This window comes from Strigops habroptila, chromosome 1 (genome assembly GCF_004027225.2).
Source record: "Strigops habroptila isolate Jane chromosome 1, bStrHab1.2.pri, whole genome shotgun sequence".
Classification (NCBI taxonomy): domain Eukaryota; kingdom Metazoa; phylum Chordata; class Aves; order Psittaciformes; family Psittacidae; genus Strigops; species Strigops habroptila.
This window is the reverse complement of record NC_044277.2, coordinates 101,652,917-101,723,738: the sequence shown is the minus strand read 5'-3', so window position 1 is coordinate 101,723,738 and position 70,822 is coordinate 101,652,917. Positions and strand designations below refer to the sequence as shown.

General features: G+C 46.4%; 1 protein-coding gene across 2 annotated transcripts; it reads left to right on the top strand.

The window, feature by feature from the left end:
- The first annotated feature begins 39,558 nt into the window (after positions 1–39,558).
- On the top strand, positions 39,559–68,209 carry GARS1 (glycyl-tRNA synthetase 1). Of its 2 annotated transcripts, none has more exons than XM_030489637.1 (17): positions 39,559–39,787; positions 43,546–43,647; positions 46,552–46,654; positions 47,969–48,110; positions 49,132–49,220; positions 50,604–50,680; positions 52,342–52,487; positions 53,469–53,618; positions 55,171–55,333; positions 56,222–56,386; positions 58,445–58,552; positions 59,091–59,236; positions 61,070–61,155; positions 63,819–63,928; positions 65,289–65,382; positions 66,328–66,518; positions 67,866–68,209. In XM_030489637.1, exons 1-17 carry the CDS (start codon positions 39,611–39,613, stop codon positions 67,989–67,991), a joined length of 2,175 nt encoding a protein of 724 aa, XP_030345497.1. In that variant the 5' UTR covers positions 39,559–39,610; the 3' UTR covers positions 67,992–68,209. The 2 variants fall into 2 exon arrangements, with proteins under 2 accessions (XP_030345497.1, XP_030345506.1); XM_030489646.1 differs by lacking the exon at positions 39,559–39,787 and adding an exon at positions 43,029–43,259.
- The last annotated feature ends 2,613 nt before the right edge of the window (positions 68,210–70,822 follow it).

Genomic DNA, 70,822 nt, shown 5'->3' with positions numbered 1-70,822 from the left:
ATGATGAGAGCATCATTAAACCCAGGTTGTCCCCACCATCTTGTTAGCTGACAATTTAAAGGATCGTAAATGGTAGCCAGCAGGGAGGCTGCATGATTCCAGAGGTTTTTAATGGCTTTGGAGCTCGTTCAGCTCAGAGTCGGTGGTTTGGTGCCAGCTCAACATGTATCTATGTCACAAAAATAATTGGTGCAGTAGATGCCATGCTAAAGCACTGCTAGAGGACACGTGTGGAGCACGAGGTGATGGCTCCTCAGCCCTCTGTAGCTGGGGAACACTGCTGTGGATGCTTGGATGTCCTTGTTAATGGTTTGTATGCAGGCAAACCTGAAGCTTTCCTGAGGCAAGAAGATGCAGGCTAAAAGGCCTTGCTTAAGGGGATCTTTGTCGTTGTCTAGCTTACTGCAAAAGTTAATTATTTAGCTCCCCCAGGGTAGGGGACATTAGCATTAAGGGGCACAGCAGAGGCATGTGGGGGTTGCAGGTCCAAACCCCACTGAGACCCCAGATGGGCGCAGCTATGTGCAGGTGATGGATGACCCTGTCTCCTCTGAAGAAGCATTTTCTTACAGCTAATGCAGCCCCGGGGGAATCTGACCTACCACTGTCCATCCGACGACTGCTGTGCATCATTGACTGCTGCTTAGTCTCTTCTTAAGATGAAATACTGCCTTCGTGCTTTGTTAGCAAAAGGACTGAGGGCTGGGGTGTGCACCAGCTCTCTTATCAATTGCTTTTGTAAAGGGAAAAAAATAGGCTGGGTTTTTGAGCAATAGAATTTTTAGTTTTGAGGAGAGTAGTTTTAAGTTAGTGCAATTAATGGCATTTGACTGCAGTTATCTCCTTTGACACCTAGTTATTCACAGACCTGGGGCACGCCTCACGTGGTTGCACTGTGCATACAGCCTCCTCTGGATGGTCAGGTTCCAACAGCTAATATAGCAAGAGCACCAAGGGGCAAAGAAAGTAAACGAATTAGGTAGTTAAACCTCCACCTCAATGATTTAGTGATAATTACATATTGAAAAGCAAACTGAGCGCTGTTTGCATAGCAACTGCGATATAACTACACCCTAATTACAGTTCTGTCACAGATGAAGCTGGCCATTTAGAAAGCTACTGTCCTATCTCTGTGTCTCCTCTGGCGTGTATGCTCCATCCCCGGATGGCAGAGCAGGGGAAGGTGAAACGTGGCAGCAGTAGATGGATGGACAAAGCCACTCACCTCAGGGTGCAGGATGCATGATAGTTTTTGGAAGCACCTGAGCTGTACAAGGACCCTGCACAGTGCAGTGGGGTGCTGGAAGCACCCATGAATCCACTGTTGGAGGAGAAAACCTTTCCATGGATGAGTTAATCTCCATGACCCATTTAGAGCCAAATGATCACATTACAGATTTTCCCACAGAGTGATCCATCTTCCTCTTCTTCTGCCAAATGATCTGATTTGAGTGTCAACCTGAAAGTGTCCTGCATATTCCTAAACTTTTCCTGGGGTCTTGATACAGAATCAAGCACCAAGGCAATTAAGAAACAACCTCCCCTTGACCTAAAGAGGGTAAAGACACACTGGGGACAAGCAGCCGAATACCCGCCTCTATCAGCCCTGACCTGAATCTTGACGGCCTTGGAGAATTCATAGTAAGTATTAGGTGATAAAGCTCAGAGAGTTTAGGGGTCACAACTTTAATAACACAAAAATTCGAAGCCATGAAGGCTCACAGGCATCTTTTGCCCTCTTGGACCACTTGAAGAACCAGAGGTGTCCTCCCAGCGGGGACAATGGCGGGTCTGGGGAGGACCCACATTGGAGCAGAAGCTGGAGGATGGGAGGACCCAGGACATTTCCAAGTACAGTGTATTTTGGGACAGTTGGATGAGGCCTTTAATCGTGCAGGCTCTGGAGTCCTAGTTGCAATTTATCGCAACCCAGCACAGATGTTGAAAATAGGGCAGATGAATCATGCCCTAAAAGTGCCTGTTTCTGCTGACTACAAAGGGAGCCTGGGGCGACCAGCTCTGCTGGAAATGTCTTCATTGTGCATATATGAAGTCAGGTGAGAGAAATCCCACATCTCCCACTGCTTCATCTCTGTTTCCTACTCAGAACAGCCGCTTTTCAAGATAAAAGTCTGTTCCGGGCTCCAGGGCTACTTAATCCTATACTGAGCTGCTTAAATAAATGACAGCGGTCAGACGGGTAGAAATTCCTGCAGTCTTGTTTGCGAAGTCAAGTCGATTTTGAAGCAAGGCTGGTTTACTTCAGTGCAGTGGACAAGAATTCAGCAGAAATTTCAGAGCTAAATTAAACGTTTTCAGTGCAGCCAACAGGAAAACGAGTGATGCAATTGGCCCACTCTTCCTCGTCTTGTTTATTCTGAGATTAAATTCAAACTATTGTATTCCACCCTGACAGTTTGCACTTCCCACAAATCCTTGTGCTGCTGACTACACATTTTTCCCTTACAAGAATTATTGTGGGGGTAATGGGAGGAATTTGGGTTCTTATATCTCTCCTACACCCCAAACAATCAAGTCCTGTGCCTTCCCAGGAGCAAACAACTCTTCTGAAGGTTTTCCATTAAACTGAACCCCAAGCAAATTGTTGACAAAATGATATGTTTAAATGTGATCAAATTGAACCCCAGGCAAACTGTTGATAGAAATAATATGTTTAAATGTCATCATTAGGTTTCATTATTATCAACCTGCTAAGAATAGCAGCATCGCTCACACTAAAATTTGCACACTGAAGGAGACATCAATGAATTGGTTTCCTACGTCTTCTATGCAACCATAAGGCTCTGAGTTTATACTGAAATAAATTAAATTTATGGTGGATAGTGGATTGTTTTGTGGGGGTGGTTGATTTTTTTTTTCCCCCTGGAGAAGGGAGGGGTTTGAAAAGAGAAATGAGGAGAAATTGAAAAAAAACCAACCCAGCATCCAAGGCCAGTTCGACCACGCAGGCTTGACGACAGCATGGGTTGTGATGTATAGACTTGTGCAGTAGGAAATGGACTGGAGCCATGACGGAGCATCTGTCAGATGATAACTTGCAGTCATTGGCAATCTGTGTTGGAGGCAGACCAAAGGTCTGAGCCAATGCTTCCAGTTATCCAGGCCTTTTCTCTGGGTCTTAACTCCATGTTCTTTACATCCCATAGAATAAGACTCTTCTGCTGCTCTTCTGCAGCACAGCAGTGACATCCAGGGGCCATTTCATTTGCTGTTGAGATCAGTCTACTGATATCCAAGAGCATATGCACCGAAGCCAAAACCCCACTGAAGTTGCTTGGAAAGATCCCCATCAATGTCAACAAGCTTTTGATCCATCTGTTTTACTCCATGTTTTTTAACAGTTAGCAAAAAAAGAGCTTTCGTGCCCAATTACCTTGGTTGCTACCTTTTTGGCTGAGTAATCTAAGAAAAGTCTCCCTCAGTCAGCCTTCTGTTCAATACACAAAATGACTTTGCGTGCTGCGATTCACCTAATAGCACCACATCTCCCCAGAATGATGGCCTACGGGATTAGCAGTAGGCCCATCCACATCTCTGGGTCATACCAGCAGCATAGCCTCAAGCTTTTCACCAAAAGCCAGTCCAATTTACTCCTTTAAAGACATGGTCAGCAAACTACCGAGTCAAAGGCAATCAGAAATTATCTTACCTATCTTGATTGTCACTTGGCACCAATAAACTGCCAACCTTTAGCCATGTTGAGTGATGAGTGGTCATCTGGATTTGGTGGGGAAAACCCGACCTCAGCACAACTGGTTCACATCTCTCACTTGGATTTAATCTGAGTTTCTCAGACTCCATCTCATTACAACTTTTATTGATGTAATTTCCAGCATTTACACCTGTGCAGATGTTGGTAACCTGGATCACTTCTTAATTTTTTTCTTGGAAATGATTTTTTCACTCTAAAGCAGATTTTCTGGTGGGATTTCTCCAAATCTCTGTTGTTTCCTTAAGATCTTTTTTTTTGATATTGGAACATCAGAACTAGGCATAACTTTTCAGAACTGGTCTCACTAATGTGTTTACAGAGATAATATCACTTCAGCACAGCCAAGAATTACTCCAACCTTCTTGGCTAAGGCATTGCTGGGAGTTCATACACGAGCAATTGTCTACCAGGACCATTCGATTCAGTTCTGAGTCACCACTTTCTGGGATGTGTTCCCCCATCTCCTAGGTGTGACGCACATCCATTGCTCCAAAACATCTGACTTCTCCCATGGTCACACTGAGATAAGTTGTTCAGTGGTGTCCTCTTCAGCCATCAGCACCTGCCTGTGCAACCAGCCTGTGTCACCAGCCCGTGTCCATTGCTACTTACCAACAATCTCGTTTTCATACCATCTGCAAATTCTATCAGCTCTCTGTTTTGCTGGTTTTGTTGTTTTGGTGTGGGGTTTTTTTGCCCTTTGCAAGCAAGGGGCTGCTGCTTTGTGGTTATTGGAGCATTCTCCAGCTATTTGCTCTTTGCATTTTTCTTCCTCCCCCTTTCTCTCAGCTTACATTTCACTGCCCGTGCTTTTACTCCTTTTCCCTAACATTAGTCGGGTCTGGTTTTACTTTCTAAAGGTGGCTTGTTTTGCTCAAATCACTGGTCACAATGGCAGATATTTGTGTTTGAGGGGAGGTGTAATGAAAAAAGATCACACTGAGAACATGCACTGCACGTCTCTGCTCGGTGTAGATCAGATGTACCACATGGCCCAACACAATGGTTGGCCTGTGTTGAAAATGAGGATATGAAAATATTCCTCAAAACAGAAGAAGTGCATAGAGCTACTAGAGGCAGTTCTCAAAAAATTCCTTGTTCTCAATAGAAAAGTTTTCCCATGGTCCGATAACTGTTTTGATAACCCTTTCTCTGGTGTACCAGAATGCTAACAAATAGGTAGCAAAGGAAACATTTTTTGTTTCAGACTTAACTACAGTGAGGTGAGGGGTTTCCCCAGGTTGGACAGGACAAGCTGGAGAGCTGGTCTGAGTGCTCATAGGAAAGAAATTAAAGAACAAGTGGAAGTTTTGCATTTGTATCCTTAATTCCTGCTTGGGGTGTGTTGGGCAGCAAGGGGAGGAACTAAGGAAAAAAAGTATCAGAAATTCTCTGTATAAATAATAGGTGGTATGTACTCAGCTTAAATGGAAACAGGCAACAAGAAGTCTCTCACCAGAGCCTTGTTAAACACACAAGCAGTGGCTGGGGTTTAGGGTTTTCTTATGAAGAAGTTATTTGTATTCCTCAATTTCAGCTATTTACAGAGCTTCTTCCCCATGGTACCGGAGAAGTTCATGATCTTTTAATGGTTGTAAAACCATAATGTCTGTGCACATAGCTCTTTTTCCCATTTTGCAGTTGGAGAGCTGAGGCAAGGCAGGTTGAGCTCAGTGTCACACAGCCACAGCTGGTGGCAGGGAGATGTATGATCAGAAGTTGGTGCTGTAACATCCTCCCTCTTTCCCTGACTGACCCTGCAGCAGTGCATGGCAGGGGACGCGGCTGTCACTGGGGTGAGATGCTATAGATCATCTCTTGATTGGAGACTGAACCGAACATTTCAAAGCAGTAGTCTTCTGTTTAAAACCAGCACTTCTTTCGATCTCTTATGCAGAGGATAAAAAGCTTTTCAAAATAGCCAGCATGATTATTCATGACTACTCATTTGCAGCAGTGCTTTTCCATGGCAGCAATGATGACCTCACCTGAATAAAGATTTAGAGGGGGAGAATGGAAGGCTGAAGGTTTTGCACAAGCAAAGGGCCAGCCTGGTCCCTTTGCTCTGGGCACCTGGTGACCCCTGCTAGACCAGAGACCCCATCCCCATCCCTGTGCCAGTCCTGCCCCTTGACATGCCCTCAACTGGCACAGTGAATACATCCTTGCTTGTTTTATTTACTATTAGCCACATAGGGGAAAGGCCTGGGGGCAAACTGGTTTTCCTGAAGAAGCTCTTGATGGATGGACACTTGATGTGGAGTGATGAATCCTACCAGAACAACCTGAAGAGATATGCCCAAGGCTGCACAAGGAGAATGTGTCAGTACTGAGGTCCCAGCTTAACTCAGGACTGTGTCCTAGCAGACAGCCTGTCCTGTCCCCTCCTGTCCACTGCTGCCCTCCACCTACTCTAACCAGCAGGCTGCAGGGACTGGAATTTCCTGACTTCCAAGACCTCAACTGTCTTAACACCCACTGAAGTCTCCTTTTCTTCCCCCTCTGCACTCTCCTGATTTTGTTTGCCTGTGGTTTCACACAGGGGAAAAAACAAGTAACCAGAGGTTTCCGGGACACCGTACTCCCTGCCGCCCATCAGAAAGCAGACAACAACATTTAGCCGCTTTGATCAGTTTATTGTTACAGTACATTTAGATGGCGAGCTGCACATTCTAGTGCAGCAGCAGCAGCTGCGAGCAATGTGGTGCGTGTGGCACAGCCCAGAACGCAGGCAGGATTCTGCCAGTGAAGCCGAGCACCGGTTGGGCTGTCTGATGCGTGATGTCACCCCTCCTTTAATTTGCTTTCCAGAAAATTCATTGTGAGAAGCACTCTGCGCACAGCTTGGCAGCGGCCGGAGGAAATGGGCTTGGGAGGACGTCAGCTGTCAGCCCACAGCCCCGCTGCCAAGCCCCGGCCGGCAGGACAGCGTGGGGGCCTGCAGGGCTGCTTTCCCTGCCCAGGAAGAGCCTTTGGGTCGGGTCCATGCTGAGTTACTCTCGGTCAACTGATGCAGCGAGCCCCAGCGCAGGGACTGTATTTATTTGTATGCGTCCACAGTGCGCGGCACAGAACAGTCTGCACCTGTGGATGTGACAGTAAAACAAGTGATAAATAATAAGCCAAGAAGAAGCCAGTGCAATTTAATCTGGATAAGTGAATACAGTTAACTGGGGAAGGATGATCAGGCTGGCTGAGGACGTCCTTCCTTTCCTCTGTGGGTCTGAGGATTCACATCCAGGCTAAAGCCCTGCATTTAGAGCATACAGCGCATAAAGCCTTAACTTTTCAGTTTATTTGTAGGAGATGGAGAGAGCATGACTGAGAGAGCAAGCACAAGGTGTGCCAGCTGCTGGGAGAGAGGAAAAAGTGGCAAGTCATCTGCTTGCCCTGGTTCTTGTCCTTGTGCTCCATTGTTCTTCCTTCCTCCCTTTTTCCCTCCCTCCCTCCCTTCCTCCTTTCCTTTTTTCCTTCCTTTCTTTCTTCCTTCCTTCCTTCCTTGTCTTCAAGCAGAACCTCACCAGGTCCAGCCCTAACAGTGCTTGCTCTAAGAGACCTCCATGACCTCCTGGCAATGTGTCCTGGTTCCTGCTTACCCCTTTCCAGCAGGAAGCTTTGCCTGACACATTACCTAGATTTCCCTTGGTGCAATGTAGCAATGTCCTGCCCTTCAGGGACACAGATTGTTCCTTAGTGCCCTCAGCAGCCTTTCAGAAGCAGACCTTGGCCTGTGTGAAGTCAGTTCTGCATTTCCAGGTACTGAATACGTGAAGGAGTCTACTTTCTTTCCAGAAAGGAGGTTCATGCATGTTTTTCTTCCTTCTGCCACCCCGCAAGTCTCACTAGGGCCATCAGGTGAGATGACTACTGGGAGTAAGGCCACTGGAAATCAGCTCCCTGACTTCTTTCATGACTACTAAGCCTAAGGCCAAAATTGGTTGCTGTGCAGCAGAAGTGGGTACAGGTGATGATCTTACTGGCTTTAACAGGAATGACTTAACATATGCCTAAATGCTTTGCTGGAGGAGGTCAGAGGCATCTGTAATTAATAGGTCACTACGAGATGTGATAAGAAAGCACCTGATGACTTTCCTGGGCTTCATAGCATGGCAATCCCTGAGCGTTGTGGTTTAGCACTGCAGGTGAGCAGAAAGACAGTGAAAAACTCCAGTACAAACTCCTCACCACACTGCAGCAGGTCACCTACTCCACAGCTCACTGGAGTCCTTTCTCCCTGCAAAGAAGGGCAAGCTGAAAAATTCAGTCGGCCAAATTGGGTATTCATTTTCCTTTTTGGAAAAATAACAGCATAGCATTTCCTCTGCCTTGTCCTCTCCCGTGCTGTACTGGTAGCTGTGCTGAAGCTGATTGATTAGTTTAATAACAGGCAGTTGATATGCAGCCATAAAATTATGCACTTTTACTCATCAGCCTGATTGAACTCCTCTGCTGACTGTACAGGAGCAGAATGGCAGAGTTATAATAATGAGGGGAACAGCCAAGGGAAAAGCAAGCGCAGTAGTGTTATTGTTGTTGTTTTAAAGCTGAGGAAGAAAATGACTCCAGGGAGGAGCTTTTCCAAAATAAACACCAAAATACAGAGGGAAAATGTTAAGATGTAATTAGCACTGGTACAAGTGCCATTAAATGTCTACTGGGGTTGGAGGCATCAGCAGAGCCTCTTTTACACCCACCTGGTCTCTGTTGGGGCTTCAGGAGGTTGGGGTTGACCCTGCTTAACACCCTCAGTCCCCACATCCTCAGAAAGGGTGAGAGGGGCTGAGCCCTTTGCAGGTTGAATAAAGTTGAAGGGAAAAAGATGGGAATTCAGCTTTTTTATTCATTATTTTGCTGATTCTGGCCAAGGAGGTAAGGATATGAGGATGGAGCTAGGAAAAAGTGTGCCTGGGAATGGTTTTTCCCCTCTGACCCCCTGCTAATGGCAATAGTGGAGAGGAGATGGTGTGACGGAGGTGAGGGAAGCACCAGGGCTCTTGCAGCCTGGCCTGGGAGGTCATGAATCCTGTCAGTGATGTCCCTACGGCCCTGAGCTCTGCTCTCTGTGTTTCTGGGCACTAGAGAAGCTGAAGTCAGACTCTGTCCTGTGGGGTGTCAATCATGCTCTCCGAAGCCACCAAAGGGAACTGAAGGTTCCCATTCAGCCACGAATCAATATGCAGGAGCAGGCAGCAGGGCTCGCTGATGAAAAGCCACACAGCCCCCATCCATGCATGGAGAATGGCATTTTAGACTTTATTTCCCAATAAAATATTTCCCAGTGCTCCAGCATGGCTTGCTCGGTTGACAGGTCCCTGTTTGTCCTGCACACATTCATTTTATTTATAAGGCCAATTTGTCTGCGAATAGGTCAGCCTGCTTCTTGCGCCTGTGATCCCCATCAGTCTCACTGCTGTGGCCCCCGTTGGTCTCACTGCTGTGAAACATTTTAATTGAACATAGCCACATTCTGCATCCCCAGCACGGGCATCACACAGAGGACTGGCTGCCTTGCCACTAGGTCCAGTCTCCATCCAGAAGGCCCAATACAAAACTATCAGATTTTCCCTTTGAGGCAGATCTCCATGAAGGAGGGGATGAAAACAGGGGAGGGAACAAGCACTGTTGGGCATTTATTTTCTCCCAGACAAAGGCCTGGCAGATGGTTGCACAACTGTTCTTGCCCTTCTCCCCGATTGCACCCCATCCCAGGTTGTTCCTGGAAGTTTCCTTATTTGTTCCAAAGGGCTTTGGGTCAGGCAATGTGTGGCCTGTACGATGCTGTTGGAGATTGTACACAGCTACATATCCAAGGGTGCTGCTTCTCCAGCTACCCCCCTGTTTATTAAGGGTGCCCGCAACTGTGGTTCCTGGGCTTCTCCTATGCTACCTCCTGTTTTCGACCTCTCTCTGGACAGGAGCAGCTGGGGTTGCTGTTGGGTGTGCATTATCTTGTCCAGATTATCTCTCCAAAAGCCACAGGTCAGGAAACTCCTCCACAGCTCCTGACAGCCAAATGCTGACTAGCACAGCCACCCTGTCTGGCTGAGGTAGGTGTCCCCTGAGGTCAGAGGGGCCAGTTTAGAGTCATGGCAGGATCCCTGATGTCACCTCCAGCAGACCATGGTGCCTGTGCGTGGGCCCCTGAATCCTGACAAGGTCCCCAATGACCACCAGGGGAAGGCAGACCCTGAGTACCCTTTGGACTGCTGGGGCAGGACTGGGCAGGACCCAGTTTCTGTTCTCGTGCAGTACTGGCTCAGCCTGCGTCATTCCTGATGACAGAAATTTCTTCTCCTTATCCTTAGAAACGTTGGTGATGGAGATCCATGATCTTCCCTGTTGTGAATCCAGTGCTCCTCCACCCTCAGCTAGAAGAGGGGTTCAGCTGCTTCTCATAGACATCTGGTACCACTTTAGGCACCCTGTTTGCTGTGATTCATGATACTCCTGTGAAACCACAGCCTAAGTAACCTCCCAGCAAGAGCACTGTTAGGATTTCAAAAGCTGAAGCCATGGTGAACTTCATGCCCCTCAAGCAAAGTCCGTAATCATCCGGCTGCTCCTGGCAGGGTTTCAGTGCCAGCTGCATCACGTCTCCTGGGTATTTCTTGCAGTGTGCTATCAAGCTAATCTTGAGTCTGCTGAAAGTGGTGGAAGTCTTTTGACATATAGCACAGGGATGGATCAGACATTGCGAAGAGCATCCTCACACAAGCCCAAGAACCAGGACTGAGGTCCTGGGTTGAGGAGTTTGGAGCTGGAAGCCCTGAACTCTCTTTCCTCTCTCTACTGTTGTGGTTCTACTTCCTTCTTAGCAGACTGTAGTCTTCATTAGACTTAGCAAAGGAAGATGTGGAGGATGCACCTGAATTCACAGTGCTGCTGGTGCTAAAGCAATATTTTGCTCCACTGCTAAGGAACAGGCCTGTGTGTGGCTCCTTGTCCTCTGGGCTGGAGTGTGTCCTCTGGCCTGTAGTGGAAAAGATAAGCACACTGTGTTGTAGTAAACACTTTGCTTTTATTCATCTTATTCTTAAGTAAAACAGACCCTGCACTTCACTAGCAAATTGTCTTTCTGCAAGTGAAATGCTGGTAACAGCTGTCAGGGTTTCTTTATGCAATGAAGCTGGAAACAAAATAGAACTGCTCTTTCAGGCTTCCCTTCCACTTCTTTTTCTGGCAAAAGCTCCATTACCAGGATGGAAAGCTTCAGTACTGAAATTTGCCATTAAAGTTTTAAAAGGCAACAACCATCACAAACCTTTCCAAATATTTCGGAGAAAAAACAACAGTAAAACCTACCAGAAGTTTTCTTCCTCTCCTTATTTTGAGCAGTTGCAAAGCGCCCTTTCCAAGGTAAAGTATGTCACAGGAAGAAAGCATAAGAGGAGGCCAAGGAAGCTAACATGTGGACAGAGGCTGCAACAACAAACAATATTCTGACTCAAAGGATGTTGCAAACACATTGTATACACTTGGAAATATTTTTAAACCATTTTTAAACCAAAGCAGAAGTTGAGGAGACTGTAGCCCAAGGCAGAAGGAGAAATATGTGGAGTTTGAGTTAGGAGTCCGGAGAGAAGGAATGATCATCAGCCCTGAGAGGGAGCTTCAGGGCAGCATGGAAGGGGAGCAGAGGCAGTGAGGTTAGGAAAGCCACCAACTGCGCTGGCTGGTGTGGGACATGACGAGTCACTAATGCAAAAATGGGTCATGATATAGTCCTGTCTTAAAGTCACCCTACTATGCCGAATGTGTGGAACAGCTTGCAAGGTGTCAGGGGCAGAGTCTGTCTGTACAGCTCTAGGTAGAGCCTGAAACAGCAGATCCAAATTGTTAATAAAAAAAATGTTCATACAGCAGTTCTTGCCAACTGAGAAGGGGAAACCTATCTAACAGCTAGTGCCTAGTGATTTCCTGCTCTGGGCAGAAGACTTGGCTAGGTGACCTCCTGAGGCCCCTTCCAACCTAATTTATTCACTGATCCTATGAGGACAAGTCAATGTGCCCACCAGGGTTCTTGTACTTAACATTGTTCTTGTTCCTTAGCATTGTAACAATGTTAAGCATGATGAAGAGAATGTGGCAAGTGAAGACTGGAATTAATTCAGTCCACAGTGAATATCTTTCTCCAGACTTTGAATATCATAGAATCATAGAACCATAGAAACATTTAGGTTGGAAAACAGCCTTAAGATCATCGAGTCCAAACATAAACCAAACACTGTGAAGTCCACCACTACACCATGCCCCTGAGTGCCACATCTATACATCTTTTAAATACCTCCAGGGATGGTGAACCAACCACTTCCCCAGGCAATCTCTTCCAATAATCATTTCAGTGAAGAAATTTTTCCTAATATCCAATCTAAACCTCCCCTGGCACAACATGAGTCCATTGACTCTTGTCCTATCATTTGTTACCTGGGAGAAGAGACTGACCCCCACCTTGCTACAACCTCCTTTCAGGTAGTTGTAGAGAGTGATAGGTCTCCCCTGAGCCTCCTTTTCTCCAGTCTGAACAACCCCAGTTCCCTCAGTCGTTCGTTATAAGACTTGTGCTTCAGACTCTTCACCAGCTTCATTGCCCTTTTTTGGATGTGCTCCAGCACAATATACATATAACCCCAAGGATCCTACAGCAGGGTCTTAGTTTGCATTATGGCACTGGGGTTTTACAGACTTTTCCAGCAGAATCTGGCTTCATTTTGGGGATGTTCCAGACCATCTCCATGGATTTTCCTTCTCTTCCCAGAGAATTACAATTGCTTGAGAAATGGGGACATTGCACCCTGTCACGATAGAGGCAGGCGCACAAGAGATCTCAGCTCTGCTGCATCCTTCTCAGGCTCTCTGCCATTTTGCTGTTCTTCACTGCCCACCCCCCTCCATCGCTTCCCAAGAACTGCCTCTCCCCCTTCTTGCTGTAACATTGGCTGCCATCAAACGGGAGCTGGCAGCCACTTCTGTCTGTGCTGCAAGGTCAGCCCTTCCTGCTGCTGCCCTGGCTTCTCCATCTATGCAGGCAGAATCCTCATAGTCCTTGTTTTTCATTTGGTACAGAGAAATAAAAGAGGACTGGGAAGGAGAAAAGAAGAGATAAGGAAAGGGACAGAGGAGAGAGGAGAGGAGATGGCAGAGAAAATGGAAAGGGTCAGAGTCAAGGAAAGGGGAAGGGAGAAGGGAAGGGGAAAGGGCATGAGAAGGAAAAGGGGCAAGGGAAAGGGAAGGAGCAACAGAAGGGGAGGGAAGAGAAGGGGAGGGAATAGAAGGGAAGGGAAAAGAAGGGAAGGGAAAAGAGGAAAGAATAAGATTTAAGAGAAGTATTTTATAGAAAGCATAAGGAATATACTACGAAGCAAAATGCAGGTCTTAAAGGTACTGCTTGTGTTCCCCTTCTCTCCCAGCTCTGTGGCTGCTGTGTATTGCAGGACGATCGCTGCCTTTGTTTTCTTCTGTTTGAGCGACCTCCCGGTCACTCAAAATGTGGCAGTGGCCTGCAGAGCTGCGGCTCCCCGCAGCAGCCCCTTCCGGATGGGGGACACTCTGTCACTGGACAAGAAACTTGGCTTCAAACACCAGAGAGAAAATCAGTGTCAGAAGCAACAGAGCCACCAGGAACAGGAGGGAGAGGGGGTGCAAAGCTGGGGGCTTGGACTCAGTGATTATTATCAAGCAGCATACCCAATACTAATACTCTGTGAGCTGCAGTGTGTCCAAATGTCCTGAATGCCCCTAAAACACCACCTTTGGAAATAGAGAATTTCTTTATGTTGCCTCACTGTCGGACTTTGTACCCAACATACTGATAAAACCTCGAGCTACACATGCAATGTGTGGCAGAGCGTGGGGTCTTTCCCAGGTGGCACTTCTTTATTTTGTGCTTGACATTTAGTTATCACTGATGGGCACAATAAAACCATGGTAAGACAAATATTTGCTCAGCATGAAGAGCTGTCCATAGGTAAATTGCCTCACATTACCTCCAGCATGTTTCATGCAGCATGAGCAGGGATGCACAGGCTGGAGCCATGAAAATCCCAACCTCTGACCATTCACAGGCCACCAAAGATAACTGTTACCCCTTTGGGAATTCCATCTTCTGTCTTAAAGTTCAATTTGTCATGGGAGCAGCATTGATTTGGAAGTATCAGGTTCTGCATTCATCTACCTAAATCTGTTGAAATCCTGATGGAGCAGTTGATGTAAGCTAGGACACACTCATCCCATCTTCCAGTGGAAATCCAAAATTAACCAGATGAGTTATGGTGCTTCCAACATACCTCTTTCCCTCCATGGCCTGCTAAGGTGTCTGCTATCTGCACACAAGGCTTGGTGTGGGTAATACATACTGCTGCTCTTAAGTGTGCCCTAATCACTTGTCAGCATCACTGTTAGAAAACCTGCCTCCTTTCTAATGCAAATTCACCTGCACTTCAGCTTTCCAGCTCTCTGCTATTGTCGCATTTTTCTCTGCAGTGTATCCTGTACCCTCTCCCCTTGGAGGCAATCCTCATCTGTAATGAAGTCCACTCTCAAATTTAGCTTGTTTGTTAACCCTCTCCCCGTGGGGAGCCTCCCGCTCTCAGGTTATGTTGGTGACTCACCATGCCCAACTTCCCAGCACTGTTTTTAATGGGAACTTCACAGTACTTGTTTCATTAACACCCTGCATGGAAGCAACCTTACCTCTGCATCCCTCTCATGTTGACTCAGCCCTTCGCATCCAGAATGAAACCAGACCCTCCTTTGGGGTGAGTTCATTGCCTGCTCTTTGTCCACTGTGATCACTTTATCTTTTTGCACTGTCACTGCTCTCCCCATGACCTGATGGGACTGTCCTTCCTTTGAATGTCACTAGCTAGTAAACACCGGTCCCAAGGCAACCATTAATTTTAAGTCCAGCACTGAATTAATCCATAGCTACCATACTGAGTCCTCAGCTGAATGATTTCATTTTTGATACATGATATTGCATGTTCAGAAATGACCAGCTGTGTTTTTAGAAACACTAATGCTATTCTGCTACTACAGCACGGGTTTCTCAGACTGAAATATCTGTTAGCAAAGTCTTTTCATTTCTGCATATTAGAGGCTGGAGCTCTTCTCCACTTCAATGGCTCATACCAGATCCCTGCCACTACCCACTCTTGGGTAATGTTAGCTCAAAGATGCAAAGGCATGAAAGACTCTCTGGCTCTGAGCTACCAATAAAGCTTAAATAGAATATGTTATTTTTATTAATAGGTGTCCTCTGCTCCTTTCCTCTCTTCCGCCTTCCTCCACACATAACGGCCCATTACTGCAGCACTCCACTCACCCGAATCCTTTGTTTGTCACCCCAGACTCCCTGCAGTACTACATAAACTCCTAAAGCTGTCCTTCTCTGTTACATTGCCTCAATCTGCACTTGTTACACAAAATCTGGTTTTATGTTTGCCTGCTTTACTCCTGCCCATTCCGTTTGCAGTTTAACACTTTTTCCCCTGCATTCTCTAGTCTCCAGCCAAAGAAAAAACAGAAAAAACTTTCCTACCCAGGAGCTGTCAGCTTGTTTTGTTATCTGCCCATCTTTGTCTTCTTCCACAAAACCAAAACTTTCAGCTGCATATTGCCGAGGAGACAGCGCACACCAGTATGTATTGCTTTCTTCCTCAATCTCTCACAATAATCTCCCAGATGCTCCCCGCTCCAAATTATTTCTTTTTCAGACTCATGGGTTTTCTGAAGTCTCTGCTGACTTCTGCAACTCCATGGGATGCTCCACCTGTTGTTGACTTCTATGTGTTTACTTACTAGAGGGGAAACTGAAAACATGACTTCAAGGTCTGGCCAGGTCTGCCATGGATTGAGCTCTGATTTTGATCTGCTGAAGCCTGATCTGGCTTAGCTCCAGAGATGCTGACAGAGGTTGTATCTGTGAAATGCTTCCTTTGCAGTCCTTCATCTCATGTGGGGCCACCTCAGCCAATGGAGAACCAAGGGTGGACAAAGCCAATCTGGTGTGCACAGTCACCAGTTACGGCTTAGCACAGAGGGGTCCCCCTGCTCCACCATAGGATGCAAAGCAGTTCCCAGCATGGGCATCATGATGGTCACCCTCCCTAAGGACAGCCACAGCAGATGCAGCTCTCCAGAACAGACCATAACCCACAGGTTTGAGCTGAGTACATGTGGACCTGTTTTAATGGGAGTCAGACCGTGATATCTCGGCATAACCAGTACTCTGCATTCAGATACAGATTGGACTGAAGGTGTGTCTGAGTTTATAGGTACATAATTGTCTCTCTGTTTCTGTCTCCATGTACGCAGATGATGCCAACAACTAGACCTCCGGTTCAAGTATATTTATACGTACGTGTATACGTGCATGGCCAGTGAGGTGTATTAAAAACAGTTTATTTCAGAAATAGCATAATTTTTCCTGGCGAAGGAGAACAGCTTCTCTTATTTTCTGTGCCACTTGTATTTTTGGGCTTAGCAAGGCAAAATGCCAAGGAGCGACAGCATGTTTACCTAAGAGCAGCTAAAAGAGCTGCGTAGCAATCAAGGTATTGAGTGGGTTGGGCTGAAAATAGATCATCTTGGAAAGACTTTGATCAAAAATGTTCAGCAGGGGGCTGGATGGCTGTGGGCGATGGTAACAACCTCTTTGGGCATATATATCCCCAACTTGCAGAAGCTAATTAGGTGCAATGCTTTTGTAGAGCGCGTCCGTGGTCTGCCTCGCTGACTCTGTGCTGTAGCTACCCTAGCTGTGGGGACTAGATTTTCCTCTCCCATCCTCTGAGGCCGAACTTTCTAGGTCAACACTGAGGTGAAGAGGCACGTGGAGGATCTCCCTGCACAAACACTGAGCAAGGTGTATGGTCCTTCCTCCAGTCACTTCTGAACCTTACCATGAAATGGGATTCATTATCAGGAATGGGATCTTTTCTCCTGGGAAAACCTATTTTGAAAAGGTGCTTGTGGCCTCACTGGGACACCACTGTGTCCTTCACCTCAACCTTTCTGGGGCAATTGTTTTTGTTTAACCCCTTGAAGCTCCCCTGAGCTCCCACTAAAACAGGCTCCAACCCTTTTCCAAGCTGATACAGTTTTGCCTCCTCCTTTCTTGATGAGCAGATGTGCCCGACCCTCTGCCAAGCCTAACCTACCCATGCGATTACCAAAATATTTGCCTGCAGCTTCATATATCTCGCTTTATACAACACCTTGTGCCAGCTCTCCTTTCTGGGCATGTCTACATAGCTATTTTGGCCCAGGGTCCAGGTCTGGCATGTCTCTTGGCATCCTGACAGTCACGACAGATTACAGAAGAAAGTGTTCAGGCTCTTTCGGTGGCTCCAGGAAAGCTCTCACCCTGCGATAGGAGAACACAAACACAGCCCAGGCTCTGGCTTTGAAGGTGTAGGGATACGACAGGTCTAGTCATGGGCCCTGGGCTCAGGTCCAGACAAAACGAACAACAGTGTCACGTCTTTGTAGCACTTTGGAAGTGTTTCCAGTCCTTAACTGCCTTATTTTGTAGTGAATGGCCTAGTTTATTGCACTATGGGGCTTTTTTCTTTGCAGTTTTCCTTAAACATCAGGGAGAACTGGTCATGGTGTAGGGCTGGGAGAAATTTGCCCACCAGATACAGCACCGCAAAACCAAGGGCTCTCCTCAGACTGCCGACTGTGTAACTTCAGTTACAGACTTCGGTGCCTACTATTATCATGAAAACCATGATTACTTCAGGACTTTGCATTTCCAGGGCTGCCAGATCCCTAGTTCTGTACAGCATCAGTGGGAAGAAATAAAAGCACCATCTAAGGTTTGTTTGAAGAGGGTCCTGCAGTTCCCCACCAGCTGCAGAGCATGCCAGGTCCATTGCTGTTCTGGATGATACTGCTTGCAATGCCCCTCCAGCCCTGTGGATGTTTAGGGTTTTATTAGACTCCATAGTAAGTGGTTTGAATGTGGTCCAAGTGATTACCTGAGGTTTTCCAGCCTCCTACATTACATCTGGCACCACCAAGCTGAGGGTGTCAGGGTTACTGCCTTCAAGTCTCCTCCTCCATGTCACACATGCCAGGTCTTCCGATGGCCAGGGTAGTATTTTAGCCCTCCGTTAAGAGGCTTAGAAACCAAATTACTATTTGAACACAATGATACAACCCACGCAATTCTCCTTACAGATCTTAAAAATTGCAATCCACATCAGTCCTTTCTTAGATCAACTAAAAGCACAAACCTCATTGATTCCCATGTGTACTGTGGCAGGCTCTAAAAAACTTGTGGAGAAAAAAAACCCAAACAATTGTTGGCACATTTTGGTATAGAAAGAGGAAATCAGAGTGAAAAATTATGAAAGGCAGACCTTTGCAGTGCCACTATTTTCATCCTGAGTTCATAATGCTGTGCTGGTTTCCTGCCCTCTAGTAAAGCTGAACAGATTTCCAAACAAAAGTGGTATGAGGATCAGCAGCTTGCTGGGTGACTTCTCATCAGAGAAACTTGTGGATGGCAGCAAGTCCGTGGCATCTCCAAAGTGAGCCCAGAGGGGCTGGATCCTCAGCCTTGGGAAGCAGAGGGCTTCAGTTTCGTAGAAAATAAGACAGCAATGAAATATGTGACCTTCCAGTGTCATTCTGAAGGCCCTTCCTGCCTGATGGAGCAGGCAGTAATGAGACTTTTGTGTCCAGCAGTGACTATAGAGAGGGCTGCATTTTCTCCCTCTCATTCTTTAGTTAGAAGTGAACGTGAAAGTAAATTTCAAGCTTGGTATGGTGACCAAGCATAGGTTTTAGCTTATGCCTGAATATTTTAGGGTACTGTCTTTTAGGGTGCTCCTTATACTGCTGTATCATGGCCCATGATACAAACCTGGCCTCTGGTTTAAGAACTACTGGTTTACAGGAGATGATTTCAGAAACTGAGGTAGATGGTCAGGAGGCAGGGCATTACTCCTGCATGAACTTGGTTAGTTACTGTGGATGAGCTGATACTCCTCAATTTTTAAATCAGGTAATCTGACCTTAAATCTAAGCCCATAGATGCAATGACAGAAAGAGCACTTCCAGGAACAGGCTATTCATTCTGTAGCTGTGTACAGAATTACAGCAAGATAATAATGCAGGGACATGTTTTATTACCCTGTGGTTGTTGTGCCTTTTGGGTGCTCAGAAGAAGGTTTTTCCTTTTTTTTTTTTTATTTTTTAATCCTAACATTGGTGTTCCCCTACTGGCTGATTTCACGGGTTTCAGCTTTAAAGTGGAGAAAATTAACGAAACTGGAAATACGTCAGTGCTGTCTGGGTCAAAGGTACCTGCCAACATCGCAGTCCCTGTCTGTTCATACAACCTAACTTTTAGCTTCTGTCTCTGCAGATGGGCTGCTGGGATTGACTGTTCACCATTATGGGCAAAAGTACCATACACAGCACATCAACTACAAAAACCAGATACAGATGACTGGATGTAGAGATGCTTTATTTCAGCTTGTGATGGGGACACTGAAGCAGTCCATTGCCAGGGGCTCAGGGGCTTGATTCTGGGCACAGCCAAGATCCCCAAAGATATGCAGTGTCTCCTATCCCTAACAATGTAATGCCATTGAAAATCCCAGGTGCCAAATAATCCCTGTATAAGCAAGCATAGACACTAGCCCATCAGCCAGCTCCTTGTTTGCATTCTATGCACATTTAGAAGCAGGCAAAAAATAAAATACCATGACTGGATAACACCCTCTTGAAGACCACTTGTATTTCATATCACCTCAACCTCATGTCACATTCACTTGCCTGCAAACTGGGGAAAATTATTTGCAGAGCTACCAAAGCTCAAAGAATAGCTCTAGTCAAGGGCTCTTTATTCCTTGGGCTTTCCAGGCAGGGTTTATGTAGCTGACATAGAGATAATGTTATTTTTCAGGAAAGAATTTCAGGGAGGAAAACTGGTGGATACTGAAAGCAGTTTTGTGTCCTGCCACTAGGACCCAGGCAGAAGAAGTACTTTGCCAGCGGGAAGTCACCATGTCTTGGTGACCCTCCCAAGTTTTTCCCTTAGTAATGGAATTCCAGCAGAGATGGAAGAGGGGGTCCGTACAGCTCCTCACTGCACGTATAGCCACTATACCTTTCAGTGCAATACTTGCAGCTTTCTTTCACATGGCCCTTTTAGTGGCCTTTTCCTCTGTGACAGGCATCTGGCTACCCTGCAGGGTACTGCTCTTGAGTGTCTCCAGCTGATGTTGGGGGAAGGTGCTATAGCCCAGCTTTGCATGTCTCTTATGTGGATCCCGAAGCTGAGAAAGGAAGACCTAGAAGAGTGTCTGGGACCTTCTCTAATCTGTGTTGTTTCTTGTAGCTTCGCGTCCCCCTTGTTATGTCCCTGTTTTATTTCCAGCCCTCAGGGGCTTATGTCAGTCTTACATGACCCTTACACCAAGGAAAGTTTTCCTCGTAGCTCTCATATGGCTCCTATCTCCTAATCAGGTCCACAGGAAGAAGCAATGTCCACTACCTCCTCAACTGATTTATACCACTCCAGGTAAATTTAAATGATGTCTTTTACTATTGCTGACCTTCTAGCTGCCTCCACATTGCCCAGGTTGGTGTAGAAGCATGGAAAATTGGGGATGTGCCACAGACTCTTACAGACAACGTACCCAAAGTATCCACCAGCACCCTGGGAATTTTTGGCCGGAAATCAGGCAGATACGATCAGGCTATTTCTCTGTCTGCTTCCTATACTCCTCTTGTGGAGCAGGTGATTGTTTCTGACCTTGTTTGATAGTATCTTTGCAGTCCTGGAGAACTGAAGCCTACATGATTTGTGCAAACAGGCAGCCAGGTAGAGAGGGGAGGGACAGAGACCAGGTCATTTATGGAATCATTCATTTCTCTAAGTACCAGTCATGTGGCTTCCCAAGGAGAAAGGGGGTTTGTTACCTGCCCCCGTATCTTCACTCACTATAGCATCTCAGGCTGGTTTGAACTGGGAATAAGACCTGGAGAAAAGCCTCTCTGGCTTAAACCAAGTCCTCACCAGCATCTTTGTCCTGCATGGAAAAGATAACTGAGATGTTAGGAGCCACTGGCAGTGATATCAAGTCTGATGACTTAAACTACTGGCAAATGCATGTGTGCACATGTAGCTGTTGGTGGGCTCGTGAGCTGCTTCACAACCGACCTTCTCCCCAGCACATGAGGCTTCTCGTGCATTTGGTTTTCATTTAGAGCAGCTCGTCTGTCCAGGCAAGAGCACAGCCAGATGCCAAGCCAGGCTGCAGGTACCAAGGGAACAGGAAAAAGCAGTCATGGGCAAGCAGCAACCATTCAACCCAGACCATCTGCTGCTGTTGGATTAATCTCTAACCTGTGCTCTCAGCTGCCCAAGGGGAACTTGTTAGGCTGAATTTCTGTCTCTAGCTTCAAGTTACAGCCTGGCGCAGTAAAATAAACCAGCACTGACTTCGGATTAACTTAAAAAGCTGGGCTGTAGGTTAGAGATGGAAAAGAATCTTAGGAGCTGTTTATGACCACCACTGTGGGAGAAGGAGATAACACTGCTACCAACAGCCTGAGCATGGCCAGGGCACCTCCCTAAGGAAAAGGAAAGGACGGAGATCTCCAAGGTGAAGGGGTGGCTGAAAAGAAGCTTGAACCCATGAGCAAATGTGCTCTCCTACTTGCGATCAAACACTATGTGCTCTGAACAAGCAAATTTGAACCATTGTTTCTCTTGTTACCATTGTTTCTTGTTACTATTGTTTGTCTTGTTTTGTCTTGCGAACCATCCTCTGCCAGAGGAGTAGTAATCCTGAAAACTTGGAATTACTGCAGAGGAATGAGGAGAATTTTTTAATTTTTTTTATTTTTCAAAATTTCCTTTTTTAAAATTAAAAAAAAATAAATCAGATGTTTTCACTGCCACAGAAAGGTAAGGACAGAAATAGAGGAGAAATGTCTGGAGAAAAGCTTTCTCCTAGCTTTCTTCAATGCTGGAGCAGGAGCAGACAGATGAAAAGCACTAATAAGAAAAAGTAAATTTGAGAAGCGGATGTGAAGGCTGACATTGCTCATCTGATTCCTCTGCAAACCGGGCTGGCAGTCTCATAGGATGGTTTCAGGTAGCATCTGACTGAGTCTCCCAAGTCATCGGCGTGTGGGTTTTGGGTGTGTTTGAGCTAAGCTGCCAGTCATTTGAAGTCTCCTTTTACATATATGGAGGAGACCTGGGCTGGTTAGACCGAGCGTTACAAAGCCTCTTTCTAGGAAAGAAGCTTTGCGCAACAGAAGGGAAAATAGGTCGTTGTCAAGGTTTAGGGCATCTGCAAAAGACAGTAAACAAATGGTGTGGTGTGGCTGGATGAGATGTGAGGTCAGCTCCGTGCCGAGCAGGATCTGCCCCCTGCTCAAGACAAGGCTGTACTTGCAGGAGGGTTTGGCTGGGAAGAAAGTCAGCCGTGTGTTTATGGCAGCGGGACTCGCATCGCTACCCTGCCCTGATTCTCCACGTGATCATTTACTCATTTAATCCCTGTGCCCAGTCAGGGTACAAGGAGGCATCACTGCCCTGTGACACCCAAGGCTTTGGGTGCCACGCTCTGTGGGGCACTGGGCATGATACACCCACAGCATACGGGGCTGTTGGCTTCACAGTGGAGCTCCTGATAAAAGTGCGAGTCTAATGGGGACGGGAGGCCAGTGGAGCAATTGCACCAGCCGTGGTCATGGCAAACCCAGAGCAGAGCCTGTCCCAGGGAGACTGAGATGCAGAAACAAAAACAAGGCAAAAAATAACAACCACCAACCAACTGCAAAAGCACCACAAGTCCTTAAAAATGCCCTCAGGCATTCACCAAGCAAAATCCCAGAGGAGCTCCGTTGCCTCCACAGCAAGTTACCCTCCCACCACCCCCCTGCCTAGGGCGCAGGGCTGGGAGGGGGGAGGCTGGGGCACGCACCCATGCATCGCCTGGTGCAAGAGGCAATGGACAGCTCTGTCCTCGCAGCACAGGCTGCGGTTTCACCCGTGCCGGGAGGGTACAGGCTGTGCTGGAGCAGGGCTGTGGCACACGGGGGGCTGTGCGGGGGCTCTGGAGCACATCTGCCAGCCGCCTGGCCCCCGCCGCCAGCCCGCCAGTACATCTTGTTTGTGTTTTTCTGTGGAGCACACTCCCAGTGGGTTATGTCAGAGGTGAGGAATGCAGGGCCACCCTGTGTCATGAGATCAGACTTACATTTTTAGGCTGAACACTTACCGTATTTGCTGGGAAGCAGCACGCAGGCGGCACACGGGGCCCTGGAGGGGTGGGAGATACCCTCTTGCCTCCATCCCTCTTTTCCAACTCTCGCTCCAGCAGAGCCGGGTAGAGCGGATGGGGCCCGTCTGCTGGAACAAGCTCTCCCTCTGTTCCTTGCAAGGAGCAAGAAAGGAAACGCAGTGAATTAACGCGAATGAAAAGGCAGCAGTGAAAGGCGGCCAGGCGCCATGCCAAGAGCTCAGAAAACACTCGCGGAGAGATGTGGTGGCGAGTTGCTCTCTGCTGCCGCTGAAGGCATCGGCACCCTGGATTGCCCCACCGTGGAAACTCATCGAAGCACCAGTACCTACAAACTATCACCTTCCCAGGGGCTGAAAACATAAGGAGAGACACGAGCCCATCCAGGGCCATCAGGGAGGCTGGCAAACTGGGCCAGGAGCTCTTGATGTGAAAGACCTTTGCAGGGTCTGACCCAAAGCACCGCCCAGATTAGTGACTTGCCCCCAGTTTTGTTACTGGGAGCCAACCCTTACGTCCAACCTTTCTAAAATTTCTTGACTGATTTGTAGGAGTCCTTCTGCTCAAGGAAAGCTGGTGCAAAACAACTCTGCTGATGCCTTGTAGGGTCACTGCAATTCCCATTCCCTGGTTTTCCCACTTAAGATTTGGAGGGTCCTTTGCAGCTCTGCTTCCCTCCTAGGGCAGAAAGAGGGGAACCACTTTGATCCTGGTGCTACTGCACAGAAAACCCACCAAGGCAGGGTTGGATCTTGGTACAGGAAAAGGCTCCCCTTCTCTGCCCTGGCAAGGATTTTGTTTTCCCTTTTTTTTTTCTTAATTTTTTTTTCTTTTCCTGAAATAGCTGCAGTAGTTGGTATCCTGATGACTGAAAACCCAAAAAGCAAAGAGAAATGCTTCCACAGACCATGTCCAAACTAAACGCCACTGTTTGTTGCTTTTGGGGGATTTTTTTGGTTCTGTTTTGCCTTACAGAGGGTTTTGACATGGTGGTGTTTTGTTCTGTGTCAGAAGGAAAACAAACCCTGAAATACCAAATTCTTTCACACAATGGACTTTCCTTTCTCTAAACATCCCCGTGAGATGGGCCTCTTGCAGCTCTCTCCTCTTCCCAGAACAAGAGAACAAGTACCAGGAAATCTGGAGAGATGAACTGCATGCAGCTGGCTGCAGCGGAGCGTGCACCAGCCCCACGTTACTTAACGTCTCCACTGCTGGCTGGTCCTCACCTGGGTGCGCAGGTGAACTTAGAGCAAGTGCTGATGGTCCCTGTGCTACTGCTGTGCACCTCAGACTCCTTTTTGTGTCCCTGTGAGGCATGATGGGATGGTTTCAGGTCATCCTTTATCCTGGCCCTCATCCTTTATCCTGGCCCTCATCCTTTACCCTGGACCCTCCATCATCTACTACTCCTGTTTGTCATGTCACCTCCATGTGCAGTTCCTGACTTCTTTGATCACTCTACCATAGTCCCAAAAACCTATTTCAGAAATACCCCCTTTCATGGCAAATGCTAGTTTTGGGGTCCTCTCTAGGCTTGTAGTTCTATGGAGGCACCACAGGGTGTTCTGTGGAGATGAGAGAGGTGACCAGGAGGGACAGAAGAGACTAGCAGAGAGAGCAAGAGCTCCAGGGGGACCTTCAGACCCAGCAATCTCCCCTGGGCAAGAGGGTGGAGATCCACAAAAGGTGAAGGTGATATGTTACCAGGAAAGGGCTGGTTGCTGCCTTGTAAAAGTAAGGTTGGAGAGGCTATTGGGTGGGATCCTTGAGAAAATGAGTCTTTTTTCATAGTTTAGGATGTTATCTTCTCTTTCCTCCTGCTCTCTTTGTCTGCCTTCCCTTTCATAAGGTTGTGCTTTGGTAAGGTTTTCTGTTTTGTCATTTGTGGTGGGGGAAAACAGTCTGAGATTGGGTTTCATTTTCCCCAGAATTGGAAGGGATGGAAAAGGGCGTTTGAGGCACCATTTGGCAAGAGCCCTGGACACTGAAGAAGGGCCAAACAAGACCTGGAGGAGAGGTTGCACGTCCACCTTGGCTGATCCAGAAGACTTCTGCACTATAAACCACATAAAGAAAGTATCCTGGCTTTCATTAGATGTTTCAGGTGCCTGGCATGCTTTAAGGAACAGAAATCATCATTACCAATGATTATATATATTTAGGCTTGATATAAGTTCAGTTCCACTGCACTTAACTCATTCACTTTTGTGAAGTTCTTTCAGTTTGGGGGAAATAAATACACTGACACTGCTTAGCAACCTGTAATCATTTTGGCAAAGAACAATAATCTGGGAAGACCAAAGTTTGTATCTGCAACCCTGCCCCAGATGGTTACTTGATGTCCCAAGTAATAAGTTATCTGGCCTTGCCATTTGCTTCTACTCAGCATTATTTTCCAAATTGCAATTGAGCATCCTGAAATGATAGAATCATAGAATAACTCAAGTTGGAAGGGATCCATAAGGATCATTGAGTCCAACTCCCTGCTCCTTGCAGGACTACTATAAATGCATATTGCTCAACTTTAACGTTATATTATTACTTGTTCTGCAGAGCAGCAGTGTACCATGCTATCTCGGGCAGTTCCAAGAATATAAGGCAGCAATATCTCCAGCTGACCCAGGCAGGCAGTCACTGGTTTGACTTGGTGCTACGCAGCAGCGGGATGTGCTGTCCCTGCCAGATACTGTAGGTTCTTTATTTCCTAATTGTCACTTTTTCTGTGTCTGCTTCAATCAGAAACAAGGAGCATGGAAAGAACAGTGCTTCCCCTGTCAGGGATGAGGCAGTAAAGAGAGAAAAAAAGACCAAAAGAAGAATGTGGTGAAAGGCACCACTACATTCAGCAGCCTGACTCTAATCTCACTCGAAGCAGTGTAAACAAGCAGGTTACAAAATCTAGAAGGTCTGACCCTGACACTGGCACCAGAAGAATGAGGAAAACCTATTTTAGACCAATTATGCTGTAGAATATACTTGAGATTTTCAAAGCACCTAAAGCCATCATCCCCAAACAGCACAGTAATTTGAGTTTTAGGAACAAAGCTAAACACTAGGGCCACAAGAACCAGATCTTTAATGTGGTATAAAATGACTCTGTTATATTGTTTCTGAAGATTTTCTATCGTTTCAAAGATTTCCTACCATGAGATCTCTCGGTTGCTTTGCTAACCTGCGGAGAAGGACTTGGGGGTGTTGGCTGATGAGATACTTAACATGAGCCAGCAGTGTGTGCTTGCAGCCCAGAAAGCCAGCCATATCCTGGGCTGCATCAAAAGAAGCGTGACCAGCAGGTCAAAGGAGGTGATCCTGCCCCTCTACTCTGCTCTTGTGAGACCTCACTTGGAGTTTTGTGTACAGTTCTGGTGTCCTCAACATAAAAAGGACATGGAACTGTTGGAGCAAGTCCAGAGGAGGGCCACGAGGATGATAAGGGGGCTGGAGCACCTCCCGTATGAAGACAGTCTGAGAAAGTTAGGGCTGTTCAGCCTGGAGAAGAGAAGGCTGCGTGGAGACCTCATAGCAGCCTTCCAGTATCTGAAGGGGGCCTACAAGGATGCTGGGGAGGGACTCTTCATTAGGAACTGTAGAGATAGGACAAGGGGGAATGGGTACAAACTTAAACAGGGGAAGTTCAGGTTAGATATAAGGAAGAAGTTCTTTACAGTGAGGGTGGTGAAGCACTGGAATGGGTTGCCCAGGGAGGTTGTGGATGCTCCATCCCTGGCAGTGTTCAAGGCCAGGATGGACAGAGCCTTGGGCAACATGGTTTAGTGTGAGGTGTCCCTGCCCATGGCAGGGGGGTTGGAACTAGATGATCTTAAGGTCCTTTCCAACCCTAGCTATTCTATGATTCTATGAATCTCTCTGATGGGACACCCTGCAGCTAGCCCAGACTCCCACAAGCCCTGCACCTATCTTTCTGCTTGCCGTACCCCAAATCTCCATTCATGTCTTTCCCTGCAAACTGGCTTGCATTTGCCATTTTCTGCTGGATACTAACCCAACGTTTCCTGACCCACTGCCATATTTCCCCCACTTTTTGTAACCACCTGCCATGATAAAGCTCTCTGCTCATTTTCAGGACGGGACTGGCCTTGCCTGTGCTCTTTCCTATGAAACTCACTGGAAAAGCATCCCATACATCTGGACTCTTGAGCAACTCAACTCACCTACACAAAGAAAAATAAGGAAGAGCTGGTAAGTTAGAGTGAGAGGCCTAGGTCAGCCCCTGCGGAGCAATAGGACAGGACTTGCAGGGAGATCTTGTTCCTTGATGTTCTCCAGGTTCCCATCAGGACCCAGGCAGAGTTACCTGGCCTGTGCGGATTAAGCTAGCTGTCCCTCCTGGACACCTCTCCACTGGTCACTGGTGCAGGCTAGGAACATGGGGCTTCTGCTCCACCTCCACCCATGTCCTCCATGGTAGACCTGGAGTCTTGAAGGACCAGTCATGGCTGATCCATCTGAAGGCCAAGGACACTGGGAGATATGCTGGCACCAATGGGGTGCCCTGTCTCTACCACAGAGAGACCTCTTGAGTACCATGTTAGGCTTGAGGTATTGCTCCAGAGTACGGCCAGGGATTCCCTGGAACATTGTTTTACTCAGGGGCATCAAGTATCCCCCAGTCTCATGAGCAAGCAGACTGTTATGTCACTTGAATCATTCTTCCTGGTTCCCACAGAGCAGTGAGAGAGCCACAGAAGCTCTTGGTGGTTTTGTTTCTCCTCAGCGATGGTTCATTCCTCCAGCCCTTCTTGCTCTTACATGCTGCGGGGCAAAACAGAAGAGCTCACAGTACAAAAGCAATGATCAATATAATGGTCCATCTTCTGTACGCTAACCAAGCGCACGCTCCATTACTGTCCTACAGCTACCCAGAAAGAATGAGAAGACATCTGGTTGATGCTCCAGGGTGCTAGTGTACTTTGCAAAAGCCAGTTCAGAAAAGGGTGTAGGAAAGGTTTCAGGCAGCTACAGCATGGTGATTTACTCAACTTCAGCAGGCTCTTTGCCAGGCATATCCTGTCCAGCTTGCATTGAACTCACTGGCAACAAGGCAAGTCAGTGGCAGCCAACTCCAAATGACCAAGACTAGCCTAGTTGCGGTGCTCTGTAGCTGATTCATGTTTTGGTCTTCTGCCCCACCCAGTCTAGAGTGAGTTCAGCACGTCTTCCAGAGCTCCACTTTCCTGCTTTCAAGGCTCTTCCTCCACTGGGGATCTTACCACATTCGTGGCCCAGCCCTCTGCCATCAGTCCTCTCTGTTCTCCTGGACTGGACACTATGCAAGGCAGGAGCCAGCAACTTTCTGGCTTTGATTCATCATCATCTAGGAAAAATGCTGGCTGATCCTGCTGGCTATGCTTCCTCTTGCACCATCTGCCATTCATGATAGCCATCCCCAGCAGAAAGACTTGGTGTTTATCTCCACCATGCTGTCTCATGGGGAAAGGCCACTTCTGGGCCTATATAGCATCGCTGAAGATAGCACCTGGGAAGTGGAGCCCTTCACAAACCTCTCCAACATGCAAGAGCACCCATGTGTCCTGGTGTGCCGGGGAACGTTTCCGTGCTGGCTGCGATGGCTGGTGGCATGGACAGGCTGCCAGTTGCTATGAACACTGCAGCACATGCTCTGGATTTGGCCAAAAAAATTAAAAAAGAAAGCATGGACATGGGATCATGACAACATATTTATAACCCACCAGCTTTGTACCACCAGGCAATGCTCAAGTCTGGTCTCAGTGACTTAGCAGTCTATGGTGTGAGCTAAGAATTAAAACCTGATGGTTTCCCACAGGACTCAGGCTCATGGATGATGTAAGCATTTGTGGTCCCTTTCCTTAAATAACTATAGAGTGGAACTAAATGGGTTTTCTCTCCAGCAAATGGGTTGCTGATAGGTGCTGTTGGAGGCTGAGAGATGGTAAATTGAAGAAGCTGCCCTGATGGTCTGTCCCTATCTTGAAGGGAAAAAAGCAGGTGAGATCCAGTTCTGCCACACTATTCAGATGCTCTAGCAGTACAATAACACAACCATTTATTAAGCTTTCCTCTCTATTGTGGTGGTTAGGAAAATATTATTACCTTGTCTTAAAGCCAGGAGAGTGGAATGTGTCTTAAAGACGGGAGACTGGGATATGTCCTTTGGGACAACAACGATGTGCTTGCATAGCATAGGTCCCAGAAGAAGCAGGGTTGTGTCAGAATGGCATTCTGTAAAATAACAGAAAACAAAAGCTTTTCTTTCCCCCTAAGCAAATAATTTATGTGTTGCCTTGTGGTTCACTTGTAAAGGCTTGCTGAACTCAAGGAGGATGTGGTCACACTCATTGGAAACTCCAGATGCTACAATATAGAAATACAAATCTGCATTAAACTCACATTTTTGATTACTTAAATCTCATGTGCTTTCACTCTATTTTTCTTGCAGGGGGATGGCAGGCTGCTACAGTTTTCATGTCCTTTGGGAGAGCATTTGCCCAATACCTCTGATATCTCCTCCTTGATTTCTTTGACAGGATCCAGTCGTTTGTTATTTACTGATGTCACTGTAGCCTAGGAGAGAAATCAACACAATCATGAATTATGGACTATGCCGTTAGGACATTTCACTCTGATTTTAGTGTGAACAAACCCCACAGTTACCGCCAGCATCCTCATTTTGTGCATAGAAAAGCAACTCTTAACATTACCTTCAAAAAAGACAAGGAAAAAAAAGTGGTGGTGTCGGAGTCTCGCTTTCTCCTTGAACAGCAAAACTCTTTGATTCCAAGCAAAAGCAAACTGAACCCACTGCATTTTGAAGTGACTTTGAAAGACTATGTACAGTGCTGTGGTACAACAGCGAGGGGAGGGCTTCCCTAAGCACACAGCCACCCTAGGGCATGATTAGAGGAGTAACTCAGACTTTTCCATCTGAATGCTCCATTTATTTATTATAAAACCCCATCATTTCTAATCATAACTTACTGCCTGCTGGAAGCCCCACAGTAATGCTGTTGTCATCTGTAAGCACTGGAGCCTGGGGAGGAGAAGAGGGTAGGATGTGGTTAGTTATTTGATGGGCTCTTTCATGAGGGCTACGTTCAGATCTACCCATGTGCACAAAGCAACGCAATTTGGAAAGTCTGGGCAGTCTTTGGCAAGGTCCTCTTCGTACACCCGAACTACACTACCACACACACTCCTTACGGTAGCCAAGACGTGTGTGAATGCACTTTGCCTACTCTTGGGGTTTATAGCTCTTACCGTTGGTTAAAAAGATTAATTAGGCAAGTATGATGACATTGGATCTAAAGGATGTCTCAGCTTGGGTTTTGGAGATTTAGCTTATGATTTTTAACTCCTTGACTTTACAGGGGCAAATAACTGCTTTGCTGCCTAATGAACCCCATGGTTTCCAGCTAAGCATTTGACCTAGAGAGTCAAACCCATTACTGTGTGACTCACAAGGTAAAATCAACAACCTCAACAACAAACAGCCTTGGAAACACAGCCTGACTCAACTGACCTCTAAAATACCACAACGGCACAATCAGATATGGAGTGGTATTTTTACCACCTTGGAGAAAGGAGGCATGGACCTTCTTTGGATGTGAAACTAAACCATCGCTTCTTTCTAGCAGATGCAGCCTAAAGCGACTTGGAGCTTATCTTCAAATTTGGGGGTTCCATGCTGCCCTATAAGGAGCTTCTCTGCTGGACCAGGCTGGGTCCACTCACAGAGCAATGGGTTTGCATTGCCACAGGAGAGTCCCTGTGAGGAGCAAGACAGCAAAGCTGGGTGCTCATCCCAGCTGTTGTCAAGAAATTAATTTTTGAATGACAAGATCAGAGGCTTTCTGCCTGATGGGTAGGATAAAGAAGTCATCAAGAAACTAAAAGCAGAGAATGATAAAAATTAGTATTTAAGGAAAAAAAATAATTGCAGCATCTGGCAAAATACTTTCTTTTTATATCCTTCTGTGGGTTAATGGTTACTTGCCACCTGAATTGTGCTGGTGCTTGTGACCCCTCTCAGAAGTACTGCTTACTGCATGTGTGATGGCCTGGATGGGCAACTAGTCCTTGAGGAAGTGTCCAGTTACTGGTGGCTTTGATGAGACCTACAGGAAAGCCGCTTGTGGTGGTGAGAAATGCTTCAGATCCCTGCTGGTTCATGTTTTAGGTGTAGTCATAAAAAATCAAATGATCATTTAGCATGCAACCAGCAGATGGACTAAGGTTTTTTTAAACCTGAACCATAATAGGTCATGGCCAGTCACTCTTCTCTAGCTCTCACAGTCAAAGATCCCCTTCAATGCACGGGGGGACTCTCTTATCCTGTGCCAACGCCCTGCCATCTGGAAATCCCTGTGCCTCCCTGGCTCAACGCACTGATTGCCATTCAACATCCTGTCCCGTCAGAGGCTGGATGGAAAATACTAATTTCCTTTAAGAGCTCAGGAGAAGGGCGGATTCACAGACACAGTTGTCTCTCTGTTCACAAAACAGTGGCAGTGAGGACTGCTGGGACTCAAGCTTTCCATGTAGGCATTGGCCCCAGGTGAGTTGAGCACTGGACCCAACATTGCATCACCCATATGGGGCCTAGTGTTTATTTGTGGGCTTGTCTTCCCTTGGAGACAAACGGAATACAAAGACAAACCCCCTCCGATGCCATGTTGAAGGCTCAAGTCACGAAGCAGGAAGATAACACTGAAATAAGCCTCCACAACATGCAAGATCTTGTTCTTCACCAAACCACAATGCAGACCCCTGTCTCTCACATTGGCCACCATGGAGCCAGCAAATATCAAATAAACTGCTGTCTCCATCAAGCTAGGCCATATTCATCTTGGCAGTCCCAAGCTGCCATCTCTTTCTGCTCCTTTTACAAAATGGCACACCCTCTCCAGAGAATGTTTTCAAGCCAAGGTGGCCTTTCAAACCTGAGCTTCAGGGCTGGGAACAAGCCTCCTGGGATCAGATGTAGAAGCAGAAGAAAACATGACTAAGGAGGCATAAGGTGTTCAACCTGGTAACAGCAATAATTTGTTTGTCTCATGTATATGCACTGGTGCTGTCAGAAGTGGGATGTAAGAGCATCACCTGAGGTGCCACCATTTTCTGAGTGCTGCACACGAGTGCAGTTACTGCCCCACTGAGGGAGGTTATTAATCTTTGCCACGTGATTGTCTTGAGTGCCAGAGCAGTGAAACGCTTGTCCTGCAGCCCCCTGTGCTCAAATCAGCAGCTCCCAGAGGGGAAGTCCAAAGAAATGGCTCCTCGGAGCACAACCTACACACACCCAGTTGAAGAGCAGAGGCTCCTCTCCATGAGTGTCACAGCTGCTTTGCAATTTGGGAACCTTGAAGTCAAAAGCCCCTCCATGGCACACACTTGATGGGGCACTTCATCTTCTCTGGCTGAAGGAATTCGTCTCAACTAAAGCATTTCAATTAAAAGTCACGACTGAATCACTGCAAAGTGCCAGAGACAAGAGTCATTAATACTGGAATGCAAGTTTTAAATAATTTTTAATATGCTCTACAAGGCATCCATAAAAGGCCATTAATCAATATGCATTTCAATTCCTTGCATTAGGGTTTACAGAATTTAAATTCACAGAAGTGGAAGGGTCGGGAAACCAATCTGAATTTCTATCAGAGTTCTTGCACAGCCAAACCTGGGAGACTGCCTGGATCCAAGGTGTTGGGTTGGTGTGACCAAATGGATCAGACTTCTTTTGGTGGCCTGTGCCAAAATGAGCTCGTGGTCCCAGCCCCTGCAGAATGGGTGTTGGGGCACATCATTGACATAGGGGCAAGTTTTTGAGTCCCTGTTGGTGACAGCATCTGGGATTTTGCTTGGCCATGTCAGCCAGTATCAAATAGTCCCAGGCACTATTGGCAATTTAAGCATTACCTGGTCGTGCCCTGGTGACAAGAGTGGATAGGATGAGGATGGGCTGGCCCATAGATGTTAGCTCTTAGGACTCCAGGTGCTCATGTTTGGGGACCCCAGATCTTCATGTGCAGCATTCATATGCCCTCCCCATAGATCTGATAACTCCCTCCCTGCATAGGTATGGGCTAGTTTTGTAGCTGATGCACAGCAAAGCAAGCTGATACTCCTGCCTCCCGCTGCTGGTGGCAAGAGAAGAAGACCCATCACAGAATTATAGAATGGTTTGGGTTGGAAAGGACCTTAAGATCATCTAGTTCCAACCCCCTTGCCATGGGGGCATCATCTCACAGCAGGCGCATAGAGAGGCACAACCTTTCCCAAGGCAGGAAGGGACATGGGGACTCACCCAAGAAGTCCCTTGTGGGAGCGCAGGGGGTTAGGGTCTGAAGCTAAGTGTGTGCTTAAGCATTTGTCTGCATCAGGGCCAGAGGCGCAGAAATTTCCAGCAAGGAGAAACCTCTAGGAAGAACCAAACCCTAGAGGAAGCTCGGGGTGAGGCTTGCATTTCCTACTTCAGTCTAAAAAAAGCCCTGTCCCAGGAGGGGGTGAGTTTCAGTAATATCCAATGTGTCTGCCCCCCCAGCCACATAGCCTTGTCCTTTGTATCCAGAATAGGGGTGAGAAAACAAAGCACGTAGAAGCCCCACAATGCAGATGCATCCTCAGAGCATCCTTCCCTGCAGTCAGCAGAGCAGCATCATAGAATCATAGAATCAACTAGATTGGAAAAGACCTCTAAGATCATCAAGTCCAACTGTTACCCCAGGACTGCCAAACCCACCACCACGTCACTAAGGGCAAACTGATCTCCCCTCAACATTTCCCCTCATGGCTGCCCCTCATGATCTCCACTCACAGTCACCCCCCATCTACCCTACATAGTGGCCTACTCTGTATAGCTGCAACCCCTATCACTCACAGCCACCCCTCATCTCCCCTCAGTATCTCCCCTCAAGGTCTTCCAACATGGCGACCCATGGCTGCCCCTGCTCTCCTCTCATCACCTCCCTCACCCCTCATGGCTGCCCCCGCTCTTCCCTCACGATCTCCCCTCATGATTTCCCCTGACCTCTCATGGCCACCCTCCTCCCCCCTCACCATCTGCCCTCAACCTCTCATGGCTTCCTCTCCTTTCCCCTCACAAACTCTCCTCATGACTGCCCCTCTTGAACTCCCCTCACGACTGCCCCTCACGAACTCCCCTCATGACAGCCCCTCATGAACTCCGCTCACAACTGCCCCTCTCAAACTCCCCTCATGACTGCCCCTCACACTTTGAACAGTTCATAGGAGGAGGGATGCACCAAAAGGAGCAGAGATGGTTGCTGCAGCTACACCCAGAGATGAAAACAGGGCCTGGGAACAGATTTATCCCAGGCTTATTTGCATACTGTGTGCCATGGGGTTGGATGGGCACAGCTAGTTCTCCCCCTAACATAGCTTGGGGGAAAGCAGGAGCTGGGGGCTGGAACCTAGAAGCAGGCTGGATGCAGCCACCCTGTTCTGAAGGCTGAACAAATGCAGCCCTATAGAGGAAAGCCAGGTTAAGCCATTTATGTGCCTGCCTGAGGCTCTGCTTAGTTTACTGCCAGCCTACAAATCCGCCGGTGCTGAAAAATCATTTTGAACCTTGTCTGCACATCGCTGAGGCTCAGCTTGTGTTCGGAGGGACGCATCTGTCTGATTTTGCTACCTTGATGCTTGAAATTAGCTCGGGAAACGCAGACAGCCTTTCGGAGAGGGAAAGAAGATTAAAAAAAAAAAAGAAAAAGAAAAACAGAAAGAAACCAAAAGCGGGGGCGGGAGGAAAGGAAAAGGGAGGATTTGAGGATTTTGTCTCAGGGAAAGGCAGCCCAGAGGCGTCGGAGCCTCGGAGGGCCGTCTCCGCCGTCGTCCCGCATTGCGAAAGCCCCTTTTGCTTGGGCTGGGGTGCCCCTCGGTTTTGCAAAGCATCCCGACACGGAAACTCTGGCCCACGCTGCACCACAACCCAGCGGGAATGCTAGAAAGCCTGGAGGCCCCGCGGCGGGGCCGGGAACTGCGGCGGGAGGGGCCGCCTGCCACCTAGCGGCACCGGGAGAGGCACCCCGAGGCCGAGCACAAACCCCCGTCCCTCCGCAGGCTGGGGAGCGGGTTGTGTTTTGAGGGGGGGTTCGCAGGGGTTTGTGCCAGCGGGGTCTTGTGCATCTGCCAGGAAAGTGCACCGAGACGTAAGTGCGGTGGAGCATAAATGGATTTGCAGACTGACGAGCTCCCCACCCTCTTGCACAGCTCCTTTCCCCCTCCTTACACCCCTGCGGGGGACTTTTTCCTCCTTTCCCTCCGTTAAAAGAAATCCCCGTGGCCGGAGCAGGGCTCCCCCCTCCTCTCCATCCCTTTCCATCTCCCACAGCCTCCCTCTTGCCTCCCATTTTGTGGCCTCGCTGCTCCCGCCCTGCAGCTGGCCCCGATGGGGACCCAGAGAGGGGGAGCAGGGGGACACAGCCACGTTTCTGTTCTCCCTTCGGTGGTCTCATATCTCCATAACACAGCCCAGGCCTTTCAGGGGGTGCTTGTACCTCTCTGTTTCTGCACCCAGAAGTCTGCAAGCTGAACGAGGGGATGCCTGAACACATCCCACCCTTCCTTTCCCTCTTCCTGCAAATTTCCTCATGCAATAAATCCAACCCCCATTGTGCTGGGCGCTCCCCTGTGTTACAGGGTGACATGTCACTTTTCATGTTCTGTGAAGACAGGCTGAGAGATTTGGGGTTGTTCAGCCTGGAGAAGAGGCAAGATTAGGATGAGGGGGAATGACTTTAAACTGAAAGAGGGGAGAATTAATTAGGAAGAAATTTCCTGTGAGGGTGGTGAAACAGGGTGCCCAGAGAAGCTGTGGTTGCGCCATCCCTGGCAGTGTTCAAGGCCAGACTGGAGGGGGCTTGGAGCAACCTGGTCTAATGGAAGGTGTCCCTGCCTGTGGCAGGGGGTTGGAACTGGATGATCTTTGAGGTCCCTTCGAACCCAAACCATTCTAGGATTCATCCCCACAGCACAGCGTCATACCTAGGGAAGGAAATGGAGATAGCTTTGCAAAGGCCAAAGATCCCATCCTCCCCTACAGCCCTGTGGGGAGTCCTCTCGGGCGGGCTGCGCATCACAGACCCAACATGGGCATCCTCAAACAAGCCCCCTCAAGGTGCTTATCAAATGCAAAGAGCCACAGAGCTGGAATCTGATTTAAAAGGAGGGGAAAAGCTGGGCTCTGGGCAGTTGTAAGATGTTAACCAGTGGCACTGGTGTGCCCGGGAGCGCTGGTGGTTCAGCCACCCATTGGGTGCCAAAAATGAAGCCAGCGCTGGGTCGTCCTTGCAAACTGGCAGAAAGCACAGGGCTCTCTGCAGCATCATATCCTCTGCACTGGAGTGGTCTGAGCAGTTTGATGGCACCCCAGGACCCAGGCATATGGGGGAGATGGTACTGGCACATTAATAGGTCTGTGCCCCAGCCCACAGACCCTCCATCAGCCCTGGATACACAAGGCCCTTCCATGCAGCTCCACACTGAGGTAAAGCTTTATTTTTAGCTGTGATATTAGCTTCTTGATAATTCCCAGAAATATTCAGCCCTTCACACTGAAATCAGCTTGGAGATGGGGTCCAGCCAGCCGTGGGTGTGCCCCAGTTCTGGGGGTCCAGTTTGCTCACAGTCTCTCATTGGCAGCTATGGTTTGATGCAAAACACTGCCTAATTTTCTTCCTTTCCTGCTCAACCTAGCAAGGATCCATCTGTATGCCTTGGGACTGAGAAACCTAAATCATGCCATCTGTCTCCAGCAGTACCATTGCAAAAGGGGCAGTCAGGATTTCCTACTGCACTCCCTATCCACCTTCCTCAAACCTTGTACAGGAAATGTGTCCACCCTCCTTTTTCTTCCCTTTTTTTTCTTCTTTGTTCCTTTATCTAAAAAACCAACATGACTTTTAAAGTTCAAGTTGACTGCACAGTCCAATCCTTGTGCAAGCCCAGAGCACAGGCAATCGTATGTGTCATGAAGGATTTATTCACAAGGACAGGTCTTACATCTCGGTCTTGCTCTGTAGGTGCTCTCAGCCAGATGCTTTTTAAAGTCCTCTGGGGGAAGAGCTGCCCTCCCAGATGGGAACAGGCAGGGGGAACGTCTTTTTGGCCTTTGTGTTGAGGTTGTCCCATATCAGCCGGCCAGAGCGCTGCGAACCAGTGCCAGGCATGTTTCATTTGCAAGGAGAGACACTGCTGGGATCGGCAGAGGGTGCAAGGCAGGATTTTATTGAGGGAAAGAAGGCTCAAAGCACCAGCGTGGCCCATCGCCATCCTCCTGACAGAAGGCAGCAGGGTGCTGCCCTGTGGACCTAGTGTGCTTGGACACCAAGCATGGAAGGAAATTTAGGAGGGGGGAAAAAAAAGGCATTTTTGAGAAGTGCTGCTACCTGGTCTTCCAGATTCAGCACGGGAGAACTGAGATGCTCCTGGTCACCGGGATTTCCCATCTCCTGGGTCCTGCCCACGTTTCCTTCCATGTTTCCTCCATGGTCCCAGCCAGTTTGCCCTCTCCCCTTTTGTCCACATGAGCAAGTTTTTTCTGGGGCTGATTCTACTGTCTTCACATCTTAGATAGCCATGACAAGCTAGAAGGAGGCTGCAGAGCCCTTATGCTCTCATCAGCACTGGATTAATTAAAGAAAATAATAATCAGGACTAGAGAAAAGCTCAGCATTAACCTCGTGCTAAAGCGCTTTCCAAGCAGGTACGCCAGCGAAATAAAAACAGCAATTTGCAGCTAAATAAAAATAACAGTTAAGCATTTGAAATACAAATATACCATTCAGAACAAGCAGATGAATATTCAGCTGCGTTCATTGCGAGGTTGAGGCTGTCTCTCAAATAAACAGACAGGTACAAAATAGCAGCCTGAATACTCCAATTAGCCAACATCGCAGCAGTGTTGACGCTCCTGGCCCCAGAAGAAGGGGAAATGAAGAGGAGGTTGGGGGCAGCAGGGATAGCATGTGTGGAAAATTCTTTTTTTATTTAATTTGCCTTAAATTTTGTTTTATGGAACCAGTGTCTGGATTCTCCTTCTTGGAGGGCTTTAATTCCCAGGGATGGGGTGTTCTCATGTTCATAGCTACAGGTCAGGCAGAGAAGTCATTCAGAGCAGCCCTGCGGAGGACTTGGGGGTGTTGGTTGATGAAAAACTGAACATGAGCCTGTGCGCCTGCAGCCCAGAAAACCGTGTCCTGGGCTGCATCAAAAGGAGCGTGACCAGCAGGTTGAAGGAGGTGATCCTGCCCCTCTGCTCTCATGAGACCCCACCTGGAGTCCTGTGTGCAGTTCTGGTGTCCTCAAGTAAGAAGGACATGGAGCTGTTGGGGCAAGTCCAGAAGAGGGCCACGAGGATGATAAGGGGGCTGGAGCACCTCCCGTATGAAGACAGGCTGAGAGAGCTGGGGCTGTTCAGCCTGGAGAAGAAAAGGCTGTGTGGAGACCTCATAGCAACCTTCCAGTATCTGAAGGGGGCCTATAAGGATGCTGGGGAGGGACTCTTCATTAGGGACTGTAGTGGTAGGACAAGGGGTAATGGGTTTAAATTCAAACAGGGTAGATTTAGGTTGGATATAAGCAAGAAGTTCTTCCCTGTGAGGGCGGTAAGGCACTGGCACAGGTTGCCCAGAGAAGCTGCGGCTGCCCTGTTCCTGGCAGTGTTCAAGGTCAGGTCAGACGGGGCTTTGGGCAACCTGGTCTAGTGCAAGGTGTCCCTGCCCATGGCAGGGAGTTGGAACTAGGTATCTTAAGGTCCTTCCCAACCCAAATAATTTTATGATTCTATGATTAGATGTGGCACTACTGCTCATTGGGGCTCTTTTCTGCTATGGGGCTCTCCTTTCACCCACTCTTGTGCCTGCACGGAAAAGCAGGTCTTGGCCTCCTGCCTGCTGCCCAATACCCAGCAGGTGCTGCCTGTCTAGGGAAAGACCACGGATCAGTGCAAACCAAAACACAGCCAAGCCCAAAACCTACAAAGCCTTTGCAGCTCAACCACTGCAGCAGATTGAAAGAATAACACCCGGTGCCCAGCACTTCCCTGCCCTGCAGCAGGGGCACGTGTTGGGGCTCCAGCTCCGGCACAAGGGGACATTGGGCAGGTGAAGCGGCCTGGGTGGGCCACTTCAGAGCCCTTGTGTGGGGCCGATAGTGGGGAGGTGTTTAGGACAGGGTACGTGCCCCCGGGGACAGCTGCACTTATGGGGCTGACAAGTGTCCCCCGGGAGGGTGACAAGTGTCACCGCAGGGGGCGGTAGGGGGCAGTACCCCCCGAGCAGGCGCACTCCGTACCCCCCCCCCCCCCCCAAAACACGCCGCGGGGTGGGGGTGGGGGGTGAGTATTCCCGCGCATGAGCAGCCCGGCCCTGGAGCGCTGCGTGCGCGACGCGGGCATTCCCGCACGCCCCCTGCCGGGCCGCCGCCCGCACCGCACCGAGCCGTGCCGAATCTGCGGCGGGGCGGTGCTCCCGCCGGCGGCCGCTGTTGCCCGTGCGGAAAGTGCGGCGGCCGTGCGCGGGCCGGCTTTACGCCGGGCGGGATTTCATCATGCGGCGGGGGGCAGGGCGGCGTGCCGCGCCTCTCCATGCCGCTGCCGCCCCGTAGCATCCTGCCCGCCCTGCTGCGCGTCCTGCGCCGCATCGCCAGCCCGCCCGCCGCTGCCGCCCCGCTTCGCTCCCGGCACGCCCCGGCCGCGACCCCCATGGACGGTCCGCAAGCCGAGGCGGTGCTCGCGCCGCTGCGGCAGGCGGTGCGGCACCAGGTAACCCGCCTCGGCCCCACTGACCTGGGGGGAACGCGGCTGAGGGGAGTCCCGCTGCGGCGGGTGGCGGCTGATGGGGGGGACACGGGACACTCGGCAGGGAGGACCCGCCTAAGGGGGGGGATCGCTCGCCCGGGGGACTTGCCTGAGTGGGGGACACCCACCCGGGGGACCCCCCTGATGGGTGGACACCCGCCTGAGAAGACCCGTCTGAGGGGGGGGGTACCTGTTCTCGCTGAGGGGCAGGGTATGTGACAGCCGCCCGGAGCTCCGGCCCCACTGCGGCCGGCCGGTGCCTCGGCTCGGGTCTGTGGGGAAGCGTCCCCCCTTTCGAGCCATGCCGGCTTGCGTAGGGTGAGTTTGCCCTCCCTGTGGAGTGAACGCGGTGTTGCCCCTCAGCCCCACGGGGCCCGGTTTGCCACCCTCGAGTTGCGCGCCCTGGGGTACTGCGGTGCTCTCTGGGCTTTAGCGGTGAGTAGAAGGGTCACTGTGGGTCTGCCCAGGGCTTCTGGCCCTCGGGTGCGGTCTGCAGGTGTCTCCCATCGGCTGGGTCTTGCTCTGTCCCGGGGGAGTGGGCTGGCAACGAGTGCGTGTGTGGGTTTCCCGTAGACTGCCCTTTCCCCTCCCCGCCGTGATGGAGGGTGTTAGAGCCGTCCTGCAGAACTGGATCTGTGCATCAGCCTACCTGGCATTCCTCTCCGGGCATGATGTGTCTTCTGTGCCCGAGCTAGGGCTGACTTTGCCATGCTCGTAGGGCCCCGTAGCTGGCTCTTCATGTTTTCTTTAGAAAACAGCCCGCATAGGGTTTGTCATCCTATAGAGTCACGCAGTGACTTCTCTGTAGAGCTGAGTTTTTGTTGGGTTTTGGAGGTAAATGATATTCTTTAGAGCTGCATGTTTGCCTGATGCAGTAAGGGGTAGTAATTGCTTTGCACGTTTTTCATTTCATCATTCTTACTTGTCTAGGTGCGTACCTGTCTCCTGTTAGCTGGGGCTGCATCTCATTATTTTCCCATCTCCCTCACAGATGAAGCTATTATCTTTAGCTTCCTTCTTACCTGAGAAGGATTTGGTTGTCTTTACTTCCTAAGCAAATCTTGATCTTGGTACCCTTGCTGTGGGGTTAACGGCAGTGGAGCTTGCACACAGAATGTGGGAGTTCCCCTCCCTGCTTTAGCAGCAAGACCTGTGCATGTGGGTTCCCCACATACCTCCTTTAAGTGGCTGAATCCACAGTCTTCTGCTTAGCTGCACACGTAGCTGCGTGTGTGTCCCATGTATTCATAGGTTTGTGCATGTGTTTTCTCATTAAATGAGTAGATTTATGGCCCTCTAATTATACCAGTTCTTCAATGAGGTTTTATTATGAATCATTGTACAGCATAATGCCTTGGCAAGAGGGCTTGTAAATAAAATTATTATCTCTAGAACTAGCCAATTTATTTATTTTAAAATCCTGTCTCTTGGGTGCTGCCATTTGCCTTTAAAGTACCAATGCACCCCTTCTTTCAGGCTGCCTTTAGGATTGAAACAGCAGTGTGGGGTAGCAAGGAAAGGTTTGTGGGTAAATTTGAATAGCTGGGACCATGGATATTGTGTCTTACAGCTGACAGTAGTAATTCACTGAGATGTTTGCACAAGAGGAGAGGAAGGGAGTAATGAAGATTGGGGTAATTGATACTTTATGATGCAAGTGACCCTGTCTATCAGCTTGTGGAGAAGCAGTTTAATTAAACCTCAGGGACTCTTAACCTATGGAGTGAGCAGTGTATCTTCCTGCAGCAGTGCCTGATGCAATAAGCTGCCGTGATCCAGGGGTGGATCCCTCTCTGCTTTACTGGTGTATGGGACAAAGCTGCAGCAAAATTTGCCACATCGAGTGCTGCTGTGCACTCCTCCTCTGGGTTGGGCTCAAGATTGTAGCTTTAATTAGACTGAGTCCTGTCAGCAGACATCATTATTTGCTGCAGTTGTGTTTTTTTATTTTTTTTCTCCTTGTATATGTCTGAACACTCTTCTAGATCAGGACAAAGAGTTGCTGCATGCTGCTTTTAGATGCTCAGCAATGAGCAGGGTGCTAGCTCTGTTGAGTCAGCAGTAGCTGCTTTGCTGCTGCCTTGATTCCACTGTCGACCCCCTCGCCCAACAAAGGCAATTTGGACTTACTACTTTAAAAGAGAGGGAAAAAAAAAAAAAAGAAAAAAGATCAGATCCCTCCCTCTGCCACGTTACCCGGGAATGGCAGTTGAAGTCCTCGGTCCTACAGTGAAACTTTCACGTTTTGGTATAACTAGTTAACAGGAAGGAAACAACAGATTTGGTTTGTTCTTGTAGCCAGCGGGGTTAGGGAGCCTGACAGGTTTCTTATTTTTCTTTCTTTACGTTGTGTGTGTTTGTTTTAATGCAGTCTTTTGAGTCTTCCTCCTTTTATTAATAAAATTAGCCTTTGAGTCCCTTAGTCTCTGAAGCACTTCTAGCTCTTCTGATCTGATTACTGGATGGCAGTCTGTGTATTCTCTTCTCTTTGGTTTCTCAGTGCCTGTAATATTAATGTCAGAAAAGCTCAGAATTTATGCAGAAGCTAGTAGAGTGGAGATGTTGTAATCTCTTTGGATTGTTTGAGAAGGGGGTTTCTTCCTTTTTTTTTTTCCTTTTTGTTTAACAGAGAAGTGCAGGATGCAAGAAAAATGCTGAACTTGGAGCATCCGTTTCTTAGAACATCCCACTTGAGAAGGCATTGACATCTCTGTGCCTTTTTCTCCTGGGTCAGCTCCTTTGTCCTTCTCAATAATTCAAGATAGAGCTTGGGTTTCACTCAAGAAGAGTGGACTCAAAGGAAGACTTGCAGTTAATTTATCTCCAAGAGCAAGCTGGGCATGACTGCTGAGGATCATGTTCAGAAGAGCATGCTGTTGGGTGTTTAGGGTTTGAGCACTTCCCTGAGATGAAAGGGGGAAGTCGTCCCCACAGGGCAGAGACCTTTGTGGAACCAGAACAAGGTGATGGTGTTTTGACTCAGGTTAAGACCTCCGTGTAAGCCCACTGTAAGGTTTTGCTGCTCTGAAAAATTAAGGCTTTGGGTGGGTTTTTTTGTTTGGGTGGTTTTTGTTTTGGTTTGGTTTTTTTTTTAATATTATTTCCCCGTCCACACTCCATTCTTTCTGAACATTACTTGGCAAGTTTTAAGAACTAAAGTTTTCACAGATCATGCAGCCCTTTTTTTGCTTAGGCTGAAAATGCCTGTCTTCTGTGAGACCTCCTCCTAAAAATTTGTGTACTTGGCTGGCTAGTTTTGAATGGATATGACAGAGAAAAGTCTAAAATGGTCATAAACTTCAAAGAAAAGACGTAGAAAGAAGACAAGCTTTATTACTGAGAAGAGCAGCACAAAGCCTGTATTAACTGTCTGAGAATCCACTTAGTGCATCTCAGAGATGGAAAACTAGGATTTGTGGAAATCTGATGTGAAGTGGTACATACAGGAGTGTATCTGCACACTGAGATTTAATAAGAGGTCTGGGATTTAACGATAGTGCGTGGGGGTTGAATTTCTCTAATGATGTCTAGTTCTAACTCTCAAATGCGTGAGTGTTTCTCACTTCTAGCAATTGAAGCAGCCTCTTGAGACCTCTGTGGAGAGCGGGGAGGCAGGACAAAACCCTCCCTTTGGATTGCCAGAGGAGCTGAAAGGAAAAGAGCTCTTGTCTAAGGCGTTCAAAGAAAGAATCTGTATCTTATGCTTTCTCCTCTTTTTCTAGGGAGAACTGGTACGGAAGCTGAAGGAAGAGAAAGCTCCCCAGGTGGATATAGACAAAGCTGTAGCAGAGCTCAAAGCTCGGAAAAGGGTCCTAGAAGCAAAGGTGAGTCTGGAAATTAAATTTGAGTGCCACAGATTTGTCTGAAAAGCCTTGAAATCTCGACTTCATGCTTTTTTATAGTATTGATTTGGGCTAAACAGTCACAGCAGGGTGGACTGTTTGAATAACTTCTGAAATAGTTTGCATTTTCCAACTAGTGGTTATTTCATCTGTTATGCAAATACCGGTTAGCATTAAATCACAGTGAGTGAACAAATGAATATGAGTTCAGGTGGTTCGTAGTCAAAGCTGAAATTGAGTGTATATGTCACTGATCTTTGTTTACTGTATCGATTTTTTTGTGCACAGTGAGAGGACGTGCTGTTCATGGTAGTGAGTTTCATCTTCAGATCTTTTGTGCAGCATTGAAATTCCCAGAGTGGCATAGAATATATTTCCTTAGAAACCATTTTCTTTGCTACAGTTTAAACAAAGTTTTGGAGATGTTTCAAGTAGCCTGTGGTTTTTCTCAGCCTTAAAGAAAGGGATGTATTGAAATTGTGCCCCCTTTTCAAAGGTGACTGGTTTCTGAAAAGTCTTTCTGCAAATGAAATGATGGAATTCCAAGTTTGTTTTGTTTCTAGATCAATAAAGAAGTGAAAATATACTTCCTTATTCTGCAAGCTTCCCTCCCCTTCTCAAGCTAAAACAACAAAAAGAAACACCTGAAGCATAAAAACAGTCAGCTGTGCAGATTCACCCAGGAAACTGTGAGGTTCTTTCTAATTTGTATTCCATATAAAAACTGTGCTTTGACCATAGTCTTAAAAATAAATGAATAAATCAATAAATGCACCACTGCTTGCAGCTAACTTACTGCGAGAACATGAGTATACCTGAATTGTTGACCCTATTTGTTCTACAGAGTCAAGTGAGGCAAACGGTTAGCACTCTCTGTCAGGTCTGGTGTTATGGCTGCCTGTTTGCATACATTTAATCCAAGTAAAAAGATGTCATTTTTACTTAGTATTCATCATAGAACTGCGCTTTGAAACCATTGCATGAACCTTGTATTGATAGCCAGGTCGTCCTGGAATAAGTAGTTTATAAATGTTTTCCCAATTGTGTTTCCTAACCCTCGAAGCTTGACATAGAGAGATGTAGCAAGGCAAGTTAGGAGCTGTGGTATTCCCGAGAGTCCCACCTTTCTGTTGGAAGAGTGCCTGTAAGATGCAGAGTAGAGACATGCTTACCAGTTACACAATTTGTGTAGGCTGTATCCCAGTCTATGCAAGAATGACCTTGCAAACTCAGCATCTGCCCTTGTGAGTGCAGCACTCCAATCTAGTCTTTTTTGATGGTGTTTCCAGCAATGCATCACAGTCACTTGCACGTTTGCAGAAGGCAGCAGTGTGAATGCTCGTTAGCTTTAACAGCTGCTGGTGCAGTTTTCAAGCCCTGTGATTCCTACCTAAAGATAGCAGAGTGGTTCTGAATTTGAAGCTTTAAACAGGGCAGAGCAGTTGAGTGTTTAAAATTCCTTGGCTTTATGTCCTCAAACCGTATCATAAATCAGTAGATGATTCTGCTCCTATGCAAGGTCTTTCTCCTCCTTGAAGCCAAGCACAGGCACTTTTCTGCCTTATATTTATTAATGTATTTATGTTAACGAATGTATGCCAGATAGAAGAGACTGTTTCTTGACTTCTCCACCAGTTCATTAACTATTCTCTTTAGGTAACAGAAGAGGGGCTCTACAGAATTCTGTACCTACTCCAGTTACTCCTGTGCTGCTGGCCATTTCTCCCTGCCAGTTCAGAACTGGCTTGTGTCGTTGTTTTCCTTCGGTCCATCTCTGGGCAAAAGGCATCCTTTCTGTTAATGAACTCTGGTCATTGTGAAATGGGATTCTATGTTTTTAGGCAGAGAGTGCCAAATGGATTCACTCTCCATGCTTTAGAAGTACTGTTCTGGTGCTTGCTGTCATATATGCTCTCTGTCTTTGACTCTTTCTGTCTCTTGTGCAGTTATTCATTGGCTTATGTTAACTCATGGGAGCAGCAGAGGTACAGTGCTTTTAAAATTAAACTATGTTTATATGTCTTTGCAGGTGCTAAAAAAATGAAAAGTTTGAAATTATTGGTTGTACAATACTTTTTATTGCCAAAACACTGTTCAAAATGATAGTGCTAGCCATAAAGATCTGAATTAATTTACTGAACTTCTTGGCCTAACTCTGCTTTAATTATCAAACCATACTTCTTGGAAGGAAAGCTTTCAAGTCTCTTGAGTTCACTAATGGAGTTGGTTGCAGAAATCATTGTTTTTCAGGTAAAATAGTGAGTCTGCTGTAAAACCCTTTCACAGAATCTAGTCAGGGCATTTAGACACTGTGACTAAATTTTCTGAGTGCAGGGGCCATATTTGTGAAAGCCTACATTTTGCAAATAGGTGTTTTTTGTGCAAACAGCTAAATACACAACTTTGGAGAGCTCAAGCATGATGATGTTTGTAATCTTCATAGTCAAAATTCTCTCATGGGAGTAACACTTTATTGAAAGCTTCATATATGCCAAGAGTTAGGTGTTTGTAGTCTAGTCACTCCAAGCTCTTTTTATAGTCAAGAGAGGGAAATAGGTCAGAAGAGTTGCTTTGGAAATTGGCATTTCTTTCCCATGATTATAAGGAAAGCTGAGGAAAACTAGCTCAGGCTTAGTTGTCTGAAAGTTAGGGCAGATGAGTCCACCTCTAGTGTCTAAAATGCTGCATTCAGACTATCATGTTCATAATTGAGTGCTTGGATCTCAGTGTGACTGCCCTTTGGAACCTCATGCTCTTTGGAAAAATGAGCATGTTGGCAGGATATCTTTGTTTCAGAATGGTCTTTGCAGACTTTTGACTCATAGTGGTGAATGGAGAGGATTTCTGCTCCTGCCATTAACTGCTTTTGGTTTGCTTCAATTACAGGAACTGGCCTTACAGCCCAAAGATGACATTGTGGACAGAGTTAAAATGGAAGACACTCTGAAAAGGAGGTTTTTCTATGATCAAGCCTTTTCTATTTATGGAGGTACAGCTTTGAAGAAATTTACATTTTAATCCCCTTAGGCTAACGTTCTGGTCTTTCTAGCTGTGTGAAATGCTGTATTCTTGCAATGTTATATTAATGCAACATAAAAGTTGGGGGTTTTTTTTAAAATTGGCTTCAAACTTTGCTGCTTCAGCCTATAGGCCCTTCAAAAGTTCTCCCTTCCTAAAGTTTTTCAGTGGGGAGGGAGTTCAAATTTTGTCTTCTGCTTTCTGAATGTAAGCGAGAGGACTTTAGGAGGCATGTTCTGTTCATGACATTGCAGAAGGTGGTTTCTTTGCGGAAGGATAGAGTGTTTTGGCATGTAAGGGGGTGATCAGCTTATATCCTTGTGACCATTTTATCTCTATCTGAGCTTCTGTTTGCACAGTAATGCTCAAAATTACTGTGAACTTTAGAACCTGTTACTTTAGTGAACTTTGTGGTGCAGGTGAACAGAGGTGGCTGTTTAACCTCTTCAGATAGCACACTTGAGCATCTCGGGAGTGCAGCACAATGCCTGTGTGGTTACTGCTTGGGGTATGGAATACCTCTTTGGCCAGTTTGGGTCAGGCGTCCTGTCTCTGCTTCCTCCCGGCTTCCTCTCCTCCCTGCCAGAGCATGAGACTGAGAAAGTCCTTGATTGGAATAAACATTACTTGGCAACAACTAAAAACATCGGTGTTTTCAGTGTTGTTCCCAGGCTGAAAGTCAAAAACACAGCACTGCACCAGCTACTAAGAAGGAGAAAAATGACTGCTGTAGCTGAACACAGGACATCACCTAAGATGCTAGAATAAAAACTCTGGGTTGTTTTGTTGCATTTTTCTTTTTTTTCATTTTCGTGCCTAAATTGATGATTGGCAGATATGTGTTATTACTGACAATAACATACTGCTTTGGCCCATGCCTTATCTCTTTTGTATTCAGATTCCTCCTTCAGATAGATTGCTCCCACAAAACTCTCCACAAAACAAAATCCATTGGTGGAGGGAGTGTGGCTTTTAGAGTTGTTGGTTGTAGTTATGTATCAGTTTCAGCTTCTACCACTACCTAATGCCCTAGGGTGCTCTGCAGCTGAACTCTGTATTGGTTACTCTATAGGGCAGTGTCTGTCTAGGTTCTTCACAGAGTTTACTCACAGCCTTTATGTCATGAGTCAAGGGAAGCTGATGCTTCGTGTTCAGAAAATGACCTCAGCCTTAAAGCAGCTGATGGAAACGCTGCAAAGGGAGGACGTTTCCTCCAAACAATGCAGGTTTGTACAATCTTGCACTTACCACATTTACTTTTTCTTTTACCTTTTTCTCTCTGCAGGTGTCAGTGGCTTGTACGACTTTGGGCCTGTTGGGTGTGCTTTGAAGAACAACATCATCCAAGCATGGAGACAGCACTTTATTCAGGAAGAGCAAATCCTGGAGATTGACTGTACCATGCTCACGCCAGAGCCGGTTCTGAAGTAAATATGAGTCTTTTTTTCTGCAGCATGTAATTCTGGTCATAGTTGATTTTTACAGGCTTCTGTAAGATACCCACAGGGATTTTGCGACTGGGTCACCCAATTTCATGCTTTGTTGCAGTGCACAATAATTAGATAGCAGTGCACAGGTCAGTGTGAGAAGCTGTTGTTCCATAAATCAGGGAGGACAGTGGGACTTGTGTCTGCAAGTCTAATGTCTTAATGTCACCTAGCAGTCCTGTTAGGTAAGAAATTGCCATTTCTGAAAGATCAGGAAGACAAGAAAAAGGATTAGGTGACTTGCCTAAATCTGGGGCACCTGGGTCATAGTTTAGGACTGTGGCCAGGTGGTTTGACCATCCTTCCCTTCTCTGTGGAGGGATGGCAGTATGCAGTGTGTTAACTGAGCTCTGAATCCAAATGATGCTTCTGTAGCTCTGGGGATTAAAGCCCTCTTTTATCCACAGACCAGCTAGAGGGACTATCGACCCGGTAGAGGGACCATCTCCCAGGGTGAAAGCATAGTTCAGACTCTGGACCCTTTCACCTCTGTGTGTCTCTGCTAAGACTACCCACAGGTTTGTTAAGTATGTCAGGAGCTTTTGAACTGAGAGCCTGAGCTGAGTCAGCTGCATTACTTTGTATGGGTCACAGCATAATGGGCAGCTTTCATGGATCACTGGTGTAAAATAGTGAGAATCTGTCCACCTGAATTACTGGTTACTGTCACAACTGCATCTATGTTCTGCTTCCATCACAGTTCATTTTCTAGAGGCACTAAGAGTCATCTTAATGCCACATTCTAAGATTTTAGACATATTGATACTTCTCACAGATCAGATTTTCTGTGGGATGGTACTGCTTAATGTGAATCTATGATCTGAAACAACAGCGAGCCTGCAGTTTGGGTGTGCAGATTGAAGGACTTCTCTTTGATAATGGTCTGTCCACTGAGATCACACAGTACCCAGGGCTATCTGGTGGCAACTTTTATGTTCCTTTTTTGTATCATCTTTTCTAGGACTTCTGGCCATGTAGAAAAGTTTGCCGACTTCATGGTGAAAGATGTGAAAAATGGGGAATGTTTTCGTGCTGATCATCTCTTAAAAGGTTTGGTTTTTTTCCAAGGCTAGGAGGGCTTGGGGATTTCTTGCAGTGGTACAAACATGGGAAAAGAGTGTCTTTCTCAAGAAAGGCCAGTTAGTGTAGCCAGTCTTTCATACTTGTGTTTGTAGTTCATTAATCATACCACACCAAAGGTGCCATAAGTTGTGTAATGTCTTCAGCAAGGTACAACATCTTTAGAGGAAACATAGTTGGGTCCCTTTTTGTAGAATCCTGTGTCATCAGGCCATAAAAGATCGCTGTGTTTAAGCTGAGGACCACCTATGTAACAAGGTTCCTGTTCTTTGCCGTGTTCTGGTCTTGGTTTTCTTGAGTTTCAATTGCTTTTTGCTCAGAACTGATAAATGATTAAATGATAATATAAAGGGGCAGAGCATGCTTTCCCTTTGCAAAAGTTAGTTACATGGCAGTTGCTGACATTCATATACCTTAGAACTCAGCTGGCTTTTGCAAACACTAAGTACACTTCAGGCGTTCGTTAGGTTTGCAAAGTCCTAAGACTTCTTTCTGGTTATTGATTAAAATTTGTTAAACAAACAAAAATCACATGAAGGAATTGTGGAAGTAAGAAACCTATTAGAAAACTTTCTCCTGTACAGCTCCATTGTGAAAAGATTGTTCCGTTCTAGGTTTAAGTGGGTTGTGCTCTCTAGTTTTCTAGCCTTTTCCTTGGAACTTAAGTATGTAGAACAATCTATATTAGCATAAAGCTGCTTTCATAATATTCAGTTAATTTTTTTGTTTCATCTAAAAAAACCCCAAGAAGCCCATCTAACCTCTTCCTGCTTTGCACACTGAACAGCTTCAGAACCAAGAGTGTCCCTGTCTCATCTGCAGCCCATCACTGGTGAACAGCCACCTGCTGTTACTGCCACTAAAAAGTCAGACTGCGTTTTGCAAATGAGAGTGGGAAGTCTTGGCATTTGTATCTTGTGGAGGATGTTGTGCTTTAAAGTGGGATGCCATCTAACCCTACTGTACCAACTCAGTATGTGCCTCTGAGTGCATTTGGATAAAATTAGCCTTGCTGGCTCAGGATCAGGATTATACGTTGCTTTTAATTTCCAGTCTGTATAGAAAGAAAATAAGGAGAAAGGGACTACAAAGCCAATGCTTGGCTTTAGAGGAACGAGTATTGGAAAGAAACTAGATAAGGACCTGTTGTCTTCCTTGTGGCACACCTACAGTGAACTGTAGATCAGCATTGCCCTGAGGACATGAGTGAAATTACCTTGACAGACACTAGTGACAGCTGGTAGACATACACTTACACTCATGCTGGAAGGTCTTCCTCATTTGTGAAGCTTTAGATGGGGGTCAGTGGTGGGGTTGCAGTATAAACTCACTACATATGTTTTTTGCTTACAGCTCACCTGCAAAAGCTTATGTCTGACAAGAAGTGCACAGCAGAGAAAAAGGCAGAAATGGAAAATGTTCTAACACAGGTAGGTGCCTGCATGGGGAGGTGGATGCTTCAAGGATGTGTGTGTAGCAGAGGAAGTGTGGTGCACCAAGTCCAGAGGCAATGTCCCTCTGTGTCTTTGAAGCTGCTCAGAGAGACATTTTGGGCTGTACATGCTCCTAAATACTGAAAACTTGCTCATTAATAAATACTGTAAACTTGCTGGATAATCACATGTCCCTCCTTCTGCTATTCTGGAGAGTTACTGCTATCATATTAGTCTCTTGAATGTTGGATTAGTAGGGCCGAACCTCTGTCCTTGGAGCTTCACACGCTGGCGAAAAGCCTATTTCTTCTGAGTGCCCCCTTTACCTTTGTTAAATCCCTCACTGCGGGGTTATGATACAAAGGAAGAGAGATGAGTAGTTTTGTCAGAGTTCTCCTGAATCAGCTTAGCAGTGAATTGCTGTGTTTTAAAGTTTTCTTGGCCTTGAACCATTTGAGATTTGTCCCTCTGTCTGAAGCACCCCGCACAGATTTTCCTGTGTTTACCCATGAGAATAGTTGGTGCTCCAGACTGACATTCCTGAGCAGCTGTACAGACATTTGCCTTTATTTTTTTTTTATTTGTTTTTCTTGCTTTGTTTTTAATATTTGTCTTCATGACTTCTAGGATAAATGCTTCCAGAATGTTTCCTTCCAGAAAGAACAACTTATTTTCTTCAGTGTATCATATTGATGAGTAGCTGTCATTAGGTTTTCCACACTACAACACTGAACTTTGACCATCCTTCAGGGGATTCTTTCTATTAATAAACTCCTTTTGTCTCCTGTCTTGAGCTTTCTCTGATACATGAAGGATTATGACAATTAGTGCTAGAAGCAGCTCATTTGATTTTAACCTTGAGTGAAAAGTCATTGATGTACTGTTCAGTATAGATCCTTTATGGTACTTAAGTCTAGAAACATCATCTAAATGTATTTATGCAAAAGGCTAGTACATAAATGCACAAAGCAATGCCAGAAATTGTGGCTGTTGTGTGGTTCTAGATCTGTGGTTCTACTGCTGCTTGATTCCCATCTTCCAGAAAAAGGGGAAAGTAGGTTGCTGGAATGGGCTGACATTATCCCACTTGTGAAAGCGTTGAAGTCATTACCAAGTTGTTTTCAGAGCAAATGGAAAAATCTTTCACTGAGAAAGCCCTGTGCTGCAGATTTGCTCTATTTAACTAAAATGCAGAACAGCTCTAAGACATAGCCTGAATATTGTGTTTCATGCAGCAGCCGAAAGAGAAATGAATGCCGGCAAAGCCCTGCAGAAATTTCGGCTTTCTGCTCTTACTGCTCTATTTTATTTTTCATTCCCAACACAGTGCTCCCCATGTTTTAGCTGAAACTGTTCAAAAGAAGCTACTGGTGGGTGGTGATGCAGTCCCAATGACTTTTCTTCTGCTTTACACCCACTGTTATGCTTGCTGCTTGCATTTCTATCTGGGTTTCAGAGTTCCCGTGGTATGACCGAGTCGTGGACCTGTATTAATAAAATGGGTTTGCAGATGTGCAGTGTGTTCTTCTGTTATTGGTTCAAACTTGAATATTTTGGGCAGGTGATTCAGAGCTGTGGATCACACTAAGCAAAAGAGGGAGAGGACATAATTTCTCTTGTCTAGTAATTAAAATAATTCTCCTGTGTTTTGATATTAGTTGGACAATTATGGCCAGCAAGAACTTGCAGATCTCTTTGTGAACTACAACGTGAAATCACCTATCACTGGGAATGACCTGTCCCCTCCTGTTTCTTTCAATCTGATGTTCAAGACCTCCATTGGGCCTGGAGGAAACATGCCTGGGTAGGTAGTCATGCTGCTCACACGCTTCCTTCTTCATAGATCCCTTAGAATAAAAATGAAGTCTCAGCAGGACTGAAATATGCAATTTCTTCTTGAGCAGCCTTCCCTGCCTTTCAGTCCCAGTCCTCTGGCAGGTTAGCATTCCTTGTACTCTTGGTGAAAGGTAGGAGAAACGAGGATCTGTTGCAGAATCATGAGAATACTTGAAGCAGACAGACTGTGTAGATCACAGCTATGCCCTTGCTGGTTGGAGTAGTTTCCATAGAGACAGTTAACACTGGGTCTGTGATTGTCAGTGACTTCATGGCTGTAGGGAACCTGCTTCAGTGTACCTGTTTCAGGATGAATTTACTTAGCAGTGTGATCCAGTGGTAGCATCATTTACTAGGTATTTGTGATTAGTGTGAGAATGTAGAGACTGTTGTCTTGAGTTGGGGTCTTGAAGCTAAAATGGAAACTTCCCCTGAAGAGTGGAGAATCTGATTCTTGCATGTGCTCTGGGATGGGTTCAGAGATACATGTAGTACGTGTTCTCCAGTGTAGTACACGAAATAGTCTGTGTAGGTGGTATTCTCTGTGGAAGTCTGAAATCACTATAGGGGTTGTAAAGGCCTTACACTAAAGCCACTTAACATTTCGTTTAAGAGCAGAGCTGCAGTTGTGGTTTGCCTGCAGAATCCACATTCGTCACCGTATTTTATTCAAACACCTTTTTGCATTCCATGCTTGCATCTCAGAAATAGCCAAGTCATCCAGTTTACTTGTGGGAGCAACTTGGAATGCTGAGTTCAGGCTGCAGCTGATACTTGTTTGTTTTCCCCCCTCAGTCTATTACTTCATTGTTTTGTGTCTGGAGTTAAAAGATTTGACAGCAAAAGTACAATCTTTAAGTTTTGTAGTAGCTGTGTTTTTATTTTTCCTCACTGTTTCCCCACCCTTTCACCTTCCTGATATTTTCCTCTTCCCCCATCTCCTTTTCAGCTATCTGAGGCCAGAAACTGCACAGGGAATATTCCTCAACTTCAAACGTCTTCTGGAGTTTAACCAAGGCAAACTGCCTTTTGCTGCTGCTCAGATTGGAAACTCCTTCAGAAATGAAATCTCACCCCGCTCCGGCCTTATCAGAGTGAGGTACTGTGAATTTCCTCTTTCAGCAGAAGGGTATCTGGGAGCAGGTATCACCTTCCTTTTGTTCCAGTGTTTGTACATGAGTGTTTCCCTTTGGTGCCAGCTCCCAGAGGGCTCCTGAAAATGTGTCTTGTGAGTCTTGGGGTTCATGGACGAACTCATATAGTTAAGGTTTTAATTACAGAATTCTGTATAAGCCTGAGAAGTAGGGTCTCCAAAATAGCTGTTATGTTAAAAACACCTAGATTAAACTTGGTTTTACTACCAAAATTGGGCTTCCATCATAATCTAAATGAATCATATTAAAGGATGTCTCTGTTCTCAACAGGAAATGCAGCTTTGCTTAATTACGTTCATGTGATTTATTTTAAAACTGAAACCTGGAATCAAAACATGACTGACCTTGCAGCAGTATTTCTTTGTCTCAGTTCTGCAGATTCTGCAGTTCTGCAACTTGCTACAGAGAGCAAGTTGTGAGATGAGATGACCTGACCTGGGACATGTCTTTGTGTCCCAAGATCAGTCAAGGAGGAGAGCTCAGGGTTATTGAGAATTACTTAAAAAGCTTTGTATCTCAGGATAAAAGTGATTATTGCATTTGGTTAAGGATAATGTCTGTGTTTTAACTATTCTGAACAGCAGTCTAATTTGGAATAAGAGCTCCTGCGCACAGTCAGTGTGGTTCTGCTGTTCACACAGGCAGTATGTGCTGTAAACGTCGTAATTGATTAATATGGTGCCATAAATGTCACTGAGAGGCCGTGGCATCATTAGCACTAAGGGAACTCTGGAATCTTCCTAAAGAGTCCTGTTCTCTCTTGCACATCTGGAAACAAGAACTTTCCTCATTGAAATGCATTTGCAGTCAAATATAAATTATATGCTTGTGGCACATTTACTGGAGACTGTTATTATGCTATCATAGCAAATTACATCCTGATGCCCGTGATTTAAAGTTAATGATTACCTAGAGCTTTTTTAAAGGTTCTTGATAACAAGCTAATTCAATGTAAAGTAATTTCAAACAAGAAGGCTAAGATTCAATGTATGAGTATAGATATATTAAAGACAAGTCAAGCTAGAATGTACACCATTGCTGAATCACTATAATCTTCAAGAAATTATCACCTCATCTTGGCTATTTTGGGCACCTCTGATATGCGTTAAGGCTCCTGAATTAATCAGTGGATTAGGCTCTGTTGACCCTGTAGGAAATGTATCCTTCTAATATAGGCATCACAGCAGTCTGGAAAATTCCAGAGAACTTCTGGAAGTATTTCCAAAGGTGGTGTTATCTGCTCTGAATCACAGTGGTGATAACTCTGGCCTGGAGATCTCTAGGTGAATTTGTAGAAAGTTAAATTAGGAATTTGAAGATGGAACTAAGTCCAGTGTTGAGGCTGGTTCATGTTCCAGTCTATACGTTGTCTTGGCTTTGCGTTTACATATGTCTTTACTGACTTGCTTGTGAGAGGCTAAAGCATAATCATTTCTTAGAGGGACTGTGCTAACATATAACTTATTTAATGCACGTGGTTGGTTGTGTTCCTGTTAGGGAATTCACCATGGCAGAAATTGAGCACTTTGTGGATCCCAGTGAGAAGAATCACCCCAAGTTTCAGAATGTGGCAGATCTCAACATCCTTCTGTACTCTTCCAAGGCCCAGGTCAGCGGGCAGTCTGCCCGTTTAATGCGGCTGGGAGATGCTGTCCAACAGGTAACATTATTTTCGCAAGCACATGGAGCTTGCTCTTTTGAATATTGCTCTTAAAGGCTAAATTGCAAATTGTTGTGTTGGTGTCAGCTGGGGTTTGCTCCCAGTTCTCTTCAGTGAATTCAGTGACTGTGATCCAAGCCTAGTCCTTGTTAGCAGTAGTGAAAGGCTGCAGGTGGTGATGGGATAGTGGTTAGAGGTTAAGCTTCACACTTATCTAATGGGAGAAGAACAGTAGGAAACACTAATATCTGCCAAAAGCTCAGCAGTGACTGGAAACCTATCACTCAGCTGCTGACCGCCATCAGTACATGGCTTGCAGATTGGGGTTTCACTACCTGATTCTTCGAATTATGAATGAGTAGGTTTACCAGCCCTCTCCACTCCATCCCCCCAAAATCCCAGATAAAAAACCCACAAAAACACCATCCTCCCAAAAAAACTAATTAAAAAGAAAAAAACAAACAAAAAAACCAAACTCAAATCGGCAATAAGAGAAGAGAGACCACCACTCATCTGTTGTATTGCAGCTGTGAACTGTAGGGTATAGTTGTGGGGTCCTGAGCCATAACTGCAATTCCCATGCACTGTCACAATACCGGTGACTGTGTTGTTGCATACAGCAGGGTATTTTGAAGTGGGTGATTTTTCAGAGACAGTGATGAATCCTTATTACTGTTTTGTTCAGATACAGATACTGCCAGTGGCAGTAGGTAAATTTGGAAAGATGTAATAATTTCAGGTGAGACACATTACTTTATCACAAGCAGTGGCAAGGAGTTCTGTTTGTAAGATGTCAGGTTGTCTGCAGAAGTAAAACAAATCATGACTTTGCTTCCTTAGGAATTAATGTTTGTTTGGGTTTTTTTTTCTTGCTTTTTCCCTTTCCAGGGTGTGATCAATAACTCTGTTCTGGGTTACTTCATTGGCAGAATCTACCTCTTCCTTACAAAGGTCGGTGTATCCCCCGAGAAGCTGCGCTTCCGACAGCATATGGAGAATGAGATGGCTCATTATGCCTGTGACTGCTGGGATGCAGAGTCCAAAACGTCGTATGTAAGTGATAAAGTGAGGCAGCAAGTGGCACTCCCTGTCAGATCTATTGATAGTGTAGGAAGGGGCTCTGTTAGATTTCTTGGTTTTTAAAGCTGGGGCTATGAGTCTGATGTTTCTGTCCAGTCCCACATGGGTATGAACATGCTTACTGCAGTGGAAATATTCTGAATCCAGGACTAAGGGGACAGGTCAGCTCCCTGCAGTGAGCTTGCACAAAGTTCATGAACTGTTCATACTTCTTTGTAGGTCCGTGCTTCAGACTCTTTTGCTGAAGCCTGAAGTTGCCTGGGGACTTTTTAGTGGTTTAATTTCATCTGGAATTAAAAGAAACCAAGTCCTGGTGCTTTCCAAAGAGTATAACCCCTGTAACAGCAGTGGAGAAGGATTTGTTTTGCTGGAGGTGTTATTCCAGGGCAGATTCCTTCCTGCTTGAATGCTTGGTTTTCCTTTCCTACTTCCAAGCTGTGAGAAATGAGTTCGCTCCTGCCAGTTCAGACAGCTGGTGCTGGGAGAAGAAATTCCCAAGGATTTTTTATCTTCCTGCTGAGTCCTTAAGGGCTTTTCAGTTCACACCTTGAGTGCTTTGTTTGCAATAAGAAATGTATTAGAAGGCATGACAACTAGACTGTATTGATTATGAAGTCATTGCCCTCTTCAAGGGCACAGAATCTGCTTTTTGAGTTGAATCTGAGTTAAAAACAGAAGAAAGCTACTTCATGTTTTTTTGCCTCGTTTGTAGTTTAGCATATGTTCTTCTGCCTGGTTAGCCTTTCCAAGGGTTCTGGGGTACCTGCAGATTTCTGAAGATGTCTAGAGAACTCTGGGGGGTCTGGTTGCAGTTAAAGGATTGAAAGATTGAAAGGGTTTTGCTGAGGTCTGTGGGGCTAGCCTGTGACATTGCAGGGACTCTTACGTGGGTAGATCTCATCCGTGGTCCTGACTGGATTGATAGCCAAAATGATAGCATGCTCAGCTCAAAGGTGTCCACACAGGGAATGGGTCAAAACTTCAGATGGTCCAGACAGCCTTATCTACAGGCAGGAAGAATCTCCTACGAGCTAGGGGTGAGGAGGTTCTGTGTGTCTGGTGGGCTGTGTCAGATTTTTGGGGGGTTAGGGTTAGGGTTTTGTGTTTCCCGAGAACTAGCTGTAGTACCCTAATGGTTTCATTGGTGTAAAAATCCCCCAAGATGTTCTGGAACACCATAATTTTTCAAGCACAGGGATTTTTTCTGTTCACATACCTTTTATGACACCCTGCTATATCATTGCAGACTGGAAAACAACACAGCATCTAGCTGCTTGTATGTCTATGCTGATGTGACAGAGTGAATGGATGTGCCTTTTCTTATACAGGATTGCCTTTTAGAAAATCCAGGTGGTAGTTGTATTTGCTGCAAGTGTTAGAAGGCTGCATCAGTTCCATGTCCACGAACGGTGTTTTGAGGTTCCTCCTTGCCATACCTGCTGAAATTGTAGAATTACAGACGGGTTTGGAAGGGACCTTAAGGATCATCTAGTTCTAGCCCCCCTGCCAAGGGCAGGGGCACCTTCCACTAGACCAGGTTGCTCAAAGCCCTGTCCAACTTGGCCAAATGTCAGAAGAAGTGCTTCCCTTGCGTATGGTCTGTGTCTTACCAGCTTGTAAGCCAGGCTTTTGGCCATTCTGATGTGGCTCGTTGCCTGCTGACTGTCCCATACTTGCAGAGCACCACGACCCTGAAGGCATGATGTCTCCGTGCCTTTGGCATGTGAGTGATGCAACTGTCTGCCCTGGTCCCAGCCCCAAGCTGTTGGCACAATGCTGTGTTCTGCCAAGCCATGTGGAAAACCTGGCCCTGAACACAGGCACTGGTTAGATAACTGATCATTTCCTCTGGAAACAAATGGAATCATTCAAATGAAGGAGCAGCTAGTAAGTGAGGGCTGCTTACTGTAACGGAGCTAATTATGTAGAAAAAACAGTCATGGGAGAGGAGGGCTTAAGGGTGTATAAACATATTTGATGGTTAAGTGGACAAAAAAGTGAGTTGGTGAAAGCTTCTGATTGTTTTTTCAGGGTTGGATTGAGATCGTTGGCTGTGCTGATCGTTCCTGCTATGACCTCTCCTGCCATGCCCGCGCCACCAAAGTTCCTCTTATAGCTGAGAAGCATCTCAAAGAACCTATATCCTTTCAGAAAAAAACAAATTCTCTTAAAGTAAAAAGTGATTTAGCAGTGAGATGTCTTGGAGAGCTGCGTAGCTCTATTTTAAGTTACATCTGTAAATTTAACAGGGAAACTTGGAGCTACAGACCAGAATGACTTTGGGAAGTAACTTTCGAAGAATTGAGCTTGTGGGTGACTTTACTCAAGTCAGCAAAGGGGATTTACTACTGTGCTTGTTTTTTTCCTAGCTTAGTGCTATGTTCTCTTTTGACTGTGAAGTGTGGTTTAAATGTGAACATGGGATTACTACCCCAGGTTATTCCACGTCATTCCATGGTTCTGCTACTAGCTGTACTTGTAAAAAAAAGTTGTATTCTTTCAAAATTTGTGACCTTCTGCCCTTCGGTATTTTTTATCATCCCTTCCCTCTCTTGTTGGGAAGTTCCTTAATCCAGTAGTGGAGGAGATTTCTTTGTGTTGAGTAGCAGTTAGCTTTGACCAGGGCCAGAACCAGGCCCTGCTTTCTGTCATCTCAAACTCCTTAACCACCTTGTACAGAACAGTCAGCGTTGTTCAGTTTGAGGCAAATAAGGGAGCCATTGGCAAAGCTTATAAGAAGGATGCAAAGGTGGTGATGGAATACCTTTCAATCTGTGATGAGTGTTACATCACTGAGATGGAGCAACTGCTCAACGACAAAGGGTGAGCTGGCTGTGTGTTTTTGGAACCCTTCTCTGACGCCTCTGTTGAGGATCCCAAAAAAGCTGCTGGATTGATTTGAGTCACTGGAAACCAGCTTCCTCCTCAAAGTAGGCTGAGTGGATCACCTGAAATGTTTTAGTGCTGTCCCTTTTACCAAGTCATTGCTTGCCATCTGTCAACGTATCTCTTGATGTATGCTCATAAATGGGTAATCATGATATTCAAATACTTACTCGTATGGGAATGAGCTTCTGGCTTTAGTAGGTCATCCCATAAGAGCGACTCTCCAGTGAAATGGGAAGTGCTTACCTGCTTCCCTGCTCTGGTTTGAGAGTTGACGAGGACTGGCAGATGGTTTTGAACTTAATTTAAAAATAAATCAAATAATTCTGTGAGTGATGGAACAAAATAGTTTAATGAGAACCAAAACTTGTGTGAGTGTTCTCCAGTGTTTAGTGATACGCTTTAGGATCTGTTACAGCCTTTGGCTGCTTGGGGCAGCAGTTTGTGTATTTTTCTTTCACCTGTCTGCCTGTATTCCTAACACATGTGGGAACAATGTAAGAAGTCTCTACAGCTGCCACATTTGGCTGAAGCAGGCCAACAGCTGTGTATGTTATGAGAAAGCTAATGGTGCAGTAATAAAAAACAAACTTCATTTCCTGCCTGAAGTGGTACAGGGTGTAGGATCAGCAAACACATTCCAGAATGGTTAACATTTACTTTTTTTTTTTCCTTCTCTGAGCTAGGATTTTTTTCTCTTACATTTCTATAAATTTGAAAGTGTAGAAGAAATAGCAGCACTCAAAACAGGGAGAGAAACTATTGCAGAATATGGTGATGTGTACACATATCAAAGCCAGAAGAAAGTGAACTTAATTCATTCAGAATCCCACTGAAATGATTCAATAGATGAGTTACAAACAGTATCCTAGGTTTGAACTGATAGTGGACTGCAAATCATACCTGTTGTTTAAATTCAGCACCCAATTGTAGCTGCATGCAGAGCAAAGCCTTCATCCCATTTTATAGTGGGTCCAAATGCAGGTGATTAGCACACGCTTTTTTTAAATGTGTTTTTTATCTAACACCAATCTGAGTGCTTCAGCAAGGAGGTTACCATTGCTGATTACACATGCTGACTGTGTCAGCTTGCTAGACTTGCCTTTCGTATGACCATGTTTGCCTAAATCCGTGATGTGAAGGTGGTAATTTTACAGTGGTAATTTTCTGCTAGCATGAATAATAAGAGACATTTGCTTCCTGTAAGTGAGTAGGTCGATACAGCTTAAATTCTCCTTTGCAAGGAGTGCGTGCTAGTTGCAAGCTAGCAAGGAGCAAGAAGTAGTATGAAGAGCATACTATCAAAAGCTTTAGAAATAAGCAATAAAATAACTGCTATATCCTCCCCTTAGTCTGGTGTCTGTGAAAATGCAGGGTACATTCTGACATAGCTCAGTTTTCATGAGAAATCCATGCACTCAACAAGATGTACAGTGTGCAAGCAAGTGCATGTTTTGTGTGCCTCCCTTTTTCTTTTGGTGTATCTGCTCCATCCTGAGATTCTTCCATTTCCCAACTGAGTTTGCTTCAGGCTGTTAACGACAATTAAATTCACTGTGATTATGAAAATGGCTGCTTTTAATGTAAATGTAGTAAATTTTTTATTAACGTAGATTTCTTCTAATAGGTATGCCACGTCTCTTTGATCTTTGAGGTTTGCCCTGGTTTCCATCGTCCCACTCTTAAAAGTCAACCAACCAAATCAATTAAGGAAATGTAACTTGTTTATTTATTGCTGCAGCTTTTAAGTGACTTCTTTTTCCTTTGCAGGGAATTCACTGTTGAAACTGAAGGGAAAACTTTTAAATTAACAAAGGACATGGTTACTGTGAAGAGATTTCAGAAAACATTACATGGTAAATTTGTGTCTTTGTTGTTTGATCATCAAAAATAAGAGGCAGCTCGGGATACACTTTGAACATGAACTTTATTAGTTGCATTGTCCTGTTAGTATTGTACCATGGCACAGGAAAAATGCCAAATGTTATTTCCTGAAATTTGACAGTTTAAGGGAGTTGTAAAGCTTTCACACAGCAGTGGGATTTCAGTGACCATTGATGCAGGCCTCTGTCTGCTTCTTGCTTGGTCTGTTCAGTAACTCATTCGATAGACTTTGGGTGGCATATTATATTGATGCTGCTTCAGTTGCGTATTCTGGGATTTGTAAGGTCCCATATGGTGCTAAGACCCAGCTGCTGTAGTGCAGAGGAGCTGGGGAAGGTCCACCAGCTTTGGGAACTTCCATCTAAGTTCATTGCAGCGCAGCAGCTGGGTTGTGGCAGTCTGTTGGTAGGGCTGTGGGCATATCTCTGTGCTCAGAGCTCCTGTTGTACCTGTGCCACATAGAGCCAAATCTTTTGGCATCTGCCAGCTCAGAGGCTGCCATCCTGATCAGACTCTTTAAGCTGAGAAGTCCAGTCAGCTCCTTTGGTAGTAATCACATCAGCTTTGGTCAGTGACTGCATCTCCATAGAGCTTTTGTCCTCCTATGGGAAATGGGGCTAGAAGGTAACTTGACAAATTGCATGGATTTAGTTCCTCAAATAAGTCTTGTCTTTCCAGCCAGCTCTGTAAGCGCCTCACCCAAGGTCGTTTGGGAAGTCTTTGACAGAGCTGGAGACTGAGGTAGTTTTTTCCCCAGTTCATACTGTAACTAGTGAATCATCCTGCCCTAGCTTGAGAACATGATAAATGCTCCTGGGATGGAGTAGAGCAACTTACAGCATGTGCAGAATATATTTGTTCTTGCAGCTGCTGAGCCTTTGAGGTGTCCAGATGTCTTTCAGTCAGCACGTGCTGCTGCTGTGCCAGGCTTTGCTTTGTCACTTCAAAGAAGAAATCAGAGTTATAACTTGCAGTGATTGTAGTATTGCTGGGGGCCAGTAAGTAGAACCTCATTGCTGGTTTTCCTTTTAGCTGATACATTTGGCAGTTTGGCTTCTTTCTGCAAGCAGAAGGCAAAGCTTATAGTTTCCCTTGAAAACTGGTTGCTTAATGCACAAATAAAATGACCATCCTGTACTGCGTCCAGCTCTGGGGCCCCCAACGCAAGAAGGGCATGGACCTGTTGGAGCAAGTCCAAAGATGATTTGAGGGCTGGAGCACCTCTCCTATGGAGACAGGCTGAGAGAGTTGAGGTTGTTCAGCCTGGAGAAGAGAAGGGTCCAGGGAGATCTTAGAGCAGCTTCCAGTACCTAAAGGGGCCAAAAAGAAAGTTGGAGAGGGGCTTTTGTCAAGGGCATGCAGGGATGGGACAAGGGAGCGTGGCTTTAAACTGAAAGAGGGGAGATTTAGATATTAGTAAGACATTCTTTACTGAGTGTGGCAAGACACTGGCACAGGTTGCCCAGAGAATCTGTGGCTGCCCCATCCCTGGCAGTGTTCAAGGCCAGGTTGGATGGGGCTTTGAGCAACCTGGTCTAGTGGAAGGTGTCTCTGCCTGTGGCAGGGGGTTGGAACTAGATGAGCTTTAAGGTCCCTTCCAGCAGAAACAGTTTTGTGATTCTTTTGGTAGGTAAAGCCCCACCCCGGGTTTAGTACTTAATTGAGAAGGATTGGCTTTCTAGGCACGTAGAGCGGGAGGTACATACCGCTTGTGCTGGAGAGCTGGATGCTACCCTTGATTTTCAAAAGCAGCTAATGTCTGTAACTGTTGTTTCTTCCCCAGTATCTATCTGAGCTTTTCTAAAAAGCGGCCCTGTCTGAGCAGGGCAGCTGTCCACTGAGCTCCTTTCATACACAGAGGGGAGAAGGAGGAAAAAGCCTCTTTGAGACACGTGCCAAGTACTGGAGAGAATGACGGGTATATAACAGCACAGCACATCACATCTTCTGAGGATTTTTTGCAAACACTAATTGATCCTTGTTCTTTCCCACTCTTGTGATATGTTGCAGGGGGATGGAGAATAGGGCAGGTAGCAGCATTGAAGCAGGCAGCTAAATGACTCAAGAATACAGAGGGAGTCTTTGCTGGAATTTGAGTTTTATCTGAAGCTCCACACTTCTCTGCTCAGACTGCTGGATACTGAGGCTATGTCAGTGGGCCAAAGGGATTTAGCATTACCCTGCCATCATCCAGGCTGTTTAATTGCTAACATATTCCCTGGAACCATTTTGGTCTATGCCAAAGAGCACCCTCCCAGACAATGCCTGGACATAGTTTGTGGCTTGGTGTGGAGCAGGGATGGTTCTAGTGAACTGTTTAGATGAGGCTTCACTGTTGTGAAGTGGAAGAGGGTTTATCTGCGTGGATGGAAGTTGTCTAGTGCTGTTTGCTCTCAGGGCCAGAGAAGGGGCCTTGACTTGTATTCTACAGCCGGAAATACATTCTGTACAGGGACTCCGTCCAAATCTCTACTTCAGGTATTTGCATTTAGAAGAGAAGTGTTTAACCTTTTAATTCCATGAGCTCAACTATATGTAATGAGAACTTGTGAGCAGAAAGGCAGCTTCAGTAAACACATCTTTTTTTGTGTATAAATTCCTTTTAAATGATGACGTGGATTCTTTTGTGTTCCAGTGGAAGAAATCGTCCCAAATGTAATTGAACCCTCATTTGGTATTGGGAGGATCATGTACACAGTGTTTGAACATACCTTCCACATCCGGGAAGGAGACGAGCAGAGAACGGTGAGCTTTCCTGTGGCTGGCTCTGAGTTTAACCGGCTGCAAGCATTTGCCTTTCCCTAACATCCAGGGGAAGGGCTGAAATAGGACTGCACAATATACGGTAGAGAAGGGAAGACCCAGGTGTGCTGTTGAATTGCTGGTTTTGCCAGCGTACGTGTCATTTATACATGTATGCTGAGAGCATTCTGGGGCTGCGTGTGCATGAGGCTCTCAGTGTATTACTGGCAAGAGGGTGAGAAATTCCTTCTTCTGAATTCACACTTGGCAGTGTCCCATTGCTCAGAGAAAGGCATCTCTTCTGTGTTTTATTTCCTTTTTCTCTGTTGCTTTTCCTGGAACCACAGCTCTGTGCAGCAAGACAGACAATAGACCGACTGTTTCCTCAGTCCCCCATGAAATTTAACCTTCTCTGATTCTGGACACCCCTAAAATCTTGGCCTGAACTCTGCTGTGGCAGGGGCCAGAGGGAAATGTGTGTTACATACAGAGTACAGCCTGTTCCAGCCAGTGCCCACACTGTCATGTTCTGCACCATTGCTGCTGGCCCATGGGAAGCTAGCTGTAAACTTGATGCTGGTTCCTGTTTGTTGCTTCTGGCTGCTAGACTGTGTTTATTAAAAAGAAAAACAACGGTGCTCCTTAGTGTCTCTGGTTACCGCAGGACATGATACAGTTATGAGTGGGGGGAACAGGATTCAGGAGCCCAGACTTAGGACACAGTTGACTTTCAATCACAAAATGCTCATGAAATCTAAAATACTGGACTTGCCTTCCTTCTAGCACCCATTTACTTTCTGGGTAGCCTGGGCAGCTCTGTATTGTGGTGCATCTTAATTGCATTGCTTCTGTACCCTTACAGGACTTGCTGATTTCCAGGAAAGATTCCCAATTCCCCCACCTCCCTTTTTTGAACGTTTTTCTCATCTGAGGGTGTCTGTGGAGGGTTCCGAATACCTTTGAGCTGCATATGCTCCATGTGTTTGGAGTCTCTGTGGGAATCAAACAGGGAGTTTGGTTTAGACTGTGCATAAGACTAACTCTCCTGGGAAGGCCCCTCTACCCTTCATTTTCCTGTAATTCAAGTGAGGTTCACTTCTTCAAGCAAGTTCTGGTAGACCTCTTTTGGTGAAACGTAATTTTTAGCTCTCAGGAGGGAAGGGGGAGTGGAGCACAGCTGGAGAAAATCAATCTTGCTTCAGTGGTGTGAGGTGCTGCTGCTGTGGCCCTGATGTCTTACAGAAGGCCAGTGACTCCCCTGGAACAGTCACCCTGCCTCCAACCTCAGAGCATATTCTCGCCTCTTAAGAATCTGGCCTAACCATTAAACTGTATTAATTTGTGCTTTTCCTTTTCTTCTTAGTTCTTCAGCTTCCCAACTGTTGTAGCACCGTTCAAGTGCTCCGTTCTTCCTCTAAGCCAGAATCAGGAATTCATGCCTTTTGTCAAGGAATTATGTAAGTGTATTAAGCACTGTGGGGCTGATGGGGATGCACGCTGCGAAGAAAGGTTTCTTCTCAGTGCTACAAGCAGAAAATAGTATTGGGATACCCTGGCTCTCCCTAAATAAAGCCTCTGAGTTGTTGGTATCAGTCAGCCTTGAGTATCCACCAAACTCTTCAGTCTAGACTCAACCCAGTTCCCTGCCTTTCCCCATGTTGGTTTGCAGTGTAAAAGACACTTCTTTTTTTCCTTCTATGTCAAGAAGAAAACTTTCCCACTGCTCAGGAGAAGCTGTCAGAAGTAGGGTGGTTTTTTGGGGTAGTTTTTGGGGGTTTTTTTTTCTTTTCTAGGGGGGAAGGTGAGGGCAATTGTTTGGGGTTTTTTGGTTCTTTTCTTTGTTCTTGTTGGCCAACTAATTTATTGAGTTGGTCCCAAAGCTGCTGAAAAGCAGCTGAAAGCTCCAAGCATTCAAAATGCCCACTGGTACCATCTAAAAGTACGTATGTGAAGGACAGGAACATAGACTGCATGTCAGACAGTTGTCTTTTGCTGTCAGCATCAGTTCTGCTTGGGATCTCGCCTCCCCATGCTGGCCATGCCCCTGCACACATGTGAGACTGGCAAGCTTTTGAGTTAAAGCAGAGTCATGTAATGACAGGTTGAAGTCATTAAGAAGTCAGTGGCTTTGCTCTTTGGGTGGGAGTTGAGTGATGCAATGTGGAGAGCTGTGAGAGCAGTGGGGTATCTGTGGGGGGGGCTTGAGCTTGTAGTCTTGTCAGGGACTGGAATGCTGGATCTTCTGTCAAAATAAAACTGAGTCTGTGGTGCTGCTCGAAACCAGGATGCAGGTGCCTCACTTCAGGGTGTGCCATGAGAATATGGGAGGCCTCTGGTAGGATCATGTTGCCTGCTGAGTATGTAATGAGCCCTGGTGATTCCCCCTTCTCTGCTTCTTGCAGCTGAAGCACTCACTAGGAATGGCATCTCTCACAAGGTGGATGATTCCTCTGGATCCATTGGCCGGCGCTATGCCAGGACTGATGAGATTGGCGTGGCCTTTGGGATCACGATTGACTTTGACACCGTTAACCGGACGCCTCACACTGCAACCCTGAGGGACCGTGACTCAATGCGCCAGATCCGAGCCGAGGTAAAGGGCAGGCAAATGAGTTTGGCTGCTGACAGAGCCAAGCCTGATTTGTATGGGCTAGGGGAGAGCATTACCTGCTGTTTCTGATCCAGCAATGGCTCTGGTCTATGCAGGAGCTGCCTCCAGCTCTTGTAGGCAATTTAGCTATTCTGAGAAATCCCCAGGGAAGATTGATGCCGGCCCTGCTGCTGAAGTGAGAAGAGGCTTTTGTTTTTCTTGGATACAGAGGTGTTGATCTTGCTTGAAAGCCGTGCCTTGTGCAATGCCTTTTACTGATTGCACTGCTTTTCTGAGTGTCTCCTTCCAAGTGAAGACTGCTGAGTAAATGCATGGGTTGTGTCTGGCTTTCAAAGGCAGAGCTCTGAATCCACAGACACGAAAAGGCAGAAAATTTTTGCCTACTACAGGCTGGCTGGCAGAGCATGGCTCAGACATAGCTCCTTAAAGCTTTTGCTTCCTGCCAGTGTTGCTGGTGCTGCACCAGAGAACCTGCCCAAAAGCCATGTCTACCCTAAGCTAGTAGGGCCATAGTAGAGAGACTGGAATAGCAAACCACCCTATTGCAGTCTCGTTGCGTGCGAGCAAGACTTGCTCAGGGCTGCGGATGTGCAGTCTTGGCACCTCTGTTGTGCCCTTTTCTCCCTGATGCCTCCCCAGAACACAGTTCGGCTTCTGTAGGAGGGGCAGTTAGTGCCCATCTGCAAGGCTGAGTTGTTGTAGCTCCACTCTGTACAAAAGCATTGGTGCCATACTGCTGGGGGCTGCTGAGCTGGTCATGGATTCGGTTCAGTGTGACAGACAGTGCCCATTCGTCAGGGCACCCAAGTGTCTCTGTTACCTGGATGAAGTCTCACTGCCGAGCAACAGAGACAAGACTTTTGTTATCCTAAAATTTCTACACGTTTTCTAGTTTCCCTAGCTGATCCTTCACACCATGATAGTGTGCTGTGAGGAGCAAAGAAAAGGCAGCTGGTTTTTGTGCTGGTCTTAGAGTAAATAGGGCCAGCTAAATCCTGGCTTAGAGCATTTTTTGGATGTGTGTGGTGTTTTCTTTCCTTTCCAAAACTGTAATGTAACACTACCGGGGATGAACCTTGTTGTGGTCCACCACAATGACAGCTGCATTTCCCTCAGGGGACATACCAGTCTTTGCTGAGATGACAAGACTGATTTAAGATCTCCTCCTAGTTAATGGTTTTCCTCCCCAAAAATGATCTTGCAGTATGATACCTTGTATATGTTCTGTTGCTGATGTAAAAATTAGCCATGTTCCCTAAGCATCCAGCAGAGCAGCTTTATTCCAATGACTTATCTGTGTTTCATATGTCTTTGTGACTTTGCCTGCAGATCTCTGAACTTCCTGCCATCATTCGTGACCTGGCCAACGGTTATCTGACTTGGGCTGATGTTGAGGCAAAGTATCCACAATTTGAGGGACAAGAGACTGGCAAAAAGGACACAATAGAGGAATAAAGAAAAGGACCTGAATTAAAATCCTGTCAAATGTCCACTTTTTACTGTTTATGTTAATATGAAATAAACTTATCATGTATTATTCAAAGCTGCATTGTTTGTGTACACAGGGACTATTTGTTTGTTTTTTTCCTCAATTGCTGCCCGAATTTAACTTTAAAAACGGAAAGAATTGCAGTCCAAGTTAAAGGTGTTATGAATAAAAACACCATTATATATGCCTGCTTCTCTGTGTTCATGCAGCCTTGTGCTTTCTTCAGAAATGTCTGGGGGTTTTGTCTTTTCTTTTTTTTCTCCTTTTTTTTTTTTCCCCTCCTGCTTAGAGCTGTTGGTGTTACAGGTTTGTGACAGCGCCTCAAGCAGTCAGGGACCATACACCCTTCCGTCTGGGTTCACATCACCTCAGACTCTAGTGCAAGACGGCGCTAGTCCTGTTTCTGCCACCACCATGTGGCTGCAGGGGCAGCTCAGCAGGAAGTCATTGCACTGGCCCAGTCTTTTACACGTTTGCAAGAGCTCTCTTTAAAACATGCACGTAGACAATGCTGGGTAGTGAAATCAAATGATGACGTGAGAGCTTTAGTCAGAATCATAGAATCACAGAATGGTTTGGATTGGAAGGGACCTTAAAGCTCATCCAGTTCCAATCTCTGCTAGGGACACCTTCCATTAGACCAGATTGCTCAAAGCCCCATCCAACCTGGCCGTGAGTTAAACTGCACTTTTTCAAGCACCAGATGGACTCGTAAGAGGTGTCTGCCTTGAAGCAAGGCAAATGCACCAGGTTTTTCTTTGGTCTGGGATGCTTCAAGTATTCTTAACGGTGGAGATGTATGCCTGTGCCTCCCTGGTAGGAGGTTTTCCTGGCCTCAGTTTCCCCTGTGCTGGGGTGAGCAAGGGTTATCATCTTTGGCAAATGTTCCAAGATACACAGAGCTAAAGTAATAAACCTGGTTGTTAAGTGTAAGATGGACTAGACAAGCCAAGGTGCCTGTGTACCAGATGCTGTACAAACCAACAGGCAGGGAGAGGAGTACTGAAGGGTGGGAAGGGCTTTCCAAAGCAATCAGTGCTTTGGGGTGTCCCCGTTTTGGATGATCCAAGTGGACCCTGAAATGACTTGGGTTTTGAGCTGCATCGAAGGCCCTTACTGCTTCCAAGCAAGCGTCTGACCTGCGCCCTCCCAGCCACTCCTGCCTCCCACTGCTGCATTTTGAGCAGTAGCTGGGAAGTCAGGTCAACTCCACCCATCTCCCCAGCCCTTGCTGCTACCCATGCTTGAAAAAGGTAATTAAGCACCCACACACTACCAACAAATGTAGCAGCACTATACCTGTCATGTAAGAACAGATGAAGTTTGCAGCTGTGAGTGGGAAACCATCACCAGGGAACTAATTAGCCAGCAAATTGTCTCGCCTTCAGAGGGGAGTGTTAGCCTAGGATGCAGGTAAGCCCTGCATGAGGTTTGTAGTTAAAAGCCTTGTTATTTAAAATACAAACAAGCCCTGGAACCAGCTGCACTATGTTAAATCCGTTCAAGTGGAGACCTGACCAACGCCAGCCACAAGCAAGGCGCTCCTGCCATTGCAGAGGGCGAGTTAGACGAAGTGGAATCTAGTGCCTGGCCAGATGGATGCTACTTGTGGCTGCTCTGGCCCTGCTCAGCATCCCTGGGCAGCTGCTCATACCCTTCTTAGCTTGCACTCCATGTTGCTGTGAGATGTAGCCAGCTGAACACGCCTGTCCTTGTCCTGACTAATATGTACGTGCCATGCAGAAAGGTGCTTGCTCACCTGCATTTTAAGCAAACAAACCAAAAAAGGCTGGAACATGTCTGAGGACTTCATTAAAAACTTGAGGGCCGCCCTCACCAGCACAGGGCTGATTTTTGCCTGCTGTTCCAGCAATGCAAAGCGGCAATTTGCCAGGTTTTACCAGTGTCTATTGCTCTGTGAGACATGTTGCAACAGCAACTCAACAGAAGCATAAGAATAAGGATTCCTGCTCCTCTCCCAGGTGAATAATTCCGTATTTCTGAGCTGTGGTTTCCTCCAGTGTTAAGCAGCAATAGCAGTGTCAAAAGGCTGATTGTGTCGGGGGATATTTGCTGCCCTGCCACCAACCCCAGCAGGTCCTGGCTGAGGTCCCACACCAGTCTGTGCTCATCCAGCAGGCAATTCCCAATTGCATCATTCTCAGAAGACATAAGAAATGGGCAGAGGTCTCATTCCCGTCTTTGCTAACTGCTCCCCCCTCCTCTCATCAGGAGCCTCTCAGTAATTTTTTACCGTCAGCTAGTGGCTACTGAATAATCGGGTGCTGCAACTTTGACTAGCACTTGATCATTCAAGAAGCAATCTTCAAACTCCTTTAAAGGGAGAAAAATATCTCAGAAGAGACTGCCTAATGCTATTCTGCTTAAATTCACCCTGAGAGGGCTCTGCCCTTTAGTTGCCGGTGCTCAAGACACTGAGCTGAGCAAGGTGGGGGTGGTGAGGCCCTGGCACAGGTTGCCCAGAGGATCTGTGGCTGCCCCATCCCTGGCAGTATTCAAGGCCAGGTTGGAAGGGCTCGGAGAAACCTGGTCTAGTGGAAGGTGTCCCTGCCCATGGCAGAGGTTGGAACTCTAAGGTCCTCTCCAACCCAAACCACTCTGTGATTCTATGATTCAGCGAGCAGCACCCAGAAGAGGGTGCTGTCAGGCAGGAAATAGCAGGCACAAGAAAGGTATTTAGTCACTGAATCCATATGTATTATTTTTAACCCTTGTGGCTATCTCAGTTTTGCTGAAGCCCTGGGCCTTTAGCGCTGTGCTGCTCTAATGCTCTTTG

Coding starts and splice junctions, on each gene's coding strand:
- GARS1 (XM_030489637.1), top strand. CDS start 39,611: ATGCCGCTGCCGCCCCGTAGCATCCTGCCCGCCCTGCTGCGCGTCCTG. Junction 61,156..63,818: donor ATTTCAGAAAACATTACATG/GTAAATTTGTGT, acceptor TTTGTGTTCCAG/TGGAAGAAATCGTCCCAAAT. Junction 63,929..65,288: donor AAGGAGACGAGCAGAGAACG/GTGAGCTTTCCT, acceptor TTTTCTTCTTAG/TTCTTCAGCTTCCCAACTGT.